General features: G+C 44.8%; 3 protein-coding genes across 4 annotated transcripts; 1 reads left to right on the top strand and 2 right to left on the bottom strand.

Moving 5' to 3' along the window:
• Positions 1 to 26,418: 26,418 nt before the first annotated feature.
• Positions 26,419 to 27,186, bottom strand: LOC113920508. The gene is made up of 2 exons (XM_027590703.2): positions 27,175 to 27,186; positions 26,419 to 27,085 (listed from the first exon to the last, which is right to left on the bottom strand). The coding sequence occupies exons 1-2, from the start codon at positions 27,184 to 27,186 to the stop codon at positions 26,441 to 26,443; spliced, it is 657 nt and encodes a 218-aa protein (XP_027446504.1). The 3' UTR covers positions 26,419 to 26,440.
• On the bottom strand, positions 27,083 to 67,606 carry EFNB2 (ephrin B2). Of its 2 annotated transcripts, XM_027589968.2 has the most exons (5): positions 67,129 to 67,606; positions 45,051 to 45,334; positions 29,793 to 29,885; positions 28,944 to 29,057; positions 27,083 to 27,641 (listed from the first exon to the last, which is right to left on the bottom strand). In XM_027589968.2, exons 1-5 carry the CDS (start codon positions 67,248 to 67,250, stop codon positions 27,253 to 27,255), a joined length of 1,002 nt encoding a protein of 333 aa, XP_027445769.1. In that variant the 5' UTR covers positions 67,251 to 67,606; the 3' UTR covers positions 27,083 to 27,252. The 2 variants fall into 2 exon arrangements, with proteins under 2 accessions (XP_027445769.1, XP_027445768.1); XM_027589967.2 differs by lacking the exon at positions 29,793 to 29,885 and having other exon boundaries at positions 67,129 to 67,383.
• Positions 67,286 to 67,942, top strand: LOC113920509. Its single transcript, XM_027590704.1, has one exon. It carries the CDS (start codon positions 67,286 to 67,288, stop codon positions 67,940 to 67,942), a length of 657 nt encoding a protein of 218 aa, XP_027446505.1.
• Positions 67,943 to 72,089: the final 4,147 nt, after the last annotated feature.

Here is a 72,089-nt window from a genome sequence, read left to right as displayed (position 1 = left end):
ACGATCGTGTGCAGTCGGATGAAGACAGTTTCACAGTTGGATATCGAACGCCGAAATTCTGGAGGGACATCTCAGCTCAAGTCATGGGCCTGAACAGGACACACGGTGCCGTGGGGTCGATGGCGCAATCCTGACTGGTAAGGACACAGCCCTGGCTACCCCGGGAGCTTTGGAGACTCATGGGGAGTTTTTGATTCTCTCAGACGCAGACCGAGCCACGTGAGATCTGGCTGACGCAGGCCGTTTTGCCCGTTGATGGGAAAGGTACCGATAGGGGAAAATGATTTCGCATCAGCCAACAGCTCACATTTCTCACTCTCTTTGTCCCCCAAAGCTGACCAATATGTGAAGGAAACATCTTTATTATGCTCCTTTTTATTTCTGGCCTCCCTGCTGCGAGTCTTAAGTTACTAGTGTCCTGCAGCAGTTCGAAGCCAAAAAGGTTAGCAGCCGACTTTAATGGGGGGGGGGGGCGGGTTGTTGCTAAGAGTCATCTATTAGGCTAAGGAAAGTGGATCATCCAGTGACACGCTCATTTTGTATTACCAAACTAAGAGCAGCCAAAGAGTTGAAAGAAAAACCCAGAGATTTATCAGACGGTGTGTTGTTCCCTAACCTCAACAGAGGGGAAAAATGAAGATTTTGATTAAAGTGGCGAGTTGCACTTAAGCCTTGGTTCTTAGCCTGCTGCATCCCTTCGGCTGCCTGCAAAAGCTTGCTGAGAAAGCTACATTTGTCTAAGGCATGGGGATGCTTTCTTGGCATGGATCCCAGAATCTTCCGGCACAGCGTGCTTAGTGGGGAGGTTAGGAAAGTGGCTTAATTCACACGGTTGGAAGAGTGATGGGTCTACCAGGAATGAAATCATTTCTTCACTTGGGTCCTGGATAAATACATCTGACAACTCTTGATGTCTTTCAGTTTAGTCTCTAAAAGGTAGCTGTGGATTTGGGGGTAAACACAATGCAATTTGAGAATAAAGTACAGGTGACTCTAAGGGTCGAGGTGAGGGAACGCTGAGTGTTGCCGGCCCTGACTTTGGGCTGAGGTCCTAAGGTTTCAGGCAATGGGAAAAAGGCAAGTGATACGTTCCAGTTAACCAATATGAGAGAGCTCACTGATGACACCAAGATGAAAAGTTGAAATCTGGGGAGAAAAATCGTAGCTGCCTACTTTGAAAAAACTTCAGGCAGAACAGGCAACGCCGAGGAAAAACACTATTACAAAAACCTGGAATTTCTGCAACTATACTAACTTGTCTTTTACATAAAAAAAAAAAAAAAACTTTGGGAAGGTACAAAAAGGAACAAAGCAAACACCCGTACTGCCACTACCTGAATTCAATAAATGCCCACATTTGCTGAGTTTCATTTTTTTTAGAGAAAATAATAAAACATTTTGATAATTCGAACTGTCCCTTCCCTTTTGTGTCCCGACGGCCATTCACGACCTCCTCAAAGATGATTGTTATGGGAATCTGATGTGTGTACTTCCCACCCATGTTACATACGCACATATACACGTGCACACACATGCACACACTTGCTCACACACACATGCACACGTATACACAAGCACGCAGGCACACGCGCATGCACACTAAGTGTACATATATATAATATACTGTGATATATAATTCTACACCTTGCTGATTGGGGTTCGATAGTATGTGTTTGAGATCTATGCATGATACACAGCCATCTTAATCATTTCAATGATTGTGCACCCATTTCAATCTCATTGCATGAATGTACCGAATCGAGTTCTGTCATTTCAACTGTTGTACATTCCTTTTAATTCCATTAGACGGATTACAGGCTTGTCGTCCATCCACAGGGCTGTGGTGAATACCCTTGTTCCTGTCTCGTTCAGAGCATCAGCCTGAATGTGTCTAGGATATACACCTCAAAGTAGGTGTATCTGAAACTTTAACAACAATCATCAATTTGCTCTCGTAAAGTACTGAATCCATCTAGCTGCCCAACAAAACACATCAGTAGTTTTTGGAGCTCTATACACTCTGGAAATTCAAACAGGTATCTGCTAAGCAATCGGTGTTTGTTACGCTCGGACTCTGTGTTAGTTACAGTGAGGTGTGAAAGGAGACACAAAGAAAAGTAAACCGCGGTGCCCGTCTTCCCGGACCTCAAAATACACGTGGGCAAGGTGGATATAAACATGGAAAAGCTTCTAGTGGCTCTGATAAAAAGCAGGGGACAGGTACAGACGGATCCCGTGGTCCTTGCGCAAGGTCAGATGGCAAGTGTCAGAGACCAGAGTGGGACCTGTGTTCTTACAGCTCTCAAACGCAGCTTGGGAATTTCGAGATGCAAACAGGTGGCCTGGGGGCCATATGCGACCCACAGACATGTTTTCCTTGTTTTTGTTTGCTTTTTTTGTTTCATAAATACGAGGCAGCATGCTATAATAATTGGGGCATTTCTATGAAGATTCTTCTTTCTGGCGACTCTGAGCATGGCATTCCCAGGGGCCCCAGCAGGCCGGGGCGGGGGGGGCGGGGGGCGGCGGGAGCCGACGGCTGCAGGAGATGGAGTACGTGCCGTCCCGTACACCAGCCGGACTCACGGATGTGAAGACAGACAGGCAGCCGCTGCGTGTCCTCGCTGATCCTCCAGTCGGTCCTGGGGGGCCCTCTCTGACCGGCCAGTGTAGGGATACTGTGCAGATACCATCTGCTCTTTTCTACATAAAAGAAATACCCAACTGGGTGCCGAACACTATTTAGTTCCCAAACTGTCAAATGTCTTTGCCCACACCTGGCTCCTCGTTCCATTTCTCTGACCCCCTCTGCTACCGCTCTCCCTCGGCCTAATCTCTGTTTATGTCTTCCCTTGTCATTCCGATTTGATGCATGATCCACCTTCTCCTGGACGGGTGACCTCAGCTCTCCTCCTGCCTCTGGCTTTCATCTCTCTTCTCCGACTCTTTGATAAAACAAACAACCTTCCCATCAACACCCATCCCAGGCCGGCCCCTGGGACCCAGCTCCCATCAACAGGGCCTCACGGGCAGCAGGCCTAACCCACTTTGCTGCCCAAGTTTAATTTGTATTACTTTATTACTACTTAACTGATTTACCTTATTTATTATTTTGGCTCACCTATTTTCAATTATTTTTCTGAAACAAATATTCAGAAGAAATGCAGATATGGTAAAACAATCAAAAGAAGAAAAATAGAATGAAAATTAAACTAACAAAGAGGCTTGGGGATAATTGTACCAAAAAAAAACTAAGGCTGACCCATAGTTATCCCGATGGCACTTTTAATAGTTCTGAGCTTTGTGGAAACCATGGCAAAAACAAAGAACAACAAAAAAATAGTTATGAGTTAATGCAGATTATGTGCCTTGATTATCAAACAAAAGAAAGCCTATTAGCCCATTGGGAGAAGAGTTTTTCTGCACCTGCTAAGAAAAAATGAAAGACTAAATGAAGAAATTATTTTTTACAACAATGGACCACTTCTCTGAGTATTAAATAAAGCAGACCCTTCCCTCTAAGGAGAATTTCAACCCGCAAGAACAGAGCATTTTGATGAACTAAAGGGATGCTTTCCCCCTTTCAACCTAAAAGGGTTCTCCAGTGCTGTAAATATCAACTAGACTGGAATGTTCCATCCATGGGAATGGACGCTCATCCTGAGCCCTTCTGTGGGCTTTGGCATGATCTAATTTCACTGAATGCTACTATAACTTGCTAACTTCAATTACCACTTGGCACCTGAAAATTGATACTTTGAAGGCCACTAACAAGAGCTTCCAAGGTTTCCTCTGAAGCGACACTGTTTTCCTTGACAGGTCCATTGTGTGAAATAGACTCATCATTTCATTGCTTCTGGACATCACATTGCTGGGAGCCCGCACTTGTCCCCCTCTCAGCGTTTCCGGGCGTGACAGGTCCTTTACAATGGTTTTGAAATTCCATTATGGCCAGTGACCCCTCTGACCTGCCCTTTGCTGGGCTGGCATCTCCCCTCTGCGGGCGTGGGGGCTACCTTAAACCATTCCCTTTTGGGGTCTTTCAAATCTGTTCTTTGAGAAGCCGAACAAGCATGGCAAGCCAACGAGTGATGTACGGAGAACATCTTCTTTTAACATTCCCTAAATTGTCCAAGTAGACAAACCAGATGCCTCAGTGATGATTCAGCAGAAAGATACAGGTTACAATCAAAGCGTTTTCCTCCACCCGGGAACCTACCAGATTTGGATCCCAGGAGAAAAATGCCAGATTTTCAGTGGCCTGGGGCACATGCCAACCTCCGGGCTTGGCACCAAATGCCAGGCCCCCTTGCCAACGTGAAGATGAGGGTTTGTGTGGCCCCGATTCTCCGCTCTGGCTGATAACATCCTCAGAAGTATCAGCCGTCCAGAGGAGGCAACTCAGAGCTCCCGGGTGGTGCTGGAGGCTTTCAATTAACCCTCCACTCTGGCCAGCCAGTCGGTCGGCACGGAGGCCACCGTCAGCCGCCTCAAAGGGGCGACACAGCCGGATCTGTGAAAAGACATAGCAGTTAATATGAGAAGTTAACGTAAATGGATGAGAGCGGGGAACTGGGAAGCAGGGGAAGGAGGGGCTCCAACGAGGCCGGCCGTCCCCGAAACTCCTGCCTCCAGGACAGATGGCATGTGGCAAGAATGTAAGAAGCAAGTTCAGATCTGACTTTTCTGGAAAAGTTGCGAACTCCTCATCCTGTGCCCCCATCTTGGTCTTAAGTATGGTCCCCAGCACTCGGCCTGTGTGTCTGTTTCTGAAATGATCACGGTGGCACCGTGATAGTTTGGGATCCAAGGCCTGATATATTTTAGACTAAAAAACATTGAGGCATTATTAAAAAAAAAAAAATTAGCCTAACAACTGCTGACATGATTCTCTTCAATTTTATTTTTCCACGTTGCTTTGGGGACATGACAATATGCACTTAAAGCTCCCCTTTCTTTAGGACACCGGGAAGGACTTTTGTCACTTTTTATCAACGCACAGCAGAGGATGCAAGTCATTCTCCCTCATCCCATAGAGAAAACATCTTTTCCTTGCAGGTGTGCGGGCAGAATTCACAGGTGCTTCTGGAAATCTAATCTGGGCACAGGGCTTTCTCCGTGCCAGCACATGAAAGGCACAGAGCCCTTCACTTCAATCCACCCGACAGCAACAGTCCAGCCCTTGGCACCAGCCATCGTTAGGGCAGAGCCAAACACGGAGAGGATTTTACTGAGGAGAGATCACTTTGATAGTAATTACAGATCCCATAACAGCACGGAAGATGTGGAGAAACTCATGTTTGTGGCTTGGCACAAACAGGGCTTTTGAAACACACAGCATTCACCTCTCAAGGTGACACATTTAGCAGGCTGCCCTGCAGAGATGCAGCAGAGGGATTCCACCCATAATGGGGGTGAAGAAGAAGCTAGGATGGACGACGGGTGCCCTGATCAAAGCTATGCATGAGTACTCAGCTCTTCCTTTTGAGAACAAACTGAAGAACTGAAAGGCAAAAACCAGAAAATGCAAGACTAGTAGTGTTTCTTAAGTTTACAGCGAGCGCTCCATATATGTGGCTTAAGATTTTCCCTCCAGATTCTACATACAAGAACGTCCTTCTTTTTTTCTTTCAGAAACCCTCAACATGCAGAAAATAAGTCTCTGAGTGATTGACTTTTAGGTTTGTTTTTATTCTTTTGAAGAGGAGAGTGGCCAGAGCGGTAGCTGAGTCTCGCTGGGGGGTCGGGGGTTGAGGAATAGGAAGGGGACAGGTGCGGGGCGGAAGAGCCCAGACAGGTCAGGAAGACAGAACTGAACGCAGAAAGGCGAGGACTATCGGCCAAGTTTTTAGGGCATCAGGTTGGATAGCACACAGGAAATATTTGAACAAAGGGAAAAATCAAAGAAGAATTTTTAAAATGTTTATTATGTAACTTTTCATACACATCAAAAAATAGAACAGTGCAGTGAACCCCCATACTCATCGCGGAAATTTAATAATCATCAAGATTTTGTCCTATTTGCCTTTTCTGTACTGTTTTTTTTTTTTTCTTTGCTCAAGTATTTTATAGGAAATCCAGAAGAGCACATCACAGCACTCTGAGTCGGACAAGCACGCGGATGCGCCGACAGGACTACAGTGCCGTTAGGATACCCACGGTAAACGTGTCTCTTGCCTCATCCACCGTCTCCCCTGGTCCACAAGTAAGTTTCACCAGCTGTCTCAGAAATGTCCGTTTACAGTTGGGTTGTTCAAATCAAGGTCCAAACAAGGTCAATGCGTTACATTTGGCTGCGATGCCTACTAAATCACGTGTCATCTGGGGCATCTGCCCTGTTTCTTTGTTTGCTTGCTTTCCTCAAATTCTTGACTTATGTGGAAATCCCATCAATGTGCCTGTAAAAGGTCCCACATTTTGGATCTGTGATTGCTTCCTTGTGCTGTTTTTTGATGACAGTTGTGAGCCTGGATGATTATAAGAATTTAAATACACTGGCAGAAATAAGGAAATTTCAAGGAGAATATTGTAGGACAAAACATAGGTTCTATTTTGTTTTTTTTTTTTATATAAACTGTATTATTTTTTAAGCCTTTTTATACTTATTTGAGAGAGAGAGAGAGAGACGTGAGAGACGGCGCACCAGTGAGCATGAGTGGGAGAGTGGGGAGGCAGGGAGGGGCAGAGGCAGAGGGAGAAGCCGACTCCCCGCTGAGCAGCGAGCCCGATGTGGGGCTCAATCCCAGGACCCCGAGATCATGACCTGAGCCAAAGGTAGATAGATGCTTAACTGACTGAGCCACCCAGGTGCCCCTAAGCTTTATTTTTTATAAAAGTAGTTTTAGTTTCAGAGCAAATTTGAGGGAAAGGCGCAGGAATTTCTCATGTAGTGGATAAAGGACCCATATGAGATGCGTCTTTTGCAAGTGTTTTTCTCCCAGTCTGTGCCTTGTCTCTTCAGGCTCTTGACAGCGTCTTGCACAAAGCAGAACTTTTTTTTTTTTTTTTTTTTAATGACATCCAGCTTGTCAGTTATTTCTTTTAGGAATCGTGCCCTTGGTTTTGTATCTGAAAAGTCCCTGACAAACCCAAGGTCATCCTCCTGCTATGTTCTAGCAGTTTATACTTTTGCCTTTTCCATGTATGTCTCCGATCCATTCCAAGTCAATTTTTAAGAAGCGTAAGGCCTGGGTCTAGTTTCATGTTCTTGCATGAGGATGTCCGGTGGTCCCAGCTCTTGGTGGAAAGCCGGTCTTTTCTCCACTGTATTGTCTTTACTCCATAGAAATTTGGGTTTGAAAAGGGCTCTTTAGACCCAACCTCCAGAGTTACTGTTTGGTTTATGCAGTTACAAATAAAATCTTCTTGATTTCAACAACAATGGAAACAAATGAACAACTAAGAACTCCCGCCCAATGTCAATGCCATTGGTGATTGCAGATGGCTCAGCCGTATGCATATCCGAAAGGAAAAGTTCTGTGGGCCAGCGAGCCCGTATCCAATTCATTCCCTGCTGTGTGTGCCCACCTTTTTAAAATGTTATGAATTGTTTTGAGGAAAGTCAAATGAAAACACTTTTGCTTTGAATATGTTAAAGTGAATTGAAAAAGAAATGGTTAGTACATTATCTTTACAAGCATTCTTTTCCCTATTTCCAGAGGAAATATGTTCATTGACAAATAAAATTTCTCTTATTTCCAGTTATGCCAGTGACTCTGCAGTTTCTCCTCTGCCCTGCTCTGTTGCGCTCTGCCCCCAAATATTTCAGCACCTCCCAGGATTCAGGGCTGCATGGGCCCCCGCAGGGCTCTGATATTTACTGGGGGGTCCTTCCCCACTTGGGGCCGGTTCCCTTCCTCAAACTCTCTCTCTCTGCTTCCTAAAGGCCTCTGACCCCTGCTGACGTCCTCGTTGTGAATACTCTAACACAGTTTGGCCAAGTCCGTTTCTGTAGAGCACCCACCTAGGAGTTCATGAGTGAATTATAACCCCCTTACATTCTTGCTCATTCGAGCCAGTGTGCGCGGTTACCTGAATAATAGACAATAAAGCAGTAAGACAGATTGGGTACGTAGCAGATGCTCAGCCATGTGCCGGGCGCCTCGCAGTAGGTCTCGTGCTCTCCTCTGAAGTCTCTAAGGGGTCTCTTATGACAGAAGCAGAAACTGAGGCTGGTGCAGGTGGAGGAACTTACCTCTCTGGTCACAGGGAGTGGGCGACTGAGCTAGGATTCCAGCAGCCGGTCTGACTGCAAAGCCCCTCCTCGTAACCAAAACCATGTGTTCAAGGCATTTTTAATATTGCTGCACAGTGACTTTCCTCCTCGAAGTTTTTAATTTGGGAGCTGGAATGTTTGACTCTCCTAAGTCAGCGGCATCTCCACCGGAAGCATCATATCATCTGTACTGCTCCCGGAGAAGCAAGGAGACTCCCCATCCTCTCTCCGGAAGAATGTGGGGTACTACTAATGAGAAGGCACTCGTATTTCTACCTCACATTTACTCTAATATCTTCCGAACCGTATTTCAGGATATTTGGTTTCCTTTGATAATTCAACTTCACTATAATTGGTTTCTTTGGTGTCCTATGCATTTTATTTTATTTTATTTTTAATTATAAGATATCTATTATATATTTTACAGGACCCTATTATTTGCAGGTGTACATCATGGTGAGTTGATAGTTTTGAGCTCTACATATTTTATGTTACGGGTTTTAAGATGCGGTTTTTCTTCGGGCCCCTCGGGCTTCACCAGATTGCTGAAGGAGTACTCGGCTCAAAAATTGGTCAGGAACCCCTCTTTCAGGACGCCCGGGTGGCCCAGTCGGTTCAGCATCTTGCCTTCGGCTCAGGTCATGATCCCAGGGTCCTGGGATCGAGTCCCACATCAGCCTCCCTGCTCAGCAGCGAGTCTGCTTCTCCCTCTCCCTCTACCCTTCCCTCCACTCGTGTTCTCTGTCTCTCTCACTATCTCTTTCAAACAAATAAACAAAAATCTTTAAAAAAATAAATTTTAAAAAAAGAACCCCCCTTTCTCTGCCTCCCCTGGGCATAGAACTCGCACCGCTCAGCTGTGAAGCAGTCTTCTTAAGAGCAGGCACCCGGTTTCTCCTTCCCAAAGCTGAGTGCCCCCACAGAGCTGAGGCCTGGCTTTGCAGCCGCAGGGATAAGGCCAGCAGTTTGCAAGCAGGCGGGTGTCCCCTGGGAGGGTGGCCCCGCCTGGGCTGAGTCACCGCACCCAAGGCCCTGGGAACTGACCAGTTAGGGACACTCGCCTCCCTTTACAAACCCCGGCTGCTGCTGTATTGCTCCGTATCTCATTCTGACTTCTGGTTTCCCAGACTCTGTTGGACTCCCTGCCCCTTTTCCCCACGTCTTATTCTCGAGTTTCCTTCTCTGCTTTGTCTCGTCTTCTGGGGCCTGACTCCTGGCCACCACAGCTCCCATAATCTGCTCCCTGATTAGGCCGTCTCTCTAGAAATCACCTAGTGACCGAGCCGACCCGACCTGACGGGGAAGAGTGCTGGAATAAGGTCGTCCCGGGAAGGGAAACGTGCAGCTGATGGCGAAATCGCTTCTGTTCCCAACGGGGGGAAATGCCGTGTCTTTTTTTCTTTTTCTTCCCTCTTTACCCGTTTCTCCTGCCCCCAGCCCTGCCTCTGGCAACCACCCATCTCTCCTCTGTTATTGGTGAGCTTGTTTTGTGTTTGTTTTATTTCACATGTAAGAGAGATTAGATGGTACAAAGATACAGTTTTTGTTTGATTTTGTTTTCTGTTTCAGTTCACAGATCCCCAAATAATATCCAGAAAACCAGCCTGGGTGTCAAACTCCAGCCATAGATAACCGGAAAGAGGTCTCATGTTGCTGGGGTGGCTCAGCGAGGGCAAAAGGGCTTCTGAGTACGCTCACGACTCAGTGTTTCTCTAGCAAGGCTACCTCCCTTTCAAGCTTCTTTAAACGCCCCCTTAGTGAGCGTAGGAGTTCTCCAGGAGGGTATGATGTGCACTGAACAAATTCCTCCGGATGACCAGGACATGACCACCATTTTCCTTCTTCTGCTCCGGCCAACTGTAAAACAGGTTCCCATTGTTGTTGAGTGACCCAGTGTCCACCGAGGTCCCCACCTTGTGATGGTTTTGCCCACGGTGGGGCGACTGTGGCCGCTGCCTGAGAGGGGCCCCGGGGTGCTGTCGGCCCCCAGCATGGAATGGAAGGCTCTGCTGCTGGTGCCCGGAGACCGACCCGGCATTGCCAAAGCTGGGCCTTCAGAGGCAAGCCGGACGTGGTACCTGGCTGGTGGTCGGCTCACTTAGACCTTTTCTGAATTGGAGTGAGGCCTTGTGCTCTCACCAGGCGACAGAGATTTGGGTAAAACTGCTCTTTATTTTGTACGTTGCTTTGATTGCAGTCCCTTGCCCAGGCAAGACTCTGATGGGGGCAGGGGAGGGCTGGGCCAAGGGACTCTCTGGAGGCCGAGTGCTATGTCCTGAATCGCGCCTCTCCTTGGCACCTTGGCACATAGCCTGAATCAAACTGGGGAGCCCAGTCTCTTTCTGGTTCTCCAGCGATCCTTTCCTACTGTCGTAGCCGCTCACAGAAGCAAGACCAGCAAAGGACCTTCAGTTAAAAAAAAAAAAAAAAAAAAAGCACCTAGGATGCGTGCCTGTCTGGGATGGAGTTCAGGCACCGGCCTAGATCCAACCCCACGTGTGAGCGACAAAGTACAGTCTTGGAACCGAGCCTCCAGCTGTCCTGAAGTTCAGTTAAACAAGACAACAGTGTTGGCTGAGCCTTTGGGGGAGGTCTTCATAACAGAGATTGTGGTTTCTATAAAATAAAGAAAGGCTTGTCAATATTCTTTCCATTGGCATGTTGTGCTAATAATAGATTATTTGGAAATGGTGTCAGTGGTAAGTAATAGGCAAAGTTATTAAGACAAAACCCCGTGCGGGCTTCTCATTTTCTTTTATGCGTTATAATTGCAATTTTTCATGGATGCCTTAAAATGAGAAGTCAAAGAAAGCAAAAACGTTTATTCTCAGTTAGGGCTTTTAAAAAAAATTAAATAATTGTTTCAGAAACTGTAGGTTTTGCAATATATGCAAATATGGAATCATTACGTTATGTATCGGAAACTAATGTAACATTACGTACGTTATGTATCAGAAACTAACGTTACATGTCAGTCATGTCCCAGTAAAAATAAATAAATAGAAACTGTATCTTTCCCTGGTCACTACATCTGCTCTATGTAAACACAACAGCAACAATAGCAATAGAAGTTAGCAGCCTTACCGTAGACAGTATTGTTTTATGTGCTTTATTAGTCCATCTAACCATCACAACAACCTTATGAGACTGACACTTAGTTCTCTTGCTTTACAGATAAGGAAACCGAGGCACAGACTGTTAGAAAGTTGTACCCATCCTAAGGCAAGATTTAAAAAAGGATAGCCACGTGGGTGCAAGAATATCGCTCACTTCGTTAACTGCTTCGAGACCTCAACTTAATGCCCATATTACCCTGACCTCCTGTGGGGAATCACACAACTCCTCTATCAGTGATTTTCAAACTGTGGGCTTTGACCCACAGGAAGTAGGAGGAAATTGTGAAATCATGTAATGAGTTAGAATTTTTTTTTTTTAAAGCATACGATAATGGTAAATGTGATCTCGTGAAAACTCTGGTTTCAGTTGTATGGTGTGGGGGTGTGCTAGGTGACGGCGTAGTGCGTAACTGGGTTACAGTCAAAAGAACTTGACAGTGTCTCCAGGGGCCGGAGCTCTTGCTGAGTTAACTGGAGGCTGCCTGAAAATGCTCAGCTGCTTCCCAATCCTGGTCTGGGCTAAGGTATCATATCCCCTTGCCTCTGGAACACGGTGACAGCTATCTGTCTGCTTCCTTCATGGCGAGAGCGAAAGGAGCATATTATCTTCATGGCATGAGCTAAACACAGCCCCCAAGAGATGAAGCTGCACACACAGCGTGATGCGCTTCTGATGATAATCGCGAGGCAGCTATGGCAACAAGCTTGCCCTTCTCCCTCGGCTGGCTCCTCCTGAGCCGATCGGCACCGGCGTTTCGCCCAGCGTCACCTTCACTAACCCGGTGGGGAGATAGCAGCTGTGTAGGAGCTAACTTATGGGGAGATGTCACAGGAACCACAGCCCTAACGGAGACGCTACTACACCCTCCCTTGGGCACCCAAGGACACTGAGCCAGAGGTTTGAAATCCTCGGGGTGATGGGCTGAGCCTTCTTCATCCTGTATCCCTCGTGCTCCTGATGTAGACGTCCGCAGGGTCACAGATCATCGTGCATTTGTGGTTTGCTTTTGGTGTGTGCAGACATTTTGAAACAGAATTTGAGCAGAACCATTTAAAAAATAAAATTAGGGTCACCTGGGTGGCTCAGGTCATGATCCCCGAGACCCAAGATTGAGCCCCATGTCGGGCTCCCTGCTCGGCGGGGAGTTTGCTTCTCCCTCTCTCTCTGCTCCGCAACCCCCACCCCCCGTGCTCTCTCTCTCACTCACTCTCTCAAATAAATAAATAACATATTTTTTAAATTAAAATTAAAATTAATAATTACTGCAAAGAAATGCATACAAAGTACATAAGTCCTACCTAGCAAGGTTTGAGACTTGATGCATTCATAATCAGCAGAGATCTGAGCTAAGAAATCCAAAGCAACCCTGAAGACAAAACTTCTGACCTAGTAAGCCCTATTGTTTCAGACTGATGTTGCAATCTGACCCGCACACTCCTTCTGGACTCAGCAATTCCTCCTGGCGTGCTGGGTGCGGCAGAAGCATGGCCTGTCCCCATCCCCAGCCCTTGGTGGGAACGGCTTTGTGACTGTGTGTTTTTGTTTCCAAGTTATCATAAAAATTGCAAGTATGAATCATTGGCAGAAAATTTGCAAGGAAATTCCCGGCTCTTACCAGGTTGGGAGATACGAAAGAGTGAGACTTCTGGCCAGGGCACCACTTTCCTGCTCACTGTCCTCTCCAGAGACGAGATGCTGCCACCCAGACAAATTCAGGGTAGGGCAAAGCTTTTCCTGGCTTTGTTGCATATCCCCTCAAACTCTATGTGTCTTCATTCTTGTCTTTATAATAATACCTGCCTGCATTTACTTAGCCAGCACGTGGTTTCACATGCTCTTAGAAAGTGTGGCATCTACGTCAAATCTCTCATTTGCAATGCTCATTTGATTCCTGGAACACTTCCCGAGGTAGGGACTTCCATCATGCCCGTTTTATGGTGAGAAAACTCAGGACGGCAGAGCTTGTGGGAGATGTCCAAGGTCACCAACAGTGAAGGTTTCATCTGTAATGTGGGCCAAGTTCTGTTGAGTTCCAGTCTCTTGTCACTCTGCTTGACTGTCCACGTTCCCAGCTGGCACCCATCAACCCAGGACAAAGGAACAGCCTGCTACATCAAAACTTTATTATTGGGGCACCTGGGTGGCTCAGTCGGTTAAGCATCTGACTCTTGATTTCAGCTGAGGTCATGATCTCAGAGTCCTGAGATCGAGGCCCACGTTGGGCTCTGCACTGAGCGTGGAGCCTGCTTAAGATTCTGTCTCTCCCTCTCCCTCTGCCCCCCCTTCCTCCCTGTCTCTCTCCCCCTCTCTAAAACCAACACAAAACAAAAAACAGAAAAAAACTTTATTACCTACTGCCTCACACACTTGGACTTCTCAGCGTTTTTGTAGGACAATATAGCCAATGTTTCCATCTGCCCGGATGACATAATCCCTTCACCCAGTGTTAAAGCACCATTTTCTAAAAATAGGTTCATGACTCTGAAACCAATATGAAAATGGGCACACATTAGAGATTACACTTAAGGCATTAATAAGGGAACTGGTAAGAGGCAACAAACAGCTCACGAGAGAAGACACAGGACACAATTTTACATCAGGAATATTGAATGAATGAATGTGCCGATGAAGGCAAAGCCAGCCTCTTCCACAGCCGAGGAGGAAAGCCCGTCGAGCTCCTACCAGGGAGGACTGATCTCCCTGTCTTTAGTCAACACTGCATCGCTCTCAGTCATCTGCAGCTTAGAGAGTTAGAAATCGGGCAAGGGCACGGAAAGGTGTGAACGGGATAAGCTGAACAGAGTGCTCTACTCCAGGAGTCTGCAAATCCAGGCTCCCACCTGCTTCTGGAAAGTTTATTGGGACCCAGCCTCTCCCCTTTGTTCCCGACGGTCCCCAGCCACCTTCGACACGATGACAGTGGGATGGCGTGGCACAGCAGAGAGCGCAGGGCCAGTAAGCCGTAAGGTTCGCTATCTGGCCCTTTACAGAAAGCATGTGCCCGAGACCATGTCTGGTTTCCTACTGAAACCTCTTTCTTCCTCATACCGGCGAAAGTTCACAGCTTCGTAGGTTATGGAAAGCAGGTGACGAGCAGTCCAGGAATTTCCTTCAGACCAATAACTCATTACAGGAGATACTTGGTGTATTAGCTGGCTAGAGCTGATGCAACGAAATACCAGAGACAGGGTGGCTAAACCAGAGATGCGTATTTTCTCACCGTTCGGGAGGCTCAAGGCTGAGGTCAAGGTGCTGGCGGGGTTCGTTCCTTTCCGAGTGCTGAGAGGGAAGGGTTTGTTCCTGGCCTCACTCCCTGACCTGCAGCTAGCTGTCTTCTCTCTGTGTCTTCACATGGTCTTTCCTCTGTGCCCAAATTTCCTCTTCTTGGGAGGACCGGTCCTATCGGATTAGGGCCCCACCAATGGCTTCACTTTAATGTGATCGCCTCTGTAAGGACCCTGTCTCCAAGTACGGTCCCACCTGGAGGTGCTGGGCGTTAGGACTCCACATACAGATTTGGGAGGGGTCACGACTCAGCTGACAGCGTTTAGTTCGAGGGGACTTTGTACCCTCACCACGAATACTGTGAAGATGGGCAAATCCTCTACCACCTCTGAGAATCCCACTACTGTGGTTGCGTCCAGAGGCAAACTTATCACCAAGCCACGATTTCTGGAATTCAGTGACTGTTTGTGAATACCTCCCTCACTCTTCCTTGTGTGTGGAAATGTTCTGCTCTCCGGCTACAGCTCCAAAAATGTGGAATACTGGCGGACGAGCAGGAACGTGAGCACAGATACACTCAGTGTATTATATTATTTATATTTACATTTATATTATTGTATTTCGACTTACGGTATAAACCAAGGAAGACGAGGTCTTACTTTGGGTCTGAATCGGTAACACCTTAATATAAAGTATATGTTTTGGCTTAAATAATGGAGGCATAGCCATGAGGGGCCCACAGAATTTGTTCTTTCCTTATTCTGGAAAAAAATCGCTAATGGTTTTCCCGTTCGTTTAGAGACATCTGAAGATGCTGTATATGTAATGTAACGTTAATAGCGGTGCTCCGCCTGTCCATTAGAGGTATGGGCTTAAAAAAGCCAGCAGCCCAAGATCATGTGTGGTCATAGCAAAACCCATCACAGAGCCAAGACTTCAGATCAACAGTTTGAAATACAGAAGCACCGTGCAAAGATCATTATTAAGTGCCTATTATCTTCCAGGACTATTTACGCGTGCTATTTCCACTAATCTTCACAATAGCTCTTCAAGGTGGGTGTTAATAGACCTCTTTTCATTGATGAAGAAACTGAGGTATCCGGAGGTTAAGTAGCTTTCTCAAGAACATGCAGCGAAGAAGCGGCAGGAGCAGATCCCCACTGCCATCCCTTACCAATGCAAACTCACGGTGTTCAGCTATCTTTCAAGAAAGCCGAGACGTGATGGCACGGTATTTTTTTGCAAGAACCCTACCTTTGTGTTTCAAACCCAACCACAGTAGTGGGATTCTCTGCGCAGCTTGGCTTGAACAGGAGGGCCACGGCTTGCAGATCTTGTACAGGAAGTAGGGAAGATGTGATGAGCAACATCGCATGGAGCTGCATTCCACCGGATTCCCAGCTCGGTGGGGGGCGGTGGGGGGTGCCTTGCCTGGGCCAAGCCTGCTCTTCTTTGCAATGTGATCTATTTCTAATGTGTTTTGATAATGCTCAGTTTAAGCCTCCTGTGGCTCACATCCACAGAACACGAGCCCTATGAGCTATTTCCCTGCATGTGGAAATTGGCAAAAAAGAAAGGGGAGGAGCCTGAGAGAGAACAGACGGACTTCATTTTCTCTCTTCTTGGTTATCACCATTACCCACTGATTGTGTGTGCTGAAATAATTAAAAGCCTCGCCCAGTTTCTCAATGCCTCTAAGAAAAAAATGGATGTGCGTATGGTGTGAAACAGAGGAAGGAAGAAAAGAAAAACAAATCCTGCTTGTCTTGTGCTCACTGCTCTGGGGAACTAAAGCCAAGAGCCAAAACCAGCCACATCTGGACAGGAAAGGCATAGGTTGAATGTTACAGAGAAACTCCTATTGCCAAAAAAATAGTTCTCTATTGACTTGCTCTAAGCTGACATTTTATTGGGAAAAACAAGAAAAACGGGCATTGTCTTCAGAAGACATGAGTTAAATAAACCATGTGTTTGGTGAGCAAAGCCTTCCAACCTCTAGAATCTGTTCATCAGATTGGACAGTTGAAATTTGACAAGGAGAAACTGAGACACTAACCAGGTAGACCTCGGTGGGTGTGGTTCATGCCAAAGCCAACTCCAAGGTGTAGCACTGGGATGAAGGGGGCCAGCCAGGAGGGATGCAAGCCCAATCCCTGGGGAGGCCCCGGGGCACGTGGCCTGGATGGTGGGGAGGGAGGACAAAGCCGAGGGGCATGAAATCCACTCAAAAACGACCAAACCCTTCTCCTAAGGGCTCATCCATTTGCTCATCCTCTGCGTGAAGTCCCTGATGTGTTGACTGAGTCTCTATTTCTTAGCCATCCATAATATGTGCAGACAAGTAAGGCCCAGATGGGCACGGAGGAGGCCGAGAGAGCAGGTGTGTGTCCATAAACGGAGACCTTTGAGCCTCATGCAAGAATAGGTGGACAATCACACACGCAGCCTCACCTAGGGAGTTCCAGCTCTAAATTCGAGTTCTAGCTGTAAGGAATTTTAAATTATTGTCCAAGAAAAAAATATACTACATGCATATCTCCTCATACCCATCGCTCCTCCTTATCCGGGAACTGGAATTATGTTAGAGTGTTGGCGCCCTTTCACTGAAGACACTGAGACCGGGACAGAGGAAACATCAAGCTGTTATCAGCCATGTATTCGTCAGCAATCTTGCATGCTTGTTGGGAAAAAAAGGGTTCTTGGGCTCACTCCATAGTTCTCATGGAATCTGGAGCTGCACCCTCTAGACCTAACTGCAAGTGAGGCTGAGTAAAATAGGAGAGTATGCAAATTATCTGATGAGATCCACTGTCTCTGCCTCAAGGTGTATTGTGTGTGGGAGCTTAAAAACCGACTTTTGCGAGTGGGCGCTGATTTAAAAGAACTGTGGCATATTATATGGTTGTTAAAAAAAGGGGAAAACTGAATGTACCAATGAGGAAAGATCTCCAAGATGCATTATTTATTTAAAAAGCATCATGTAGAACAATGTGTATAGTGTAATCTCTATAGAGATTTTTTAAATGTGCATTTATATGTAAGAGTATGCATACAATATTTTTCTGAACAGATAGACTAGATTCCGTTTATGATGGTTACTTTGGGGGATGGAGGAGGAGCTGGGAAAGGAAACATAATTATATGTTATTATATTATTATATAATTATTAATTATTTTTAATTAATATACAATATTATCTATTAATATATATTAATTTTTACTTTATTATTTTTAAGGAAACATAATTTTTACCAGATGTAGGTACAGTACTATTTTTGTCCAAAATAAAAAAGCTAAAACGATAAATTTAACAGACTGATTATATCATGAAATTCTTGTTATTTTTCTCAAGATTGATCATGATATTAAGGTTACATGAAGAGGATTCCTTTTTACTTAGGGGCTAAGATGTGGGAAGGAAGTGTCAGGATGTCCGCGACTACTTTCCAGGGCTTAGCTAAAGAATTGTGCGTGTGAGGGAGTGTGTATGTGTGTGCGTGTGTGTACTCAGAGCACGGACATAGGTGCAAAAGGGTAACTGTCGCATTTACATGGTAGATATATGCGACTTTGTTGTTCTTATCTTTCAACTTGCGCTATCTCTCTCAATTCCCCAAGTCAAAAGCTAAGGAAAGTAAAATGAAACAAAGTGACAAAAAGCATACCACTTAAGAGCAGAGAGGCTCATAGGTCTCCCGTCTTTCTACCTTAGGGTTGATGTAGATGGAGTCCAGAAGTAGCCGTAGGAAAATGCCAGAGATCAGACCTCAAAATCTGAAATCAAGACACATCACAGAAAACAGTGGTGACGATGGGTTGCCGTAGAACAAGTTCTCCAAGAGGATTTCTGTGCAAGCCCATAAAAAGCTGGGCGACCTTATTAAGCAGAACCAGACTCTTTAAACTGCTTAATGACCATCGTAATCACGGTCCCCGCTTGGCTGGCAAAGTCACTTAAAAAATTCTGTTGCCCTGTTTGAAGCACTTTTCCGAAATCTGTTGTTAAAGCCAGCATCAACGAGACTCTTAAAAAACAATGCACAGGGGGGATGAAAAGCCATGTGACTCGAATCCCTTCTCTCGTGAGTCCTGGAGGTGGTGGTGACTCAGGGAGAAAGTATGTCCCTGCAGGTCATTCTTCGGGAGGTGAGGTAGGCTGCTATTCCCGCTGCGTCTGTCTCTCCCTGTGTCGGGAATGGTCACCACACACAAAAGTTTATGAGTCCTGCTCACTGCTTTATGCACAGTCTCTGATCCATTTCCCACCCACACTCCCCAGTTCCCTGCAACCAAAACCCAGACCCCGCGCAGGGCAGTGAGGGAGCCTGAGAGAAGGAGCCACCAAGGTGTGCTTGCCATTGTCTGCCACAGTGAATCTTCGCTTCCTCCTTGGAAATGGGGAACGGTTCTTCGACCACGGCTCGGAGACGTTTCTCATAGACCCACACGTGACTGCTACATACAGTATGAATCACTGACACACACGCTCCCGGAAAATGGTGTGTTCTAGTCTTTTCCTGACCCTTGGCTAGCAGGACGGGAGGAATAAATTCGGGCTCATTCAAGTGAGATTAACATGGTCATTATTTTTATCTAAAATATTTAAGGGAGTTGGTAGGAGCTTCTTATCTCTCCTCCCCCCCTTCTCGAGTAGGACACTTGAAAGGGAGAGACCCGGGCTTCTTCAGGAGCAGCCCCACATCTGCTCGGCTGAGACGCTTACGTTGCACGTAACTTGTAGGTCACTCTGGCAACCACCCCACATGCTCAGACTTCATTTTTTTTTTCCCTACTGTTTTTGAGCTCAGTGCTAACTGCTGCTAGCAGACGTAGAGCTCTCTGCCATTCTTTCCTCAGAACTGGCTACAAGAAACCTACCAATTATAGCCAAGAAACGGTCTTTCAAATACACATACACATTGTAATGTGGGCTGGAAACCAATTGGAAATGTTTTGATTTGCCCTTTAAGGCCAGAGGCAGGCACTTAAGGCAAACTCCTAAGATGTTTGGAAGAGCAGTTACACTAAATTTAGCATCCTAACCAGCCAGTTGGCCTATATGTAATGAAAGATTGAAAAGGAAAGAAATTTAACCCGCACGAACAGAAGAGACAGGTGGATGAAAAAAAGTCTACTAACACACTAATACTTTTTAGGAAGATGCTCCCGGAATAAAACATACAGTCGTTAGAATCGTTATTCCTTCCTTTCCTACACACGTGTGAGATGTGTCATTGCTATTCGTGAAAGAGCAGGGCTGCTGAGTGGACTCTGGGCTCCCCATAAAGGAGGGATTTTGTCTTCCATGTCGTCCGGCCCCCCGTACCTAGCACACTGCCGGCCATACATGCAGTGCTAACTAGATGCACGTGGGATACAAACTGTGTGTGTGTTTACTGGGCAGGAGCTTCGAGGCTTGTGGATAAGCATGAGTCCGCTGGTGTGGGCTCCTGGTTAGTGTCTCGGCCCAGTCTGAGGAAAAGACTCCCGCTGAGGATGGCGTCCACCATCTTCTTCCTGCCCGCGGTCCGCACCCTCTTCCTAACCTGTGCGCGTTCACCGCAGAAGAGCTAGACAGATACTATTTGCTGACTCGTTGTGTTTTTATAAGCTGCACTTCAAAACCAGGCACGTATAATTGAGTCAAAGCATAGGAAGTGCCCACATTCCGACGTTTGGCCTCGGTGGAGGGGCAGCGGTGTGGTCGGCCGGGGGACCTGCCAGGAGCCAGGAGCCCAGACTGAGGCGCCCCGGCTCTCCCGGGTTGTGGGCTTTCTCTCAGAGTCAATGACGCTTCATCACAAGGATATAAAGGAATCCGAACTGCACTAAGTTACACATGTACAACTTAGAAACTGGGAGCTATGTTTATTGAAGCCTCTCACATCGTTCTCAGCATCTTGAGTCATAAGCAGAAGTAGCCAGATGATAAAGAACCAAGAGACCAGATACTCAGGGACCCAAGTGAAAGATGTAGCAAGCCAGGACCCCCCTCCTGTTTTGTTTCGTTTTAATTTTCCCCACTTGCTGGAGCTTAGAACTAGACATTAATGTCTACCGCTTTTTTTTTGGTCTTCCTGTAAGGTTGCGTTAACAAAGCCACTGAACACAGATGATACACCTGAAGAGCAATCTTGTTGGGTTTTGCTTAAGATTTCAGTTGATTTTAAGCAATTTTTTTTTATGACATTTATCTCCCCTACTGTTCCGGGACTTTTTAAGAGAGAGTCACCATGGCTTTAAAAACAAAACACAAAAAACTCCAGTCATTTTATTAGGTATGAATGGCACTTGGGAAATAATAGCTCTATTAGCAATTAAAAGATGTTTCTCCAGTCATACCATTCTTTGCCACAGACAACAGAAGCAGAAGTATAAGTAATACAGGAGGCATACATAACAGGGATGTGTTCTAGATCCCAGCATGGAAAGAATCAAATACGAAGCAAGTGAGTCTCAAGTCTACGAGGAAGATGAAGCGAAGGCGGGCTCCCTTAGCTGGTGGAAGAGACCGCCACCCACACCTTACCCCTTGCCTGGTCCCTATTTAAATACTATGAGGTATTTAAATAGAAGTTGGGGGCCTGCTTACCGTGACCCAAACATGTCTGTAAATAAAGAAAAAAGATCTACTTGACGATTAGGAATAAAAGGCCGAAACCACAAGAGCGCGGCTTCCCGTTCTACCGGTATGTATACATTGCTAGTTATTGGATTTTTTGAATTTTCTTTCCATGCCAGGAAGGGGTGGTGAGCAGCAGAGCCCGGGGCCCCATGTGGGATCTTGTTGGAGGCAGTGGGGAGATGGTCAAGTGCAGCCCAGAGGGGGTGGGGTGTGACTGTGAACCACTGTAGGTCTTCAGAGCTTGTCCCCCCAGGGAAGCCGGGATAAAGAGCAGCTGACATGAAGGCACTTTTGTACAGTTTGAAAGGCGGGGGTTTGCTTCAAATCCTGCCGAAGTTGAAAGCAACCTTCAATGTGTTGGAGTCCTACCCTCTCCCGTTAAGGGCCCCAAGGCACAGAACTGGATGGGATGTGCAGAGAGACCACAGAGCCATGGGTGGCAGAGAGAGAGCTGTGAGCGAGGTCTCACCTTCCCTGCGTTTAACACATTCAGCGGCGATCTATGATTGGTCATAAACTGGGTTGGTATGATTTCCCTTGCGCGGTGTCCTTATATATGGGCACTTTTTTTTTTAATGAGGGTCTTGGTTGTTTTTTAAAATATAATTAACTTCATGTGGAGAATTATTTTGAAGAGGCTTCATTAATCAATGCATCACAGCATAAAAATCTTGAGGTGAATGCATCTTGAGCTTCTGGGGCAGAGTTTCATCACTAAAAAATTGATTCATCAATCTGGTGTGCTATGTTTTATTACAAACAAGTATATACTTTTTAAAAAAAGATTTTATTTATTTATTTGACAGAGTGAGACAGCAAGAGAGGGAACACAAGCAGGGGGAGTGGGAGAAGCAGCCTTCTGCCGCGGAGCTGGGAGCCCGATGCGGGGCTCAATCCCAGGACCCTGGGATCATGACCTGAGCTGAAGGCAGATGCTTAACGACTGAGCCACCCAGGCGCCCCACAAATAAGTGTATTATTTTAATCTCTCCCCTGTCACTGATAAATGCCCTCCCTACCCAGAAAACCGAGTAGAATAGGCAAGACTCTTCCGTTACAACACTGATTATTTTGTCTTCAAGTACATCTGTAGTGTAAATACCCACAAACATCATCCCAAATCAACTGGAAACAAAAAAGCAGAACACCCAGATTAGTGTCTTTTGCACAGTAGCAATTATGTGTCCTTTTGAGCCACCTGAAGACCTATTTGCCACCGAAGCCAAGAGGAGGGTAATCATCCTTTTGAACACCCATTAGGGAAGTGACTTTTCCTCCTCTGGGTTGTTTTTGCCTTTGACTGATCCTTCTCTGGGTTGGCTCCAGAGACTGACAGCAAGGCGCATGACAGCTAGTACTGATATACATATATACATATATACATATTTTTTTTTTCTCCTTTCCACTGGGAAACTTTCTCCCAGGGTTTGAACAGGCAACTGTTTTGCTGACAAGGACAGTGACATTAGAGAGGAGTGGACAGCAGCGGGAGGGGAGAGTACGTGACACAGTGACTGCAGGAGCAGGCTGACCCTTCAGACAGAGAAATAAGAGCATCTGCCTGTGACAAACTCTGCGAGAAGTTTCTGTAAGTTTCCTTCTCGCCAGTTTTCCCTTTATTTCTTCCTGGAGTTTGGCCTGCCCAGTTTGGACAGCTTAGTTTCAAACACCAGGTGGGAACAATGACACGGTGTCTTTGGTCATTTAAATTGCAATAAAGGTGGCCGTGTCCGTTGAAAATGCAATCCTTGGCTGTTGTGCTTTTGTTCTGGGCTGGACTGCTCATTAGCGAAATGGTACAGAGGGTGGAGCATCCCGCTTAGTCACTGGGCTGTAAATTGTGCCCTGGGACTTGGATTTGCAGTGATGGGGCGGTTAGGTGCCTCGGAATAAAGAGATGGCGCAGATGGAGCTATCATTCTGGCATCACCTGAAACTGTGGGCTCCTGGAGAATTTTTTTTTTTTGGTAAGGAAAGCATTTATTCCACCAACCTTTCTTTAGGACAAGTACGTCAGGAAGATGCCACCAAGATCTCTGCTTCTAAAACCAGCCTTTCATGGGAACCTCTGGGGTGAGGGGTGGGGGTGGGGTTGAAACCTACCAATTCTTCACCTGGCTGGGGCTGTAATCTGCAGCAAGTCAGTCTGGCCTGGAGCATCTGGCTCCTGGGTTGGGGGCCTTTCTCAACCCCACCACACCTGAAGTACCTCCCTCCTAAGGATGATCTCATCAGTGTTAAAGTTTGACAGAGAACATTGGACTTTTTTCCTTCCTCCTGGGATTATTCCATGAAGAACAACGAAGCGGTCTACGGCAAACTGCTCTGCTTGAATGGAAACTGGATCAATCTGGAATTAAGTGTTGAGATAACAGAAGTGCGTCTCCTTCCTTTTCCTCTCTCACCTGAATGAGGTCACGGCTCAGACGGTGTGATCCAGGTGAAACTAGAGATGCTTTCTGGTTAGGACGCTTACTTAGGACTTGATGAAACCTTACGATAAAATATTTGTGAAATGTGAGTTCGAGTTTTATGGGGAAACCAATGGGCTTCGTGGCCCTTTGCGAGATTAACAATCACATTACGTGCATGCCCTGATTTGAAAAATGGGCACAAAAATGCCCATGGGCAGAAGGTCCCGGATAACCGTAATTATAGAGAAAACAGAGTAGAGAAGCAAATTAAAATAACAAGCAAAAAGGAAAGAAAAAAGAAAAGAAAAAAAGAGGGAAAGGAAAAAACTTTGAAGGCACTTTTTCCATAGGAAAAAAATATTTTATTTTTTTAAGAACAAATTCAGTTTGAAACAGACGTGGAATGTGACCTCACGGGTTTCGTTTCTGGGGGCTGACTGCAACGTGGAAGTAAAGCGGACTGAAAACCTAGCACAGGCTATTAAAACAAAACGAATAAAGAAAAAATATTTATAACTCAAGCATAATACTGTGTTACTTACAAATTGGACAACGAAATTTTAAATAAATATCCATGGTACATAATTACGGCACAAATATGCAGCAATTTGGCAACCTTTTATACCATTTTTTCCTCATTACAGTGCAAAGGGGGGAATGACACTGCCGTTTAACAAGCTGTAGCTAAATACATTGCAAAATTCAGATTTTATACAAAACATCTTGCTTAGACTTTATAAAAAACCAACATTGCTCTATATACACAATCTGGGTAAGAAAAGCCATTTCTGTCTTGTTTCCATGTGTATTTTTATTAAAAAGGTGAATAAGGCTACTGTAACACCCCAAATCCATATACAGTAAAATCTGAACCTATTTACAGCATCTTCACTTAAACATTATGGTGCAAATTCCAAAGTCAGGTGACTAGGGATGATAATACAAGCAAGGCATTTACAGTAACTTTTCCAAAGCTGAACCAACTTCAAATAAAGGGACCGTTGGTAGATTGTCATATTCTGCACCAGACACAAAACAGACGCACAGAACACTTTTCAATTGGTTGCAGGTAACTCTTCATCAACTCATCTGATTTCACAGTTTAGCATAGAACCAAAATGTAGCCAACCGATGAGACACACATTTGATTTCATTAAAATCAGACCATTTCCCATTTTTCCCCTTGCCCCTCTCCCCCATCCTAAAGGTTAATTTTTGATGGCTCACAAGAAAATCTTGCATGGATGCACGTAAAGGAGAGGGTAGGGTGCTGGAAAGAATCACATATGTACTGTGGCTGGTCGCCATGACAACCCTCCACAGACCTATGATATAGATATATATAATATATACTGTAGATATATATTATACATATATGTACACATGTATACCACTCACCCACTCACACATACACACACGCACTTTGGACCAACATCATTTTCAGGTTCAGGAAATAGAGAAGGAATAATTTTCTGTGACAACTCATTTTTGCAGGTATTTACTGGAGGTTTGAGAACCTTAAAATGCTGTTGCTACATTTCTTTTTCCTCCCAATTCAGAAAGCAAAGTGTTACCATGGTAACGGGACTATGTTAAAGATGTCTATTTTGCATAGCACATAAAAAGTAGGTTTCCTGTTTACTCGTTTTGTTTCCCAGAAGGGAGGGGACGAAGGGCCTGGGAGGGGGAGGGGGAAGAGCGGAGGGGGCCGGAGCTGAACTTGCCGCCACAGCCCCTCCACGTGACCCGCTGGGTGTCAGCGAACACTTGAGCCGTAAGGCAAGGGGAAACACGACACAGAGAAGAAATGCCCGGACATCTTGCCACTGTTCAATATATGGTGCGGTCACGTCCATTTCCTGGTGTTTGGGGCTTGCATTTCCTAGTCTAGGTTCCGTGAGATGCCTTCAGAGGACTGGGTTATTTTTGTATTTATTTACTCTCGTTATTGTTATTTGGGGAGTGATGATGTTTTTCCCAGAAGTAGCTGTCCAATTTTTCTTTTTTAAGCACTGAGCGTTGGGACCACGCAATTGCCACGAGTGAATTTCACAGCCTCTGGTGTGATTTGTGTGCAATCTTAAAATATATATTAGTAAAAATCTTTCACTTTCTACCCCTTGTGTTCTCTATACCTATTATAAATACGTGCTATCTTCCTTCTCCCCCTTGACATCATCGATTTCCGGCTTAAGGACTCGAAGAGGTTCGCCGTGTGCTTCACCTAGACACAGAGCAGCCGCGCTGTGGCCTCGCTCAGTAGCCCTCCCTGGGCCAGCACAGCACCTCCCAAAACCAAAGTGTCGGGGAGGCTCCAGGGGGGAGGGGGGCGGGGCAGGTGCACTGGGGGGGGGGGGAGGGGGCGGGGAATCTGACCTACCTTTTATATAAGAGAATTCCTCAATAACATCAATGATGATGGAATTACAGCCTGTTTGACCTTTGGCTTTTCAACTTCTAGGTCAGATTTGGCTCTCTGCTATTCTCCTAAATGCTTTCCCTGTGTTTAATAAAATGTGATCAGTATAGCAGCTGAGTCTGCTTTAAACATCATCCAAAGCAGACCGACTCTCCTACAGCTTCGAAGCTGTACATCTTATTGCCAGTACCACAACAGTCCTGCCCAAATCTGTCATCAGCGGCCCACTGCCCCCTTCCCTCCTGGCCTGTTCCTCTCCCAGCAATGCCCCTTTGTTCTCCCCAGCCAAGAGGGACTCTGGTTTTCCTGCACGTTGCCATGTGATCAGAGCGGATTCCTTCAAAGGCACCCTCCTCCACTGCGAGTGGTGTTGTTGTCTCCTACTTGCCTCTTAAAATCTCAGCCAAACCAAAGTGCTGTGCTACCTAATTGGGTTCTCCCCCACCCGACTCTGCTTCGGAGGCAGCGGCGTTGAACTGCATTTGCAGACAGCCCTTTTCCCTGGCCCGCCCCCTTCCACGAACTCCTCGTCTTCCACGGCTGCCAGCCCAGCCTGGCGTCTGGCTGCAAGGCTCCTTATTAGCAAACACAACTTCGAGAAGCATATTACCCATTCCGCTGTAGCTGTGGTTGCAGGTGCGTGGAGCAGGAGACCCCCCCAACGTGAGTGTTCCAGCAGTGATGCAGAGTGTGGAGGGGGAGCCAGAGATCGGCAGGGGGTGTGTGTGTGGGGGGGGTGCCACGGTGAGGACTGGAAGCTGGACCTCTTGCAAGCCTCCCCCAGCCCGAGGTCTGTGTGTCAAGTCCGGACGCTCCTCGGGAGGGCCGCCCGAGGCAGAGACCGCATTTCCGGGCACGGCGGCCCGGGACACCTGCCCGGGAGGCTCCCACGCCTCGCCCGGCTCCCCCCGTCCAGGCGCTCCATCTCCCTCGGCTCCCCGCAGGCCTGAGTGCCGCACATGGCTTGGAGGTGGAGGGGTGGGAGGCGAGCGCTGCAGTCGCAGCGGGCCCCCGCCCTGCGCCCGGCTCCCGGCTGCCGGCGAGCGTCTGTCTCCACCACGGCCGGGGCGCTACAGACGAGGTCAGCTGTCCAACTCAACGGGGCTCTTCCGAGAAGCGGCGTTCCCGCTCCCCCGCTGTGCTCCAGTCCAGTCGAGGCACAGGGGGTCATCAAACCCTCCTCGGGCGGCAGCGGGTCAGGAAGTTTCCTCCGGGAAAGCCAAGGCACCGCCGAGTCTCAGACCTTGTAGTAAATGTTGGCCGGGCTCTGGGGGGGCATCTCCTGGACTATGTACACGGGGTGCCCGTAGTCCCCGCTGACCTTCTCGTAGTGGGGGCAGAACACACTGTCCGCAGTCCGCAGCGGGATGATAATGTCACTGGGCTCCGAGCCGTTGTTGTTGCCGCCGCGCTTGGGGGTGGCCAGCGTGCTGAGCGACAGCGTGGCCGTGTGCTGCGGCGAGTGCTTCCTGTGCCTCCGCCGGTACTTGAGCAGGAGGACCACCAGCGTGATGATGATGACGATGAAGATGATGCATCCTGAAGCAATCCCTGCGAATAAGGCCACTTCGGAACCGAGGATATTGTTCCCGGAATGTCCGGCGCTGCTGCCATCTGTGCTTGACCCTGCCAGGCGGGGAGACACAAGGGGCAGAAGGGTCACTGCGGGGCCCCAGGCGCGGCCGGCGGGGAGCCAAGCCACCCCAAACGCACAGGCAGCCACCCGCCCGCGCCAGAGCCGAGGGCTGCGCGGCCCCCACGTCAGGACAGTTGACCCTGGGTGGGCCTTGCTGGCGCCTCGCAGCCACACGCGCCACGGTCCCTCCACGGCGGGAACGGGCGGGGACACACGCAGGAAGCGGCCCCTTGCTCTCCCGCCTTCCTCCCTGGGCGCTGGCTCCGTGGGAATCTCAAACCGCCTGCACTCTGAACAGACAGGCACCGCGGCCCGAGCACGCCCGGACTGCTGGGGCCTGGGAAAACGCTCAACTCCTACCTCGTTTGTATTATTTGATTTACACCTAAAATATATTTGGAAGGTGGCAGAAACTCTCACACTGAACAGGCTGCCAACCCAAATGTTAAGCACGAAAAAAAAAATCGCCTGGCATCATTATATGATCCATTTATCAGTTTGTCACAAGAATTTGACACATCTTGTCATTGAAAGTTAGAAATAACAACTTTCCTCCTTGACGCTTGGAGAGAGGGGGGGATATCGCTGCAGATGCTAAACTCACACGACTACCAACCAGGCGCACAGACCCCGGGTACAAAACGGCGGAGGTCTGCCCAGCAACCGCCACATAAAAATTTCATTAGCGTGCAAACAAATACGTAGCTATCTGTTCAAGGACTGTTAAGAAAATGAAGTTAAATGACAGCCAACTTTCTCTGGTATTCTAAACTGTGGCCCAGGATCCGTCTGGTATTTTATTTTACACTGAAAATGTGAAAAAAAATTTCAGCGGTATAACCACCTGAAAAATGTGGCATTATGCAATATTTCAAGATGCTGCCACCTAAAATCTATGTAGAAAGCGGATCAATCGGGCTCTTTGTGGATTAGATATAATTAGAGGAGGGATTAGAACATTAATTATATATACATTAACATCAGCTCTAAACTAGTGTTGCAACCGGCACGATTAAGTGTCACCAATAAAAATAACTTTGGTCTGAGTGGTGCTCATAATTGGCACCTACATCTGATGAATTCTGCTCCTCTGAATGTGAACCTTTCGTGGGAATGAGTTATTTTGTTCTGACTGAGTAATTAATGACAACCAACTGAGAGCAAAGATTACCGACTCCAGGAACTACAAGTTAACCCAAGTGGTATCTAAGTGCTCGGACTCTGTTCTACCTCTTGGGACCCAAGGCGCCCGGGGCACACAGACCTATCCACACACACTCATGCTGCTATACCTGGATTTGGTTTGACAAAGGGACTTGTTGTTGAACTTCTTCCATTTGTACCGGCTTCTAGTTCTGGGCGTCGTGTTGGATCATTATGCCTGGTTGACCCAGCGGAACTTGCATCTATATGAGAAAGAATAGATTACTTACAGCCCAGGCGTCTAATGAGATCTAGCTCTAGGAGCTTTTGGATATATATCTCAAGAGGCATAAATAGCAATGAACGTAAGATTCTTTATGCAAAGTACTGTGACATACAAGAATATAATTTTCCTTTTAAAACAAAACGGTTATACTAGTTATTTCAGAGGTTTAGATTGTGAGGCCATCTGTGCAAACTATAGGGATTCTTGCATTTGGCAGGCAGAGCATTGCAGATGACATTTCAATTTAAACGAGCAAGTTGATTGACTACTATACCAATTTCTAATTAGAAGAATAATTCTGCACAATCGGTTATCTGTATGTGAAAAGGCTCAGTGAACTAAAGTCTTCTGTAGGTAAGATGCAGAAATGGGCAAAATGGCAGAAACTTACTTTTCACTCTGGATATCTTAACTTTTGAATCAAAGAGGCCTTTCGTTTTTAAGAAGAAAAAAGAGTGCATATATACGTATATACACTATATGGCAATGGACATCGTACCTGGCTGACCTTAACTTTTAGAGGAATCTCCAATAAAAGAAGTGTGTTACATTGACTTGAGGCAATCTGTCAGTGGCTCAAGGTACAGAGAAAGGTCTGCTTTCAAAACTAAGCTACGAGGGATTGAAGGCAGGCATTAACAGCACCGGCGCCGTACTCGCTGGGGGCCGAACCAGATTACAGTGGCTTCATGAAGCAGCAGATGGTCTTTACCTTGTCCAACTTTCATGAGGATCTTCATGGCTCTTGTCTGGCACACCCCTCCCTCCTGGTTATCCAGGCCCTCCAAAGACCCATTTGATGTAGCTGATTAAAAATAAAATGGACAAAACAAAAAAATAAAGAAAAATCAGGAAATCAATAAGCCAAGTTTACATGAACATGAAATGTCTGAAAACAATTTGAAAAATAAGAATTCACTCTTAGTCACAAGTTTTCTGAAAGTATGGAATGCTGAAGGCCAAACATAAGAAAAAAACAGAAAAGAAAGAAAAATGGAGACTGTCAACACTGGTGCACATATGCTATCTGGTTTCAAGCTTACTTAAGCGCTTTCTCCTTCCTTCAGAACCAACTGATTTAGTAGGTAGTCCACATACATAAAAGGGACAGCATCTTCCAAAAAGCTTACTGACTATTTCAGGGTCAAAGTCAAAAGAGCAAAAGAGTTAATACAGTCACTTTAAAACATGGTAATCATCCCACAACACCTGCTTCCTCAACTACAGATTTCCTGCTTCAAGAACAATTAGCTTGATGCTCCCCGTTTGCCAAGCATCCAAGTTCGGTAAACACTAAATGAGGAGACTCCCACACCCCCTTCTCCTTCTTTCCCCAGCCTTGTTTGAGATGAAGAAGGCAGCCAAGATTCAGGTCTTCAAATTCTGAAGTTTCTCTCCATCGTTTTGTACTGGACCAGAAATAGCAAGTGTGTTCTTATTACCGAGACGGACCTCGGGCAAACCCTTCAACCAAGCTACCTGCTAGAAGACAGCTTGACCGACAGAGGGGACCACACATGTCCTCTGCTCGGTCAGGGCCCCGCGGCAACAACCCTGGGGTATGTGGGGAGGACGTCCTGGGGCCACTGGCCTCCTGTTCACCAGCTTGATTAGCTTCCCCCTTCAAGAGGGAGGGGGAGGAAGAGGAGAAAGGGCAGAGCATTTGACCATTTTCAGTACTTTTTTTTAAAAACAGCCTATGCTCTCCTCTACTGAAACACACTGCCCTTCTGTCTCCTTAGGATGGTGTGTCCTCTGAATAGCATTGTAACTAAAGCTGCGAGAAGACAGGCTGCCAGGTACTTCACTGAGGAAGAGGATTTAAGTTACAGGTCAAGTTCCAGAAGAGAAAAGAAGGTGGAGAGTGCTAGACATTTTCATTCCTCCAAAGTTCAAGGGGCAAGGAACAGAAGTGTTTCATATACGTTTCTGCGCTGTTAAGTCATTCTCTACTTGGATTATCAAAGGCTTGTCTACTAACACTGTACTTTGCAAGGCACGGAAACAGGGACAGCATTTCTGGTAAAAGTAAATCCGAGGACACTGTTTTAATGGGTTGTTTTCCAAATGGCAAACAAGGACTTCGTGCACGCATAGAAATATGCACGCTACAGATAATTATATTAGCTGCAAAATAACGCACTTACTTACTTGTCTTTGTGTCCTTGAGTTACCAACTTTTACTTTCACTGTTCTCCTTAAGAACAATGGCTGCTTCTCGTGTGTATAAGTATCTCTTTGCTTATCTGAGTGTTTCCTTAAAGTTTACAGTCTTACAACCACACCTCCCTCCTCTTGCTGATGCTGGCACTGAGTTTCTGCTGGGAAATGGGCAACACTGCCATAATAATTTTGGGGGGTAAAAAGTAGACAGTATCTTCTCGTAGATTGTTGAGAAAATATCCGGCAGAGGCGTTAAAACAAATACCTATAAACTTTATATGTCTCTGTGAATCGAATAAAATCTGTTTTTCTCCCCATTTTTCCATCTGCTTTCCCTTTTCCCTCTAGACAGGTTCCTAAATTTCGAAGTGTCTTTTCCTCCTAAAGGCATAAAACAGTGTGGCTATCGATGACCAGGCACCATTTTGGGGAGCGCTATAATCTTCACTTAGTTATTTCAAGTTTTCTCAGTTGATCTTTCTCAAAAATTAGGTTAAGTTCTCATGTAGAAAAATGCAGAAAGCTGAGGTCTTTATTTGGCCAATGGCTTCAAAAGTTTAGTTTACTTAATTCAAATGGAATCTCCATGTTTTCTAAGTCATATGGGCAGAAATGTGCCCACATGCAAAAGTGCACCCAAATGCAGTCAAATGACTTAACTTTTTCTGGCTAACAGCTTAACAAATATGTTAAAAATAAGATCTGAAGGGTCATGCACAGAAGAGGGGGAGGGTACAGAGGTTTGTTTATCTTAACCTTGAGGTAATAAGGTCAAAGATTCAGATCTAAAAGGAAAAAAATAAGAGAATGAATACCAGAAAGGGTAAGACAAGGTAAAGAAGTGTCCCCTGGGGAACAGAATTCAAAAGTGCTGACTGCTTCTCCTTCATCAGTTTGGAAGCAAGCACAGAGGTGTGTGTCATTTGGGTGATTCTTTTTCTTTTGATTTTAATTTGTGGTCGACGCCCTTTCTGAATATCAATGCTTTCATGCTGAGCTCCTTTTGGTTTACCCCAAATTTTGTCCAAATAACCCCCCAACGTAAAGAACTCAAAAGTATTCAAATAAACTGCAATCTGTAATTGAGCACCCACAGACTCTAAGATGGGAGGAGAATTCTGCAGCAGGAGAACGAACCTGCTTTGCATCTTTATCAGTTGAAACTTTTTTGTTCCTTGGGTGAGGGGAAAAAAGCCTTCTGGCCCCGAGTTGCACAGAGGGAAATGGAAGCTTGTGCCTTGGTAGGGTTCTTGGGGTTCTTGGACACCAGAGGCTGCTGTTGGTTGGGAGGGGGTGGGGGTGAAGGGGGAGGGTGGGCCAGGAGGCAGAACGCTGTGATGTGCATTCCAGACTCTGCTTCATTGCCCTTTAAGTCAACTTGGGAGCAGCAAAGGTTACTGGGAGATACTGAAAAATTCATTACTACTGTTAACATGGCATCCCCAATACCTGGTTGCCTAAGAAGGGGATAAACTATATAATACAGCGAGATGTTCTGCCATGGAAAGATTTTTGCCCCACCCTCCGTTAGAAATGACCTGAGCGGTCACAGAAAACCCGGCTTTCAGATGCCAGCAACCAACAGAAACTTCAGACAGTAAACTTCGGAGCAAGTCTAAAATAATTTAGAGGGACTCGAACTTATTTTGATGCCATAATGAAAATTAACCTCACTCTTCCTACCATACCTCCTCATCAGGGAGTGTAGGGAGTGTGGTTCTCAGTGCTGAGGTGCCCCTGAGGCCCTCCTTGCCTTGACCAAGGACCCTGACAAGCGTCCCATCCTGACTGCCCCTCCTTATGGCGGTGAGCTTTGAAATAAAGCCACAAGATTAAAGTCTGATTTCTGCCGTAACACCCAGTCACCAAGAAGCTTTAAAAAACAGGCTTAGCAACTGACTTTGAGAAACAACAAGAAATTGCTAATGCTTTGGGATAAAAATCTAATTCCATTTCAGGAGACAATGTTGCAATATTTTTATTGTTCATTTGAATGTATTAGGAATTTTTAACTTAGAGAAAGATTAAAAATAAATTGTTACCTCATTATACTTCGTTTTTTTCTTTGTCTCTCTCTGCCGGCATTAGCTAATGCCACCACAATTACAGTATTACTAAATGGATGAAATTGCATTTAATCACTTAGAGACAGGAAAAAATAACACTGTTGTACCTAAGCTTTTGGTGCCCAGACATTTTTTTTCCCCTTGGCCTAGAGGAAAAAAAATAGACTTTATAAAATTAAAAATTACTAGAAAAGTTTCTCCATCCAGTTAGAAAATAGGCTTAATAAAGATACATGGGCATTTTATGGCCTGCTTTTAAAAGCTTCTGCTTCGGGGATCTAATTGCATGTCCTAAGTATACTGAAATCACTAGATTGCTCCCCTGAGGCCTGATTTTCAGTGGGTGGAGATCATTGCTCAGCAAAAAAGTACCCTGAGTTCACACTCTCGCCTGAGAGTTCTTCACATCTGAAAACTGCACCAGCCAACATCTGTGGTTGCCCGTGAATTTGCACACGGACTTAAACTTAGCTGCAGTTCTGACTCACTGGCAATCCTACGCTGGTTATCGGAGCAGGGAAAAGAGAACCAGTGAATAAAACAGACTAAAAGGGCAAGAATCTTTTCTGGCTGTGTTTTCTAGACTGTGCCCACGGAGAGGAAGTAACAGTGCATTTTAACCTGGCTTCTTCTTGATTGTTATTGCCCTGCACCCAGGGGGCTACGCAGCAGCATTGGATTTGGGCTGTTTTCAGTCTATCACATTCGGGAACACTGTGCTAATCAGATGGAGAATTCGCTGCTGGGTTTGTGCAGATATACGAGCCTCATTCAAAAAGAGGTCAGGAATGAGGGCAGCACAAAAAAATTCTCCAGGATTTCACTATGAAGCTATGAAGGAAAATTCTTGGTTATGCTGGAAAGGATGAAAAACACACTGCTACTCTGGAGGGTATTTCAAACTATTTTAAAATGTAGCTTGTTGGGATGGGGCGGGTGATTGACAGACACTCAAAAGCAAATATTTTTATCCACTTCATCAAAGCAGTCGACCAAAGAGAGATAGGTAATAAGCTATATAGGACCATTAAAGCAACAGAGTTCAGTTGTCTGCTAGGAATAAAAACCATAATTTATATAAAGCTACACGGGACAAATTTGTCTTATTTAATTGTGAAACAAACAGCATTTTATGACAATTCTCTATCACTGTCATCCTCCCTGTACTCTTCCACCATGTCAGGATATGCTGGCCCTCCTACTTTTGATTTCTTCGGGCCAGTTTTCCCACACATCGGTCTCTCGCCTTCAGCTCAACACAGACTCAGAAGAACCAGAAGCCTATCACCTGACAAACTGAGGAACTAAAAGAAGCAGAATCAAGTGAGACACATGGAAAATGAAGCCGTGAGATTCAAATAAGCATGGCACACAAACTAGGTTACTGCCTTCCAGCAGGGCTAGCAACTCTCGGAGTGTCTAAAGGAAAAGAAAAAGAAAGAAAAGAAAAAAAAGATGGAATGAGATCTGCAAGTTTGGAAAACAAGGAGCCTGATAAAAATGTAATCAGTTACTGTGAACATACAACCCAGGAAACTAAGATCTATCTCCTTAACCCCCTGACATCAATTCATATTCACAATGTGGACTACGGGAAACAGGGACTCAATCTCCAGATCTCAATGCAGATTTAATGCCTTGAGGATGAAGAGTATCCTCTCCACATACTGAGGAGAAAGATTCCAAACATGGAGACGATAATGTTCACTGAATGCCAAAAATAAATGCCTTTTTCTGTAATTAATAAAAACTCCTGAGACAGAAACAGCTGTATAATGTGCCAAAAGGAGGAGGGAAAATTCACTTCTAGCTTCTTTTTATGTGTTTTTCTTTGTGGACTTACAGTGTAAGAGATGAAGAATGTGTCATCGTGAGTTTCCAAGGGCCTTGTTATTTTTGTTTGGCAGGATGTTAAAAAAAAATTCACCCTTATTTCAAAGCACATGGCATTTCATCCCATAACACCAAATTTACCTTGTCTTTGCTATATAAACACTTCTTAAAATGGCCTCAATTTGAAAAAGGAAACATACAAAGGGAGATATTTTCAAAGTGAAATATAGATTCACAAAAAGGTTTTGTTTTTGTTTTGTTTTGTTTTAATCCCTATTTGACAAGATAGCTCTTGCTGGCATTTGATTAACTGATTTCAGTGTGTGGGGAATAGGTCACAGTTTAAACACTGTATAAGGGACTAGTGAGGTAGAGTGTGTGTGTTTCTCACCTAAGGAAACATTGTTCCAGTATGATAAGAAGAATCACTTGAATTAAAACCACATCACTATGGTTGTGTTTTGAAATTTTAAAGCAGTAAATCATGCATTAAGAATTAATAACTGGCGTAGCCCCAGTGACTTCTACACAACACAATTAGTTTCTCTGCTAGACAGAACGATTTGGAAAAATGAATTTAAAAATGGAGTTACAATTTAGACCTTCTAAATTAGTTACATTCTAGTATTAAAATGTGAGTAAAGATACTAGTATCTTTCTAGTTGCATTCTAGTATTAAAATGTGAGTAAAGATACCAGGTATCAAATATAAATGGATGCTCTTGAATAAAAGAGTGTAATTTAATTTCCTCAGTTTCAAAGGTTCATCATGAACACTGATAGGATATTCCACTGACAGCTCAGAAATAAGAGGAGGTGTAACAACCCTGAAGCAGTTTGGCCAACTGTCTTTGTGCATTTACTGAAAGATCTAATGACACATATTACTCTGCCACTTTATGTTAATTTGGGGGAAGGCAGCGGGAGACAACAGGATACTATGCAGAAGTGCCAGTATATTCACTCTATCTCCTATTTCATAGATCCCATGAGACTTGAACATTGAGGGAGGTCAACCTACTGAGAGAACAGTAACAATATAAAGTAACAGTCACCACATCTAGAGCATAAAAATTCTATCACTGCTTACTCATAAAATCTTATAGCCATCAAGAACTGTACACAAAGATGCAGTTCGTGACAATCATTAAAGATGCTAAGAACCATAGCTACCTTTGAAACACAGTCCTGAAGGATCACTGATTACATACAACCAGGCTGAAAAGGATGGGGTAAGAAGCGTTGACTGTGTGTGCATGCATGTGCGTGTGGGTGTGCGTGCATGAGCATGCACGTGTACACACAGGGAATACATGTCAATGAAAGATCTACCCTCCAGGCTCTAGCAGTGCAGTGACATTTTTCAGAGAAAGATCAAACAGTCCTAGCAATAAATGACCAGTCCCTTTTTTCTTTCACTAGAGGCATGCTAACCACATGAGATTGATTACGGAGTGGTTTCCTCTGTTTCCCCTGAAAATACTGCTTGCAAAGCCTTAGTGTCTTGATTTCTAAGGAATTCTGTTGAGGGAAAACACTCGTTTCTAAGATTTTATGGCTAAAAGTTAGGATGATTTATGCAGGTGGAATCTTCCAGTAGGTAAAAAAAAAATTGCAAAAAGATCTCATTAAAAAAAGTTTTCATCTAGTATGCTTTAAGGGAATTTATCTTATTGTTACAGCAATTCAGACAAAATTAACATCCTGACCATGCGATAGTCAACAGTAAAAGAACAATTACCTTTCGGCATGAGAGTCAACCTCAATATGGGCCAAAATCTACTAAAAGGAATTAGGTTTTAAAAATAGGTGGCTAGATGACTTCGATACAATGACCAAACTCATGTTAAAAAAAAAAAAAAAATCACAGCAAGAATGATGTAAGAGGTCTAAAGATAAAACGTTATTCCCTATTGTCTATATTAGCCTTACTTAAACATTCAGATTTGTAAAACTGAGGCTTCCTGGTCAAGAGACAGTGATAATATCTCATGGTAACATTCTGAACCATGAAGAAGCATGTGCTGGAGTGAATTATTTCTAGCACACGATCCACTGCCCACTCCTGGCTTTTTAAGTCTTAATTATTAAAATATCCGTGCGGAGATATGGAAATGCCTAGATAGCAAAGGGTTGGAGTAAAAAGTTCATGGCGGGGAGGGCGCCCATCCCATAACTTCTTGCTCATTCTACTGTCACTAATCGCATGCAATGATATTAATGGTCCAGTAATTGGGCATCTGCAGCACTGAAGTGGAAAGTACCCATCTGAGGCTGAGTTCATCTCTGGGTGGTAAGACTTCACTAGTGACTGAATTAATGTTTGCTGACAGTTTCGCATAGAACACTGCAGAGGAGAAAATGCGCCACTGTCCACGGCATGAGAGTTTAGATGGACGTGATGTTATTTGCTTTGACCATCCAGAGACCAGTGGTAACCCCAATAAAGTGTCCTGTCTGAATGTGCCCTACACATGAACCTTATTCCATTCAGGGGACATGTTCTATTCTCTAGGAATCCAGAGCAATTTTCCACATGTTTGCTTCAATAAAAGAATACCTTCATCTCCTTGTTGAACCTCAGAAACGATGAAACCGGGGCTACATCACTAATGCAAAAAGCCATTTGCAAAGCAGAACTCTTGTTAGTAACACACAGCCTGGGCCCCCCTGCAACGTCATCAATCATGCTCGTGCCCAACGTGCTGCCCGCCCACCCACCCATCCATCCGTCTGTCCATCCATCCGCCTATCCATCCGCCCATCCATCCATCCACCTCAACCGTAGCACTTGTACTTGACTAAGGAAATCTGAAGTCTCATTGTCTCAGTTTGTATATTTGAAAAATTGAACATTTTGATAATTTTACTATTAGCAACTTCCCGTTGAGGGGCTTGAAGGACTTGATAACTTTTTAAAACTGCACAGTAGCATGTCTTAATAAGACACAGCATTGATGAAAAGATCTAAAAATAAAGAGGAAATGTGAAAGACCTGACATGCTGCTATTACAGCCCCCTTCCCTGCTGACCCTTTCTCCCTTCCACCTGCTCCTGTAGGATTTTCTGAATTCAGCTCTGGGGACTACGACTGAAGTCAGTTCTAGGTTACACGATATAAAACAGGGCGCTGGCCCAACACGTTTGGACAAGCCCAGCGATCATTAGGTGTCTGACCTGTGTGAGCTTCTTCATACTGCTACGTATGTTCTGTGTGTACACGTAAGAGTCTACACTGTCACTGTGGAAGTGGGTGAGGCATGCATGTATGCACACTCCCTTTACTACACCACGCATGGGACGAACACGTATGTACACGACCTTTTGTCTCACGAGGTATGCCTCTGTATGCTTGCTGACCCAGGGGCACCATCACAGGCTGAAGATGCTGGTCTAAGGGTCCCCTAGCCCTGGCTGGAGTCTTGACTTTTGTGTTTCATGGCAGGGTGAACCGTACATGTACCATTTAGGAACTACTCAGACTTTCTAAGTTCTCCTGTTCTCAGAGTGATACAAATTTCTCTACCACCTGTTTTTGAGACTGCAAAGTGACACAGAGTATGTGAGGCCATAACACTTCCCTTTTTAAGTGATCAAACACCTAGTCTGGAATCTCAGAATTTTAGGAACAAATGTGTGACTCTTAAGAACTACATAAATAAGTTTACTCAAAGTGATCTTTTTATGTCTGTCTATGCCTCTTGGCTATTTTTTTTTAAAGTGCTTTATTTTGCTTTAAGTGTTGATCTTCAAGGTGAATATTTAAAGGCTATTAAGAAAGAAACTCACTCTCGCTCAGTCTCTAGTATTATTTGATTATTTATAAGGCTAAGTAAATACAGGCACTAGAGATATTAACATGTATTTTATGAAACTGTAAAGGCAGTTTTACTCTGGGCAATCTGTAAAGAACTCCTTTTTTAAGGAATCAGTCATCTTATTCTTTCCTTGGTGACTTTTGGGAATAAGGAAGAGTGTTCACAGGATTCTCACTACTGCCCAGGTGACACCACTGGATGTGGACAGAGCCAGAAGTTTCTCAGTCCAATCGCCAGTTAAGCAGAAGCTGAGACTTTGTAACTTAAGTGTAAAGAATGTAAGTTTTATTCATTATGAAATTGAACCAGGAGTCTTACTGATACACTCTGAAAGAGCCTTCAGTATCGTCAGAGGAGGATTTCACATTATGTTAAAAAATAAGAGAAACACCACTTCTAATTATCAGACTAATGAAACGTTCTTTCCCAGCTAGTCTCAGTGACAAGGCAACCCTGACACACTTTTTCTTTTCTCTAGGAGAATACTTACACTACATTAGGATGCTGCTGAAATTATCAATAAAAATACAGTGTTTCCTTTGTGTGCGGGGGAACTGAGAAAAAGCTCTGGCAAGGTTGGTGAAATGACAAGTGGGGAAATGATTATATGTACAGAACACTCCTCCCGGTCTGTCTCTTTTGGGTCTTACAGAGGATCTGCTAACAAGCTCGGGCAATTCCACCAACAAAAAGATACATAAATGCATGTTTCTTGGTAAAGAAAGCCTAAGGACAAAAGAACTTTTATAACACTCCAAGAAGACAAAGAGCAGAGATCTTATAATTAAGTTATGCAGCATTACTGAAACTTGTAAACTCTCTGGAGTTTCATTTTAGGGATGGTGTGCAAATACATTACACTTTGTGAGTACATCTTCCCCGCCCGCTAGCTTGTAGGAAGGCATCGCTTTGCCCTTGGTCTTCCGCCTCACACGTTCTGCTCCAAGGGGACCCCTTCGTTGTACTTATTAGGAGCCAACCTTGGAAATGAGCACTTGACACGTAACACCCATTTAAACTCTATCAACCTGCAAAGCTGATACTGATACTATGCCCAGTTCACAGATGAAGAGCTCAAGACAGAGGCTGGGGAAGTTACTTGTTGAAGGGCATTCAAGAACCCTGGTCTGTCTGACTCCAGACTCCCACCTACCACACTCATCTGTCACCCCAAGTGGTGTGTGTAGATAATCCTCCAGACACCCAAGAATCTGATGGACATTCCATTACAAAGATGACAGTTGTAGGTTAGAAATAAAAATGTGTTCAAATGCTGGAATTTGGCAATTCTATACAAGGTCTAAAACATAAATCCTCACCCCAAAGTCAGAGACAGAAGTGACAGGCTGATACTGTCCTATCACTAAACTTAAGGGAAATGTAGCACACAAATTAATTCATGACAGAAAACCCATAATCATTACACAGGACACACATTCTTATAGATCTGAAAAGAAACCTACATGTGAAAGGATATTCAAAAGCTCCCACAACTATTTTGCTGAGGAGAGGTTAAGGTACATCCACTATATTTCATGCCAGTTATCATACTTACTTCCTGAAATAAGTAAATTGGAAACACAAAAGGAAAACAAACCCAAAAGGAAAACACACCTAAGTAAATAAATTTAAAAATATATACGCATATACATATATATTTAACAAAAATGCAGGAAACGGAATCTGTGGTTCCTCTGTTTTGATTCTTGAAGAATAGTATTTTGTTATATTTGTATGCAAGCATTTTAATTTATTTTGCAATTTGCTCAGAAGTGAAGGTTATGCCTAAGAAACAGCAAAGCAAAGCTGACTGTGGAGGCTTCCAATTTCATGTGGTCTGATTTTTTTAAAAAATTGCTTTAGAGAACTAAACCAACGGCCTAGGAAATCGTGACTCAGTCAAACTCATTGACTACTCCTCAAGGAAGACTTTCCCAAGACCAAGAAAGGGACGGGCAGCTTGGAAAGGCCCACTGTGCATACGGCAGGGTGTACATAAAAGGACAACCTTTAATCAAACAATTGTTAGAAATGATGACTTTCAGACCATTCCACAAGTCCAAGTCTTGGCTATGGATCTGAGGTAAAACATCGTAAAAGTTACATGAGGCTACACTGGGAGGGGCCTTGTGCCCATGGCCTTCTCTGTCACACAGCTCTGCTGTGGCCACTGTTCACTTGAAAAGTATCAAAACAATGGCACTCATTTTTCATCCATCTCTGACTCACATAATTTTGGTAGAGTGATGAAAACTTCTTTGTAGGTATTTTGCAAGCTTCCATGCTGAGGTTGGATAACCAACCTACAGAACCTTCATAAGGCTGGACGTTGCAAAGGGCCAACATGCCAAAATTGCTGACTCATTCACCACTGGGTGATCGTCTCTCAAAGAAATTGTAAACCACGCACAGAGAGTGTCTACAAGAAAAGTCAATGACACAAATACGGATGAAGGCTGAGAACACAGGAATGCTCTCCTCCTATTAACTAGAGTGTTTACTGAGATAGAGCTTCCTTTGAAAATGGGGACTTGAGAACAGATAGTTATTTTCATCAACTTTAAAAACTTTTAAAGACTATAAACATAACTATAGGTTATATACAATGCTTACTATGCTTTTAAGGCAATTAAGAATCTGAATGTCATAAAGAACAGAGGGGCTTTTTCAGACCAAATGGCACTAACAAACATCCTTACTTTTGGATCATTTAAGATTAGGAGATTTGATGTTGCAAATCAGGCCTAAGGCTAATTACTGAAATAGGTCACTTGAAAAAGTCAATTCTAAACATTAAGGAAACCCACATATATCATTTTGCCACATGTCAAAGCAAATAATCATCTACGAGAAGAACTAATGAGGAAGCGTATCATTTTGTCATGTCATTTCCTAAGGGAATTTAGTGGGTACTTGGTAGGTTTAAAAATACACTTGCAATTAAAAGTTAATATTTACTTCCAAAACTCCAAAGTCCGATGACTATATTCTAAAAATCTGGTAACACTGTAAATCAAATTAAACGTCTTTGGAGAATTCATAGCAGATCCCACCCATTTCAATTGGAGAAGAGACACACTAACCAGAAATCCTACACGGGATGTATATATCCAACCATGAAATGGTTTGGAACTGCAGACCACCATCACTGGCCGTAACAACAGCAATGATAAAAGAACTTTCTAGAAGTCAAAATTCAAAGAGATAAAGTGACTTTCTCCTTAAGCACAGGCAACGGGACTAGACCCGAGGTCTCCGGGCTGCTAGCCCAGTGCTCCTGGAATCAGTTTACCTGGGGAATTATCCAACACCTGGGCCGTCCACTGACAAACTGGACTGTTCCCCTTGGGGGTAGGTAGCACTACTCCACACCATCACTTCTCTGGTTCCTGCCCGTGACAAGGAACCAGCACACAGTGATGACGATGTTGATACCCATACTCTTAGCACTGAAGGTGCTTAGACAATGGAGATTCGGAGTTGGATCCACGTCGTACTGCCGCATCTCCCAAACCAACATTATTAACGGTCTCAAAGTGAACTGAGGACCTGAGGTGTTCAAAATTCATTTGTGAATCTGAGAGCTCTCCGTTACGCCATCTTGAATGGTACTCTTTCAAGTCAAGTGTGACTCTGGGGTGTATGTGAGTGATCGTGTGATGTGGAAATCGGCGACTTTTAAAAATCTTGGAATTCTCAAAGAAGCAAGAATGGAAAGTCAGCATTCACTTTTTAAACTATTTTAAAATGTGTTCTGCTAGTCTGTCTTCTTTCGAGGGAAAGCTGTCTATTAATGAGCGCTGCTGGCCGGGGGCGGGCGTGAGGAATGAGCTTCTGGCTTTTCCGAGGTTTCTGCAGTGTCTTCCCATGTCTGTGATGCGACAGAATTGCTCAGGGGTCTGGTGACAGTGTCCCTGGTTCCTGGCCAGCCTCGGAGCCCTGGACACTCACCCGGCCAGCAGTGTTCCAACAGCCTCTCACTGCTTCACACTCGAAACCTTTAGCTCTATTTTAAGAAAGAGTCTTTTATCCCAGGCTACCACGAGGTTTTACACAGTAAATCGCCACTCTGAGACGAGTTCTGGAGGCCAAGGGAGCTCGGCTACCTGTTACTGAAACTAATAATGAGTTTTTTTAAGAGATGCCAGTACTGTATAGATTAGTATTATAACTATAAATTAAATCGTGCTTCTAAATACGCACCTGTCACGTATGGATGCCATGTAGTTGCTAAATGCTCACTCTGTTACACACAAAGGTGTTGCTATCAAGTGCAGAGCGTTTGCATTCCTGTATCCTACCTCAGACCGCAGGCTCAACCCACCATGCTTCCTGAAACCCTGCTTGCGCTCAGGGGGGACGCAGATTGTACAAAGCCATCTTCATGAAGTGAAGTCATAAATGAAAATAAGAGGACAGAATCTGGGTCTGGGGGCTTATCTCCAGGGAGGTGCCGGCTCGTGGACTTGGGCGGTACACACGGTTCTAGGGACAGACTGAGCAGGGCAGGTGCAGTAGGTGCTCTAGAGCGCCCCCCTCAGGCACTGTGCATGCTCTCCCCCACCTACCCAGGGGGGCACAGCCTTCTGTGGGAATTCATCAGGTCCCTGCACTACACGTTAGTGTCCTTGGCAAACAGTCTTGCTTAAAAGGTCTTTAAAATAAATAAATAAGCAAACCACTAGGCTTCTAATAGCTCCATTGATTTCACCTAATAACTATTTTCTATTTTCAAAGATTTCTCTATCATTTTGTATACTTTACCACCCTGCCTCCTTGTTTCATCCCTCAGAATGCTCTTATTTTCATTTTATGATAATTAGTCCTTTAAATCTATAATTTACCACTTTCCCTTTCTCTGTGGTACTGACTCTTGCTAAGCCACTCTGTGTCAAGTTGGCTTCAAAACAGGTTTTCAGTCCCTGGTGTTTCAGGTTTGCAGCAAGGACGAGATAATTAGACAGCTATGACCATCTTTGTTTTAATGACTAATGTAGTAAAAACAGTATATAATTGAGTACTAAATAAGTATTCGGTGAATTCCTGACTTTGCACTCTCAAGAGCGGCCAGAAGGCTGAGAAAGCCATTTCCACTGGATCACCAAGAGATGGGAGAGCCATTTCCATGGATCACCAAGAGATGGGATTGGATCACCAGGAGAGAGCAGTTCTGCATCTGCTGACGAACTGAAGCCCGTGGTAACAAACGCATGCACACTCCAGCCCAGTTATGGGCATAGTTTTACACCAAAGGAACTAAGAAAAAATATTTCATTGCTTGAGTGATATAATCACTCAGACTGCACTCTGACAAAACCCTGGGCCTGGAACAATCCTACCTTTGTGCCCACATACTGTTTGCTCCTAATGGGCATGTGCTTGGATGCGAGCACCCTTTGCCTTCACAGCCTTCTGAAGGGAGCAGTAACTCAGATGTGACCCGAAGGATATCTAGTACCTGTTTCCTGCAACAATGTGTCATATTATTATGTAGATGGAAGAAAAAGGTAATTCACTGAACAAATCCAGGTTTTCTGTCTTATTCTTCTAAATCTGGTTTTAACACGCAATGTGTAATTCTGGATTGCCTGTAACCCCCCATCCTCTGAATCTATGAGCTCCTCAAGGAAAGGGTACCATTACACCCCCTTGTTCACTGTTGAATCCCTAGCACTTATGGTTTCTGGCATAAAGTAAATACTAAATTACTAAATGCGTGAGTGAACATATGGATGGATGGATAGATGGATGGGTGAAGAGAGAAGTCATCGCACAAGATTTACCTATGAGATCTCACCAATGGTGCTTAAAAATGTTTTTGTCAGTAGAGATGCTGAGTATATTCATAAATATCCATTTATTTCAATACTATAAAAACTCTAGGAGGCTCTTTCCTCTTTGGGTATTTATATTACCGAGTACTATTGGTACAGGGTCCCTCATTCAATTAAGTTTTCTTAAAAAAAAAAGGACAATTTTCAGCAAAGACTCTCACCAAATTATTCGCCACAGTAATAATTTAAAAAATTGATACAAACCTATTTAGCTTATTCTAATTTCTACAAGATAAATGAATAGAATTATACTTACATATAATGTAATAATCTCTGTTCTTCTGAAATTCTAGACCCCAGAGGTTAGGGCTGAACTCTTGAAACTTGATAGTGAATTTTACATCTTGGTCTGGTCTGGCACAGTTGAGAAGAGGGGTATTTTCCTTCTTAATAGTGCATCGGTCTGCTTGGTCTTTATCAACCATATAAACTTTATAATATTCATACTGGCCAACAGTTTTAGAGTCCACTTTGGGGCAAATAATATCCAATTTGTCTCCTATCTGTGGGTATAGTACCAGTCCTTGTCCAGGTAGAAATCTAAAAAGCATAAAATAAAAAAAAAAAGCCATTGAGTTGATAAAAATTAACAATATCAATGATAATTACAATATAGCCAATGTCAATAATTCCAAAGTACAACTATATAAATCCACATTTATATTTGTCAAAAGTATCTTAGTTCAGATCAAGATGGGATGAATGTATTTGGGAACTAAGCTTTAAAGAAAAAAGAAAGAAAGAAACCGCTCTCCTTACTCTATGCAACAGGATCAGTCAACCTCCTGACACTCCATTCTACCACCCCCTCACTTGTAATATTTCAGTACTCCTTTGTATAACTTCACAATAACTTTTCCTAGGTGGTGAGTCAGACCTTCACACCTGTTTTTTTTTTTTTTTTTTTTAACCATCGGCAGCTTTGGTTTATTGGGCATGCCATAGAAATATGGCGTCAATTCCAGAGAAGAGTGGGTGTGCTAATACTTTGTTGTCCTGTTAGTTTCCATTTGCTGTTGATGTTAATTAACAGGCAAGTTTCATCAAGAATGTTTCAAATTACTTATCATAATTAGTCAGTCACTGATCAGACAATGGGTTTTTTATTACACTGAACAAAAGAAATGTCTTACAAACCCATAAAAGATAACCAGAAATAATTCCCTGTCGTATTGATTCAGCTGCAAGATGAAGAGTCCCCATAGTGCAAGGACAGCAACTACTGTCCCAGCTCCACAAACCTTTTTTTCTGCCTTGAGATGTATTTACTCCAATTAATTCTTAGAAGCAAATCTTTAGAACTAAGACAACTGATACAATATCCCCTTAACGCTTACAGCTAAAAGCTTCCCTCCTCTCTTTTCTCCTTCTTGGCTTGCCATGCTGCTGAAAGATCTTTCTTAATGGAGAGTTTCTCTGAGAAACTGAAACAAGAGCTTTCTAATGAACATCCATCTACAAGTGCTAACACTAACAGCACACTCAGAAACCCCATCTCGTTCCTCCCTCCCTCGGTAAGCAGCCAAGCCTGCAGGCTCATTAAAATATTAAAGCCCAAGAACAAAGCATCACATCTGAATCCTTCCAATCCAATCCTTTATTTAACCAGGGAAGCCCACCAGCCATGACAATTAATGGGTCATAATTCACTGAGAGAGCGAGCAAGGGAGCTCCTGGATGATGGGGCACCCCCAATTTCAAGCACAGACTGAGGAAACGGGTTGTGATTTATGCTAATGAATGGTATTAATTTTCTGAAAAGTGCAGGAGGTTGTTATGAACCATCACAGAACATAACAAATTATAGTACAGATTTATATTAAAAACCAATACTCTTTATGGCAGAAAAAAATGCATGCTGCACAGTGGTTTGTCTTCTTCTTTGGGAATGTGTCATTTATAATCCCAGAGAGTGTGGTCCCCCCGCTTTTTTTCCCTGAGCTCCTTTAGCAAGGACATAAGACATTTCATTGACAGACAGAAAGAAAGAAAGAAGGGAAGGAAAGAAAAGTGAACAAGAATCATTTAACAAAATATTTCTCAAAATGAATTTTTTTATAACAATGACAAATTTCAGTCAAGTGTGCACCCTTGAAGTCTTTTCTAAAACTTTTGACAAATGAAGACCACCCCTAGTGAGAGCCTCTCTGTGACTTTCTTGGCCATTCATACAATTTTCTGGGGAGATGCTTTGAAAATTCAACCCCCAGCCTCCACCTCCCGAGTGCCAGCATAGTCTCTGTAGGCAATTCTGTCTTTCTTGCAGGTAAAACACAACTCTGGGTTCTGGGGAATAGACTGAAGGGCTGAATCAGAATGTCTGTGGATGAAGCTTTGTCGCCTTCACTCCTGCCCCTCAGAGTAATTCTATGTGTCCTTTGGGTTAAGAAGTGGGGGCAGGATGCCTGGCGGTCGGTATGAAGGAAGTGTGGTGACTATTACACTGCTCACCTTCCTAATACAACCTTTTCCTCATGTTTTATTCCTTGACTGTCTCAGGAAATCTTCTCTGCCTCCAAGAACCAGAGGCCAATTCCTGCCTGGGGGGCCCACCCTATGCCACACATTTTCGATCCTAAGTCTGCTCCTTTGGGAGCTGGTACAGAGCAAGCAGCGCGCATTAGCCGTGTCAGAAGTGTTCCTAAACCACAGCTGAGGTCTGCAGCCTGCAGGCCTGTGTCTGCCTCCTCTCAAAGCTCTGGTCTTCACACGCACCAACTTTTACTTTGGACCATTTCTCCAGGGGCTTGCCCAGGCACTAGAGATCAGGATCCTTAGCTGCCAGATGGACCCATTTTCTTGTGCATCCAGTCAATTTCCTTAAGGTAATGCATCGGACCTGCCCACTCCCTCTCAGCCGCGGACGATGTCTGCGTATCTCAGAACTCTCCCACATCACACCCCATGTGTCTGGCTCACTAAGCTCTTTCTTCATTCAAAATGCTCCCTAGATCCTGTTTCCTTCATGAGAGGGTTTTTGTCTTGTCCCCCCGCCCCCCCCCCGCCCCGCCCCGCCCCGGCCGCTTAACCAAAGGATCATGGGAGATTTCCACCCCGCCGTGTAAACAACTGCTTATGACTGTCTCTTCACTCACCAAATCTGAGTAACAGCTTCTGCTGCCACTGCTGACAGGGCTGAGGTCAGGAACCTCCCACACATGGGCCAGTCTGGCTAGGAGGACCACCATGTTTTAGACTATACTTTCAGAAGGCACAAATCATGTAAAAAGTGGTAACTGTCAGGGATGGGGGAGTGATGGATGGGGAGGGTAAGCCAAGGGATGGCTTAGCAAAATGAGAGGGAAGAGGAGAAATCTCGAATTTCAATAAGCATATTTGATATGCTCATAAAAACTCACTATTCCAAATGCCTCAAGAAGTGTCTGTTTGCTTTTCAGAATACATTTTGGCAAAGAGTAAGGCAAGGATTTGATCCTTTTCCCTGAAAAAATAATTGTTTCAAGAATTACTTAAAAAAAGACCCAGCACTTGAGTGCTTTAAAGGTTTACTTAAGCATATATATGTATATACACACACAAGATATATATATACATATTTATATGTAACCTGGTTTACATATATACAATATGATTTACATATAATGCATATAAAATATATAATATATATAAACAAACATGCATATGTAAACTGGTTAGCTCACCAGTCATTCAATTGATGAGATTATAGTTTCTCAGCGGATAGAGTGTGGCTGAGCGGAGAGCCTGAATCATGAATTTCTTGCCTACATTACCACTGTGCACAGTCAAGCCCCCAAAACCCCTTTGCTCCCCAGGAACCCTGTTTCTAAGGCAACATGAGAGCAAAAAGAGAGTCAAGAGAGTATAGCAACTAAAGCAAACCTATTTTGTGGCAGACACTCTGAGTGACAGAAGCATAAAGGGCTTGTGGTCAGAAGTGTACTGTCTAGCTCCCTGAGGGTAGGCAGATCCCATGTGTCTAGTTCAATGCTGAATGCCCAAGGGCTGACATATGGTAAATGCTCAATAAATAATGTACTCATTGAAAAAATATGAAAGAACAAATGGAAGGGAAGATATACACCAATAAATTTAAGTCAAATTACGTGCCATAGGCTATTTGCAGATTATAGGCATGGACGAATTCTGTAGACAGGACCACCTAGTGTTGGGAAGACAGGGGTGTGCTGGGGGAGCAGGGATGAGATTTCTAAGACATCATTGCAGGCATGATGGGTGTTTCTGGAGAGCAAGGAGCAGTGCAGACAGAGCTTTTGACCCATTCTCTGGAAGGATCTGGGAGTACGGCAGTCTTCCACAATCCCTTCCTATCTAAAATGCAAGGCAGTTAGCCCCTCCAGAACCAATAATAACAAACGCAAGGCTGCTTTTGAGAACGTACTCTCAGCTAAGCGCTGATCGAAGCCCCTTCCACCACATTGTCTTGATTTAATCACTGCACACGTACGAAACATGCAAAACAGATGAAGCCCCGCTGTGCCAAACAGGAGACACGACAGGAAAAGCCCCCTTTCTTTGCACACTTTTCAGTTCTCACTGCATCACATTAGAGCATAAATCTGGTTTTGTGAAATGCAATTTTTTTCTAAATTGAGCTTTGCATAGATAAGCCACGAAGTTAAGGAAAACGAAGAGAAAGTGAATGGCCATGCAGGCTTGCAATCGTCCCGTGGAGTCTAATTCCACACCAAGCATGTGCCTACAGCGGAGGCTGCTCCAGAAGTAGTCACCTGAGACCATGGCTCACACAAAGGCGGCCATCTGGTAACCCCACCTTGCCCCAGGAAGGCTGAGAACCAATAGGTGAGGAAGAAACTGGCCAACTATGTGAAATCGGTGTTTTAATTATAGTACTACGGATGGTCTCCTGACAATTTATGAGAATTCAAAATGTAAATGAAAATAAAACAGGGTGAATTTCTTAATAACACCACTTTCGAGTGGAAAGCAATGCGTCCCATATGTTAAAAGCAAGTCAGTAACCACAGACTTAAAAACACAGACAAAATCCTAACTGTTTTTGAAGCTAGGTCCTTTATATTGGGATTCTATTACCTCAAGATTACTGAGAGACCTTAATAAGTCAGACTACCCAGTAGAACTATGCCCTGAATATTTTGTAATATTTAGTAATTTACTTAATCCTGTTTTGATTTAGGAAGTATTCAAAAAAACAAACAAAAAACCCAAAAAACACAGAGGGAGAATTACAGTGGTAACCACTGGCTCATTTAAAATTTCTAACCTGGCTATCCACGGTGGAGGTCAAATACAGATTTCTTTCCATGTGATGAAATAACATTTATCTTCTAACCAAAAGGAGCACAGAGTTACAACCCATACTACACAGGTGAGGTTGTTTTTGTGAAACTCTACCCAAACAAAGAGTAGTGATAGGCATCATTTCATAAAGTCTGCTGGTGTCTAATCCAAAACAAAAACCAAAGAAGGCCTACAGTGCTTCATGTCCTATAGAGGACAGAGAACAAAGCCAGGCCACTTTCCTTTCTGAGCCAGGCTACTGAAGGGCAGAGCAGTCAGTCACCTGCTGCCGTCCTGGGAGGGAGAATCATACCCTCCTTTCCATCAGGAGACTTTGGCTCAGGGCTGCTTCCTTGAAGTCAGGGCTGGGTCTGTGCTGCTCACTGCAGGTCCCCCCCACCCCCCGACCCAAGAATGGTAAGAGAGGGTGCCTGCTGAGCACAAACAGGCAACTCCTATGGTTTTCCCCAATGAGTCACTTCCAAGCAAGACAATAGATGTGATGACTCTGAATCAAATATGGAGACAATACGGAATAAAAGAGTTAACCTGCCTGAAATGAAATGATCTGATACCAGAAAGTTTTTATCTTCTGATTACCTATCAAATGTAATCCAAGTTTTTTAAAAAAAAGTTATTCACCACACCAGACTCTAATACTTCCCACAGGGAATACTCTGAATCGATCTAATAACCTAAATTAGACATTAATATTTAGTAATCTAAATTAGATCTCTAATAATCTAACTTAGACATTTCAACATCATATTCATTATTGTAGAAACTATTTATAATACAGTCCTCATGCGACATGATATTCTGTAATGTTTTAATCCACACTAGGAATCCATGCTTTAAAAAAAAAAACAAAAAACAAAAAACAAACAAACAAAAAAACAAAAAAAACCCTAGCGCAATGCATTTAAAGCTACTTAAGAGCTCAGGGGTCACAACACACAATTTTCTCTGACAGACCAGAACATCACACATGTGATCTCAGGTCTGGATTCCTCTGTTGACTAGTATTGCATTACCAGGTCTTGGGGGTGCTTGAGAAATCAGATGGGGGCAGTGGGTGCCCCATCAACTTCTTACCCTGGCCAGATGGAGGAGGAGGGTCCCCGGGAAGCCGGCAGCTGAGATTAGTTTAGGGATCGCTGTGTAGGGGGGACCCACAGCTGCACTCCCAACCCCACCACAAATGGCCCATTTTCTCCCCTACCCGCTCCTGCATTTGTCCCTGATTGGGACACCTACAGCTCAGGACAAACATTCAGTGACTTCTCATGCTTTTCTTCAAAGTCGTCCAAAATTAGCCTAGAAGAAAGGCCAAATCGCTGAGGTGCTCCGTTGATGCTGACAGAGTCTGTGAAAACATACACGGAAAAACAGGAGGCCTGGTTCTCCCAAGGGAAGGAAAATATGGAGGTAAATGATTGAAGGATATGCCAGACCACCATATACACAAGAGCAACTCAGTAAGCGGTACCCAAATGCGAAGTAGCAAGCTGACAGAGAATAACGGAGGTCAGAAGAAGACACAGACAGGAATGACCAATGTCTATGTCTAAACAAATGACCCAGTCAGGCAAACCCCCCTTTAACCAGACACAATGACAGTGCTCCTAAGTTAAAAAGTGTCAGCTCAGATCCAGAGCCGTTTCCATTTACTACTAGGTACATAAAAATCAATTTAAAAATCTAGTATTTCTGCATGCTAATGGCAGGTATCATCCACCTGAGAACAGGACCCTGGTGCTCATTAACAGGACCAGTGCCAATCCGGCCACTATGTAAACTGGGGGGACAGGGGACCCACACATGATATTCTACCTCTGGAGCACACTGTGGAGCAAAATAAGATTCACAAATGCATAGGTGCTACCTTTTTCACTGAGGATTGTTTTTATTTTTCTTCTCCAAGTTACATCAGAGTATACGATTACTGTAAGTACGTGGCTAATTTCAATTGAAAACATACATATAGATACAATGTGTGGTATGTGATTCTGCTTATTCTGACAACACGGAAAACATACACAGATGATCAAACTTGGGGCTGTTACCTGAGACAGCTTTGAGATACTGGGTGGTGGACCCAGCGTGATTTTTAGCTTTCCATGTTTTTCGGAATTTTCTACGATAAACATTAAATGCTTCTGTGATCAGATGGAACATCATTTTCAGTGCAGTTTCAAAGAACAAATGATATCATGTTCCTGAGCCATCTTTCATAATTCTGGTTTTAAAAATCAGCACTTAAAATATTTAAAACCTGTAGACGTTTTAACTTTTTTGATGCATTTCCTTTGAAATAACTAAAGTTATTATGGTTGGAACTGTGGCCTACGTAACAAATCAGCTTCTGAGTCCACAAAACCCTAGTAAAATAAATGAAAAATACAGGATGGATACAGTTTAGGCTTAATCACTGCACTGGAAAAATCTGGAAGTTGGCTAACATTTCAGGGGATCTGAATGCCGGCTTTAGGAGGAGGTTCACCCTAGCAGTTGGCACCCAAAATCATGTCCTATCACAGAATAAGCTTATTTGCAGGCCAGAGTTCTATATTACGTACACTTTGAGTTTACTATATTTTGGAAAACATGCACTTTTCCCATAAAATGCTTCTATTTTACTTTAATTAAATTTCAAAGGCTTCAGGGAAGAAGAGCAGTCCATTTGTAAATTAGTCCAAAATTCTGAAGGAGGAGCACTCTGCAGCTGGTTGGGCTTTCTGGTCACCTGACAAAAGATGCAGGTTGCTCTGGATAAGCCCAGACCCATGACCCTGAACCTCACCATGCCCTGGGGGCCTCCTTCCACGTCTCTAGGGCACTAGAAGAGCATGAACACAGAAGCCCACGATTCCTTTCAGAAACACCCTGTGCACTGGGGAACAGAAATACTGCAGAAGCAGGACTTAATTCGTATGTGAATTTCATAACCAGGAGGGATACTCCTCCGGTATTACTTCCGTCGAATACTACATTGCTGCCACAGCTTAATAAGATCCTCTCTCTCTAAATGCCCCAAACAGAAGAGTTTGTTAGAAAGGGAATAAATAAAAGCAGGGCCCACAACAGACACAGGCAATATCAAGACCCTGAGAAATACTTGGGAAAAGTTTCCTTTTTGTGGATAGCACTTTACTGCCCCCTTTTGCACTTTCCCATCAGAACAAGATTCTGCACAAACTTTCTCTGAAACCAGAGAGAGAGAGTGGGGCGTAGCTACAGGGTGTCAGCTTTATACAGAATTAGGTCACCAGATACCACCGCTTGGAGTAGCAAGTAATTACCTTAAAACTTGAAGCCAGCGCACCACTACCTTCTCAGTGGCTTTAAACGTTCAAGAAATAAGGTAGTAACTGGAGGCTTTAATTGACATTTTCTGCTTTAATTCGAAAGTGTATGGGGTGCTGGAACAATCGCTGGTTTTCACAGGTGCCCCTTCTTTCAAAACTTTTCTCAAACAAATATCTGCAACATGAACCTGATTTATTCAAGGAAAAGAAAAGGGGCATAAAAGCAGGCTATACAATCTGGGACCATTAAAGTGTTATAAATCCGAGAACTAGAGGGTGTATGGGGGAGGGGGTGCATTTCAAGCTTCACACCAATGACAAGCAAAATCTTTTCCAGAAAAAGAAAGATGAGAAGCACAGAAATTCAAAATGCACTGTGAGCCGATGGGTGTGCAAACCAGTTTAGCAACTTTTCAAGGTGAGGAGCAACAGTATTTGTGCCTCTTTGTCTATGCACACACTTGAAAAAAGTAGTAAACTACAGTCTAAAGGAAAGTTTTATTTATAAAATCCTAATCTGAAGAGCCAGGGGCCTCACTCTGGCCAATGACCTCGCCTTGCATTTGACAGTCTGTGTGTAGCTGCTGTGTGCACTTGTATTTAAACTTAATCCATTTCCCTGTCATTCTACAATTACTGCACGAGTCAAAATAATATTAAGTTTCACAGCCTACAATGCTGCACAATTGAATGAAAACTGACTCCTTTTGATGTTAATCTTGTTTTTTATTTGTGACATAATGCTCAAACAGTGGTGGCTAAAGTAAGTTTTATTTTAAAACACTCAAAGATAATATTCCCATAGTTTACATTTTCGTTGAGGAAAATAACACAAGTTATTTAAGTTTTCTCTGTTCCGCTGTAATAAAAACTACCAATTCACAGGCCAGCCTAGAGCCAGCTGAGGTTGAAACAGGTATCTTCACGCACTGTTCATGATGAGCACCAAGTGCTAAATAGAACTGTTCAATCACTGTATTGTACACCTGAAACCGTTATGTTAACTATACTGGAATTAAAATAAAAAATAAAAGAAAAAAAGAAGAGCTCTGCATCTGTAAGTCACACGTTCAGTACATGACACACAGCACCATTTTCTTTGCACGGGTTCAAAGAGACTAGTTGATCCCGGCTGTGGAATTAAAAGCAAAAAGCAGCCACCCACCTCAAAACAAAACACAGAGGTTTTTATTTATGGAACTGATTTAAGCACCCCCCCTCCCCCTCAAAACTTTCAGAAAAGTGAAGTTTGTGGCCAGATAAGGCCAAACTCGGGAACTGAAAAGAGTTAAGGCTGGGGAGCCGGGAGGCGCGGTGGGAAAGCAAGTGAGTCACTCCGGCCAACTCTGTCTGTCGTGCTGGCTCATCCACGCCGGCCCCATTATCGAAACGGGGATTTCATAACCCGCGGAGGCAAGAGACGCGGCGAGCTTCTTTCCCAACTGTGATTTGTTTGCACCTGCACGGTCTTGTTCCAAACCATGCTTTTAGCAAGAGTCTATAAAGGAAGGTGGAACTCTTGTTATTTATAGGTGAGGCTCCCGAGAGAAAAGTGGCTTTCATAGAGAAAGAAATTCAAGGGGCACTTCCAGGTGGCTCTCGCGATAGAAGTGTGCAGATCCATTTGCTCATCTGCCTGAGTGGGCACGTCACAGGGCTGAAAGGTACATGTAACTCACAGGGGAGTGGGCTGGCTGCAAAGGAATGGAGTTGAGATCTCCATGCACAGCAATGGGCGTCTCTTTTCTAGCAAGCCTGCCCATTCCTTTCGTTCCTATCATCACACTTTTTTTAATTCCAAAGAATCTCACCTATTTAGAAAAACAATTCACCCATGTTTTATGGGTGAATGGAACCTCTCCCCTTTGGTGGGGAAAACAGCACTGAGAGAAAGAGGCACACCAAGGGGGTCCAGTTCCTGCTCCTCAAGCTGGAGTGGGACCCTGGGACAGAGCCTGTTACGTTTCCTGCTGGACTCCAAGCCGTCCAGCCCCGTGCCTTGCACAGAAGGGTGCTCCATGGGTGTCGGTGTGATTACAGAATGAACACTTTGATAAGCACGGTTGAAGAAGAGACAAAACTCTTAGTTCTCTCTTGATATAAGAACACATATAAGAACAGCTTCTCCCTGCCAGTCAAGCATAAGCCTGCCAACAAAAGTTACAAGGCTGTGCGCAATCATTTTACAACCAACCACCTAAATGCCTGCCTCCGGCACACTTCCCCCTCTTCCCAGGCTCAGGAGCAGGGTCAGGGACGAGTCTGCTGTGCATAGGACAGGAGATTATTTTCCTGCACCTCTCATGGCTTTGGGAAAGCCCAGAGAGGAGGGAAGAGGAGGGAAGAAATAAAGCAGGCTGCCCATCAGCCAGGTCTGTCCTGCTGACAGCACAAAAGAGTCAAGCCTGACTGGCTGGAGACTTCCACACAGATCACCCCCAAACTGTCTCCTATAAAAATGTGCGTGGGGCGCCACTGTAACTGAGGACAGTATAGTTCCTGCTCAGTCACTACGAGCAGCCTGGATAGAGCCTCACCAAGACACAAACATGCACAGAAATTAAATACTCTTAAGTTATTCAAACAGGCTGTGACTGAATTAAACTGAAGGGCACAGGGCTTGGAGAAACTAGGAGGGACGCCGTGGGTCCTGAGCTCTAAAAGGAAGGAAGACCTGGCTGTCACCGCCAGCCGGCCGCTTTGTCAACAGGTAAGCGGACACTACGTCCTGGAGAAGAGGCAAGCAGAGAGGCTCATTCTGGAGGCAAGAGGACCCCAGGCTGCTAGGCTTCCTGAAACAAACTGCTCCAAACTTGCAGAACATCAAAAGCCAGATGGGATATACTGAATGAATCCACAGGCAAGAAGCCAGAATCCCAGTTTGCTGTAGAAATAGGCCTGGACTTGATTTGAGTCTTCTCAGCTCTGACAAGCTAGAAGCTGGCACAGATCCCAAAATCCAAAATAAAATGGCATTTAATTGTGACTAGACTCTAAAAAAGATGTCATACTACCTCCTTAGCTTGACGCATGCTCAGCACCTAACCAAATGCAACTCTCCTCGAAAATCTGACCTCTTTTTCTCCCCAAAAAACCATCAAATGTTTAACATTTTAAAAGGAAGATGTTAATAGTCAAAGGAATAACACTCAATAAATGCATTAATATTACATACTTTCATAAGTGTCTAGTTTCCATTGAGTAGAACCTCGTTATCAAAGATTCAAAGGACCCATCGAGAACTGCATATCCGTCATAGGAAAGGTTATAAATAACAACTGACAAAGGGAAGAATTACACCTCAAACTTTTTTAACCCATCTTGTATGCATGGTTTTCCACGAACGTATGTATGCTTAATTTAGTTATTCGATTTCTAATCACTCCACGCAATAGGATAAGAGAGACAGGCAGAGAATTAAGGGGATAGGTTCTGGAACCAGAGTAATCAGGTTCAAATGCAGACCGTACCACTTATTAACCATAGGTCTTCGGGCGACTTAATTAATGTGCCTTGGTTTCCCCATTGATATTATAGGAATCATAAAAGTACCTCGCTCAGATGGTTACTGTGAACACCGAATGAGTCAGTTATTTGTTAAACTGTTAGAACAGCATATGGCATACGCTAAGTCCTCTATGACTTTTTTTAAATAAACTGCGTCCACCAGGTGCGTTGGTTTTGAAATAAGAAATAACATGTAACATGAACACAAATGAGGCTACTATGTCGTCCCTACAGGCTGCATTCTTCTGTCTGTTCAACAACACAATCTCTTACTGTATCCTGTACTAGAACACACAAAGTGGATTCAGCCCAGGCTCTCCTCAGTCCATGGTGGGGAAACAGATTTCTCCGGTGTTATAAATGTTACAACCAAGCATTAGGTGTAGGGAGCAGAGGGGAGAGCATGGAATTTGCAGCAGAGGGGCAGATAAAATGCTTCACTTAAGAGGAAAGGTTTAAAGGAGGAGTAGAAGGGTGGCAGGTGAACAAAATCAACAAAACAAACTTTAAAAGGTGAACATGCCATGTTGCAATCTTTATTAACATGTCATTTTTATTTATTCTTTGTATATGGTAGGCAAAATGAACCATAGCCAGGCACACAAATATTCAATTAATTTTATTAACAATAGCGGACATTTATTGCTTCATTGTGCCAAGCTCAGAGCTAAACTCTTTTAATCCTGACCACAATTTTATTACTCTTTTATTCAGCGCTATTAGACTACTGCCTCCATTTTAGAGTCAGGATAACTGAGACAGAGAGGGTACTCCCCCTAGTTACACAGTGAAAAAAACCCGGCTGTGCTGGGTTTGGGCTGGAACAGCCAGATTCCAAAGCAGGTACTGTTGGCTAAACTAAAATAGCATTTGCTTGGTCGTCTTTGCTAAATCGATTTGCCTGACCCTTCCATTATCATCACATGCATCTGAAAAACCCATGGGTACTGCGGATTCTCATATTCACAAAGGTAGCTGAGACCACTGGGTTAGCTATCCCACAGGGTCGATTTGCCTCACTTGTGGGATCTCCGAGCTATGCTCAGACGTCTGAAATACTGTGGATGCTTACAGACGTGTACTCGATACACACATACTGCTCATGGCTGAACTGTTATTACTTTGACTTGCTTATGACGGTGTATTTCAGGGACCTACTGTAACCATACTTCCGCCAGGCCTTCTCGGTCCCCACCCTGGGACTTAAGTCTCTTGAGGGGGGAGATTGTTCTATCATCAGAACCTAGTAACGGGCCTCACAGTTAACAAATGCTTGTTGAATAAATCGATGCTTTACCGGCTTCTCAGTGACCCAGACGATCCCCTATGGCCTCCAGCAAGGCAAGAATGGGACAGAAAGCAGCAAGACAAGGACCACCGATTTCTTCAGAAATTCCAAAACAGCCTTGGAAGGTGATGAGCTAATGTTGAGCCGTTTCCAAGGGGAAAAAAAAAAAAAAGTTAATTTAGGGCAACGGTTCTCAAGGTGTGGTCTCTGAGCAGCAGAAGCATCAGCTGAGGGCTTGTTAGAAATGTCAATTTCAAGTCCCACCCAGACCTCAGGAATCCGGAACTCGGGGGTGGGGCCCAGCAAAACCCGGTTTTAACAAGCCCTCCAGGTGGTTCTGTGCCCTGAAGTTCTAGAGCCGTTGCTCTGGCAGGGGGCAGGGGGGATCTCTAGTAACAGGTGACAAGTTAACACACCACAGGCAGCCATAAATATACATCCAGATTGTGTCTGTTCATCGGACTGGTCCTTCCTGGATGTCACCACTAGCTAACAGACAGAGGCTGCCAAAATACAACAGCTCTTGTCCCAGCCTCTTAGGGACCAGGAGGACAACGACGGGCATTAAGGCTCGCATACGAATCATGACACTACAGTGTCTGATGTTCTTTCTAGACCCCAGGTATTTAACTAAAGTGCTGTGGGATTACAGAGAAAAGATTTAAAGAAATTATGTTTGATCTATGTCATAAAGAGGGCACTTATCTAGGGGAATTTGTAAACTTTATTAGACAGTCCACACCATTTTCCCATAGACCATGGGGGACTCAGGGCTTAGAAGAGCTTATTTGCATCTAAAATGTACCCCGACTTTAGTTCTGGTAGTTAGGTGAAAACTGGCATTTTCTAACTTCTTTGGCAGGCCCATTCTGAGCCTGGCCCTGAACATGACTGGTCCGGCCCCACTCACAGACAGTTCTAGTCCAGGGCAAATGTTTCAAGCCACAGTGAGCCAGCTCAACTCGCAGGAAGAGCAAGGACCAAGATTCAGATGCATTTCACTATGCTGTGCCTCCGGTCCTCAGATGGTGGAAAGGGAAAGGCACACTTCAGACACTCTGAGGTTAGGGACCCTGCAGGGAGTGTGGCTGGGGAGCACCAGTGGGCAGACAGCAGGTGTTGCACCCGAGAGAGAGAGAGAGAGAGAGAGAGAGAGAGAGAGAGAGAGACAGACAGACAGACACACACACACCAACACCAACTACCAAACAAGCCAAGGCCTTAGGACCATCCGTAATCCCATTCCTCCAATACAAACACGTTGACTCTACTGGTTTCAAAGATGAGAGTAGCACTCATAATTATTCTGGGGTGATATGGGAGGAATCAGTGCATGAAAAGCACAGGGGAATGCCTTGGGGGCCATAGGGACTTGCCCAGCAAGTACTGGGAGACCTATATACAAGGACTGTAATTAAAGGATGCAGCTGAACTTAAATTGAGAAAATACATTAGATTATTTAATCATTTCTATATAGGAAACATGAAGAACCTATAGTAATGAAGAAAACAAAGTTTTCAAAGCAAAGCCGATCATTGGGGGTTCATTCCGAGCATCCTGAATGTCTGCCCACCGCTGAGTTGTTAGAACCTTCACCTACCCGTGCTTTTAGAGGAACAAAACAGCAAACTATTAATACTTCACTACAATCCTTCTTTTTCTCCCCTTCATGTTCTGCGTAGAGAATTACTAACGGCAGAAACAACTTGTTTTTCTTTAATGTAGTGTTCTCCTACTATGTTTTGTTTTTGTTTTTTTAAATCAGCAAGTATGCAACTCACCAGTCACAAAATGCTTTGAACTAGAATTACACGTTTGAATTTATACAGGAAAAGGAACGTAAAGAACCACTGGTGGTTCTCTGCGGGAGCACGAGATACAGATTCACCTGGCATCCAGTGTGCACGGAAAACACTTCATCACCGATCACCTCCTTCTTCCCCTGGTGCACCCGATCTAACCATCCTTATCTCCAGCACCTCTGCAGTCCGTTTCTGCAGGGAGACCGGGATGCTGAATGCTGCGGGACGGTCAGTAAACTGGAGGCCAGACTCCCCTGCTTCTTTCTCTAATCACTTTAACCCTGTTCCTAGTAGAAAGCTGGAGGCCAGGGCGATTCAGCGTCTTCTTTTGTCATTTGCCTGCCATAAATATGCACCAGTCTGCATTTGAAAAGCTGAAGGAGGCCGCAAGCTTGCTGGACATTTATCATGCTCTGTTCCCTGTTAACAAGCAAATACTTTAGCTGAATGGGCCATTAGCAATCATTGTCAAATGTAGAATGCAAGGTGCTTGGATGTGACCAGCTTGTAAATTAGGGGGTGTCCCTTCTCTTTGGTGAATCTAGACAAGTGCAATGGATCTTTTGATATAGGTTACTGAATTAGACTAGAAAGGAAGGTAAAGTTGCTGGCACTGGGTATGGCAAGTGCATGGGCAATCATTTTTAAATGTTTTGGATCTATGAAAGCTACATTGTAACGACCAGAAAAGCAGGCAACAAAGGCGATGAATCCTTGCCCCAGAGGGTCGAGTCAGCTGAGTATTAGGAACCATATCAACGCAATGGGTCTGAAAGAGAATACTGAGATTTGATGAAGATCTCAGACACAGAACAAGTTAGTCTAGAAAGCCCCCACGTTGCTGTTAAGAGAACAGCAAGGGCAACTCCCTTGATCCACTCCATCAAGACACCGGGGGTGTTTGTAGTGACCAGTATTGTCCATGTGTCTTAAGAGTTTTCAGACTCTCCTAAGGAAATGCTGAGACTTTTCTAAAACGCCAAGTAGGAGGCAGTAAAGCAAATATTTCCTTTCTGGCTTGACCCAATTGTGGATGTCACTCCACATGTAACCCAATCATGGTTTCAATGGCTCATTTTGTGTAATGACTAAAATGGAGAGTGTGGAAGACAAAAACAAAAGTCCAGTTGATTCACAAGCTTGTTCCAGACAGAGGGCAGTAAGATTCCAGGCATGCCGATTCTTTTTTGGTTTTTTACTTTAAAGCTGAGCAGTGCTAACATTTTCTAATCCTGTCTTTACACGAAGGGAGCCCATCCCATTCAACTCCAAGGTTAAGGCTCACATTTACGAGTAAAATATAGAGCCCCTTGGTTTGGTCATATTAGATTACCGCTGATTTGAAAGAAAACAACCCCCCCCCTTTTATTTATTTTATTATATATTCTTTTCCAGGGCGGGAAGGACAAAACTCGGGGAAGGGCAGAGGGAGAAGGACAATGGGTACTGTTTACCTTCACTTCTCCCACGCGGTGTGAGATGGCGCTGGGTCTGAAACATGGCTACAGTCCAAAGGTCTCTTTCTTTGCGTGGAGCTCCAGCCCTACCTTCCCCTCTGGTCTCTGTTCCTGCCCAGCATGGCCCTGCCTGAAGCCCAAATGGATTAAGGCGAGGACCGCCAAGTGCAGCTAATCCTACAGAATGGTTACTGCTGTCAGGCCAGGAGTTAAAAAGGAAAATCTTGCAGGCCTTAACAACTGCAGTGATCTGAAGTTTTAATCAGCCCCGTATCTCAACCTCTAAAAAAGGCAGCCAATGAAATCTACCTTCGCCATATTATCTGCCACCAATGAGCAAGAACTGAGCAGCTTTTCTTTCCTGATTTCACCATCCCGGGCCACAAGTAGGGCTTTCATACTTTCTAATCCGAGTTTCCAAGTCTGTGTGGTTCTCACATAATAGCCAACAGCCTGGAGCAAGGACCTTCGCTTCTACACCCTTTTCAGAGACGTGTCATTTCCAACATCAAGCTAATCTATATGTTGCCATGGCTTCCCCCTTTATCTGCCTTTCCATCTTATGAACTGCATGGATTTACCACATTATTTTTATCTGAAAGACAGAAAATGGTGGTTTTATTGCCATACAATCAGATTACTGCCGCTAGTTTCTCTATGCCTTTTTACCGTACTTCAATCAAAAGGGATCAGTTTCTTTATACTCTGCCCTTGATTTACATTACATCTGTAAAGACCTAGTCTGGGTTGTAATCCCCTTATTAACTATGACCAGGGTTGATTTGCCTAAAAATAAAAGCAAATTGTGTCAGACCCTTTCACTTTGTTTTTGATTCGGAACTACAAAATGGATTACTAAAGAAATCTTCAGAGTTCACACGGCTAGCGGAGCACTGAATTTAAAACAAGAATTAAACAAGTTAAACAGGGGGCCATGTCAACGGTTTACATTTTCCATCACGGGAGAAGGGCTGAGTTGCTTACGCCTTTGTATTCTTTGGCTTTGCAGAGACAATGAAGCCACGGGAGCTTTTCCAAGCTGTTCGAACACTGTCCCATTCGCCACCCTTCCTTCTTCGCCTTCCTTCTATCCCTCTCCCAGCCCCATTCTAATCCCACCCCTAAAAAAAAAAAAAAAAAAAAAAGTGGGGGGGAGCTCTTCCCTGAAAGAGCTAATTCCTGACCAGAAGCTTATAGTTCTATGGGTTCTGCATATTTTAATCAAAATATTTTAAACAGTTGAACACTCCTATTTAAGGCTCTACTCCGCTACACAAAGGCTGAGCTCATAAGCAAATCTATGTAGATGAATGATAAGTGACCTGAAAAACAGGCTCTTTATGTCAGCTGCTAACGAAAGCAGAGATTAGGCAGACAGGAGTACCATTTTCATCATTATTTTTCTTACAAGAGCCCTGCTTTTTGTCTACTTTGTGATGGAACAGTTTAAGAATAAAGTTTTCGTAAAATGTTAAAGAAATCACCTTCCTTAAAAAAAAAAAAAGCCCTTTTGCCGAGGGTCTACAGTCCGTATTTCCTTTCCCTGCCACTCCCATTCCTATGACGTATGATTGCAGTCATGCTGGGAGCTCAGACCGTGTCCCATTAGGCAAACGCTCTGAGAAACATCACACTAAGGTAGATGTCACACTCAACCCCCTGGAAGCTACCCAAAGCATCTCAGTGGAAGGCAAGGTAGCCCGGATTTAGTTGCTCCAACTGCCATGTCCCTCTGAGGATAATGATCGCACTGACCCACCAACCAAAGCATTTCTCAGTAAATTTACAGACAAGAGGTTTTACCATAAGTAATCCAAATATACTGATTATTCTTCAGCTAACTCCACCTGGAGAGAACATTCCAATCTGTAGTTTTTAGCTGGTCTGGGGATGATGGCTAATTCACCTGTCCTTCTACTTTGCCTGCAAGAGTCAGAAACGTTCAGGAAACTGGCAGTCATTTGCATTTCTTTACATTGGTAGGACAAGTGTCAACAGCTACGCTTTGTGAAAGATTTAGAACCAAGTGCTTAACAAATCATCTTAACCTCCAGCTCCCGTTTCTGAGGCTTGAAACTATAATTGCCGAGGTTAAAAAGTGCAGTCCCTAGACACACGATTCCCAAATAAATTCTCTTCTCGCCTGAAAAGAAGGCGACCAAGCATGTTGTGAGCTATCACTTCAGCTCCGTCTTTGTGTTCTCCCTGGCTCGGTTGTCCTGTGAAACGACACTCCATTACCTCTAGTTTATCATCCTGACAAAATGTGAGGAATGTGGATGGGAAAGGACTAACAATTCCACCCCTGGTGCTTTGTGCTTTTTTCTCTCTATATTAAAACCGACAAGATTAACCCAAACGCAAACTGTGGAGCATAGTTCAAGGGGCTATTCAATCAGTGTTGAATGTGCATTTGTTTACCTACAAAAATAAGAATTTCAGACACAATGGAAGGCAGGCTGGCTTATATATGGTATTGAATGGACTGTTCAAACAGCACTATCCATTGTAGTTTATTTTATCAATCTCTGACAGGTCCGTATTTATTCAGAGCCTGACTGTGGTGGGGCCCACGTATTATAGGTTATCTGGATATTATCCAGCCATTCTTTTGTATCAAGTCAATCAATACCAGGAATTCAGTATTATGCAGGGAAAAAATGACATGGGAAAAGCAAAATGCTTTGTTAACTAGCTAGTATATGGTGCACAGGAAACATTACCCCTAGACAGAAGAAATTACTGCTTGATTGAAATTTCCAACAAAAGTCAGTGTAATTAATTATAGAGCACCAAACTAATACAGCCTTGCTCACTCGAAAGTGGATATTTTTTAGAGGAGGCAACTATTTATCATGCTTGGAAAAATTATTCTACATCAGTTAATTGGAAATGAAAGCCAGGCTTTGCTATTCTCCGCCGAGTTGAAGGGGCGGGGGGGGAATAGGCTTCGACAACCTAACGGGACCACAACTGAGGCAACACCACTGGAGCCTGATGTGAGTAATCCATCTCGCAGGGTAGTTGCTAATGTTTCAGCACACAGAACTTCTTTTGATTGCGGCATAAACTCTCAGGGATGGGCGCAGCAGATAGTGTGATTAAAGTAGTTATGGAGACGGTGAATTTACAAAGGATTTTCTGGACGCGGCATCCAAACAGCTGCTCCTGCTCCCTACATCGACCACCTGCTAAAAAAGCTGACCTCCAAATGAAACAAATCTAATAACTGATGGCGGCTTCATTACAAGTGAATTGTTCCACAGTTCATAGGAATTGACGTGAAACCTCAGTTGCATCTGATCACCTTCCTGCCACATCACTTTCAGGGACTGAAACTTTTCCCTGGAAATAAATATGCAACTTCCCCAAATAAAGCAACCCTTTGGCACTAGGGGTTTTTATTCATTCCCCAACTTAGAAAAGGCTCTTTCATATCACTCTTCCAGGAAGAAATCTTTCTGATCTCTCGAGCTAGCATTCAGCTGCATACTTTCTTAAGCAGACCTTTTCCAGGGACAAATTATCCGGTCCTCCAGGCAAGCCATTATCATGAGAATTTTAAAAGAAATTCTACTCTTGAGGACCGGAGCAATCATGGCAACAGAAACTTCATCAGTGCAGGGTGGCAGGCTTCTCCAAAATGCAGGCCTCCAGCAGGTCTCCAAGTCTGTGGCCGCAGCACAGAAAAACCGAAGAATGCTGCTCATCAGGACCGTTCATAAAATAGCAGTGACCTCCCCCACCCCAAATACATTAGGAAAAGAAGATATTAATGTCCGTGCTGGCAACAGTTACTGCTCTACCTTTTCTTCCAAGTAGGTATTTTCTACTCTGCCTCCTGATCACACACCAAGTAGTAAGTAGTTAGCGCAGAGATACATACACGGAGCTGAGCAATGGACGGGTTAATGGGAATGTCTTAAGTGTAAATATTAAATCTTGGTGGTGGTGGGGGGGGGTAATCAGCCTCCCCAAACAATCCGTCAGCGAAAGTGTAAAGCGGAGCGGAGCAGACAGCCTGGGGGGAAGAGGTGAGAACTGGAGCCGCGAGCATTGCGCGTGGAAGAGTGACCTCTGTAGGCGCAAAGCGAACACTGGCTGGCCTCTTCCCGGCCCGCCCAGCCCGGGCTCCCCAACCGCCTGGACCGGCACTTTCCCGCACCACCTGGTGCCTCACAATTCCGGACCGGTGTAAGGATGTCACTGCAACTACTTTCTCCGCAAACAAACCTTACATCAATCAAGGAAAAAGAGTGGTCCATACAAGACTGGGCTGCATAGAGAGAGGCTGCAATTAAGTAACTTTTAAATACGAGCCGTGTTGGAAAGTGCCATCCGGCATCATGCAAGAATGTGTTTAATCCGATTTACAGCTGTGACGTTTCTTGCCCTTATCAAGGGGAATTCTTGGTAAAACATGTTGGTGAATTTGAAATTTACCACTTTTAAAAGAATGAACATAATTCTTTAATTAAAATATAATTTGTAAAATCAATTCCCCATCTCTTTACTCCTAAATCCATGGCCAACTTACTTGTCTTCAGTTAGGCCATTGATTTTCCCTCTGATCTCAAACGCTTACTCCAGGAGCCAGCCAATGCCTCCACACTTTTTCCAAGTTTCCAAAGGCTAAAAATTCAATGATTCTGTAAAATATTTTTGGACCTAACTAGAAATGTATTCCAAGAAGAAGCTAAGATGCAAAACTGAACGCACAGGTAACTTATTAGGAGCCATGGCCGTACATGCTTACCGACGAATCGCCTCTTCTAAATTCTCAATGTATTCTATTTTGGTAGCTCATACTGGAAGTTAATCTCCACGAGGCCTGTCTTTCTCCTGGCTACACGGTTTGGTAAAAGCAAGTCAGATCCAAGGATCCCATTCCTGCCCAGGCTCCCCGAGCGCCAAGGCGTCAGGAGCCGTATCGACTAGGCAGGGCCTGAAGCTTTTGCAGAAAGCGTCCTTAAAATCAAGTCAACTATCTGGACCGCACAGAGTTCGGGGCCACTAGTTTAGAAACGAAGGGAGAAGCCGACGCGCAGAGGGCTCAGACGTGCAGAGGGGAAACCGAAGGCCCGTCTCCCCGGCTGGCAGGAAAGGGCTCGCCGCCCGAGTTCTCCGGCGGAGCTGGCGAGCTCCCCGCGCACACTCGGGCAGGCGGCACGACGCCGAGGCGCGCGGGCTCCGGGGCGCTGCGGACGGCGAGAAGCGACCACAGGCTCCCTTCTCCGGAGTGCGCTCCTCTGCCCCGGGCTCAGCGCCCCCGCCCGCCTGCGGGGGTCCGACCGCCCTGGGCGCTCGAGAGCGCAGTATCCCCGCCGGCCCCTACGCGCCGGCCAGCCCTGTTTGTGGCCATGTTCTCCGTCCTCGAAAAGAAATGAGGGTCAGGTATCGCCATCGGACACTTTCCCGAACATGACACCCGAGCCGAGCCGCCAGGGGTTTCTCAGAGCCCCGGAGCTCATGGGGAAAGGAAGGCGGGGAGGGAGCCCCTTAGAACCGGCGCTCTGGCTGGAACGCCGAGCGAAAAGAGTTTCGTCAAGTAATGTGGCGAGGGTTGGGGGACAGGGAACTTGGAGTGGGGGGAACCGGGGTTCCAGAAACAGACTCCGAGGCTCCGCGGCCCAGCCCTTCCTCCCCCCCGGACGGCGCGACGCGGCGGACCCCAGGCGGGGACCGAGGGGGATCGCGGATGCCACTTACTTGGAGTTCGAGGAATTCCAATAGATGGGCTCTAAAACTATCGACCTGGAAATCGCAGTTCTGCATAAAACCATCAAAACTCCCCAGCAGTACTTCCACAAGGAGTCCCTCCTCGCGGCCATGGCCAAGCCGCTCCCAGCGCCGCACACTCCGGACGATGGAGGGACTGGGCGCGGGCCGGAGCCCCAATCCTCCGGGCAGGCAAGGGGGAGACCGCAGGCAGCTCCGGGGCGCGCCAGACAGCTCCAGCCGTCGCCGAGGTCGGGGGCGCTCCACTCGGGGCCCTCAGGGTGCGGGGCGGGAGCGCACGCGCTGGGCGCGGCGGCGCGGCGGGCTCGGGGCTCCGGGGCGCCGCGCCGAACGCAGCTCTGACGGCAGGCTCCCGTGCGGCTCCAGGGTGCCGGGCGCGGGCTGCAGGGAGGGCGCGCGGCCGGGACACAAAGGCGGAGAGACGACTCGCGCGGGCGGCGGACGCTGCGCCCCGAGCAGGCCGCCTCGCACTATAGATCCAGGGGGGCGGGCAGCGGCCCGAGCGCGCGGGCGCCGCGTCGGCGCGGTTCCATGTCCCAGGGCGCGGAGCGCGGAGCGGCGAGGGGCGCCTCCAGGCGCGCGGGAGCCTCCTCAATCTTCGCGGCTCCCGGCCCGCGGAGCAGGCAGGAGGGGCTCGGTCCCCGCCGCGGGCGCCGGACGCGCACGGGCCTTTGTGTGCGGGGAGGGCGCCGGGACCCTCTGCGCGCAGCTCCCAGCTCCGGCCGGCGCCGCCGTCCCCGCCGAGGAGAGTCAGCGCGCTCGGCGCGCTGTCAGAGCACTATAAACGCGGGGCCCCGCCCCGCGCCGCGCAGCCTATTGGCCCGCCGCCCAGCAGCCGCGCGCCGGTTGGGCGGCCGGCCCGTCCGTCATCCGCCTCCGCCCGACATTGGGCGCCGCGAGGCGGGGCGCCGGCTGACAGGTGAGCCCCGCCCCCGGCCCCGGGCGGTGGCGCAAAGGGAGCTCAGCCCGGACCGCCAAAGCGGGGAGGGGGTGGCCTGCGCGTGCACCCGGCGCCCCTCCAGCGGCGGGGTGGGGACGCAGTTAGGGACGGCCGAGAGGCGAGCGGGGACAGCACGGGGCCACCTGTCCCCGAGCCCAGCACGCGCCTGCATTGCCCGGCAAGTGTTCTAACTTCATCAGAGGGACAACGTCGAGGGCGAAACTTTCCCCGCGGAGCGGAAGGCGGTGGGTTTTCCCGCGGGTCTTCCTCCTTTCAGTGGAGCCTCTCCCTTGCAAGACTGGCTCACACCCCTGCACGCGCATCCCTTCGCTGCCCCCAGCAGGCCTCTGAGCGATGTGTTCCACACCTGATTTCGGTTCCTAACGTCAGCTGGGGCCGGGCCCAAGTCAACGGGGCCGAGAGATGCAAAACGACTCCCGGGGACGTGGCGCCGGTGGGGCTGCCGACAATGGGGCGCAGGCATCCTGGCCCCGCACCCTCCGCTCCTCGCTTCCCAGGAAGGCAGAACCTCCAGGCGTTCTCTGCGAGTGTCGCTGGCACACCCGCGCCCGCCACGGGACCTTCTTAATTAGCCTCTGGGACACACTCACGCCGCCCCAAGGTGACCGAGAGTTTAGGGGTGACGGTAACAAATAGCGCCCAAATGGAGAGGTGGCAGGAATTCTTCACTTTGGTTTTTTCTCGGCAAGTGCTTGCCCTTGCCCAGAGAACGCCTTGGACCAGCGCCACCGCGTCGACGGCTTCCACGGACCCACAGCGCCCACTAGCGGCCGGCCTGACTTCCCCGAGAGCGCACCACACCTCGCCCACCCGGAACCAGAACCCCCGGGAACCCAACCGCGCAGAAAGCCCGAAGCAGAAGCTTCTAAAATGACCAACAGCAGGGAGAATTCGGCGGCAGTAAGGCACAGTACTAATGTACAAGTCACAGTTTGAATAAAATAAAATATGCCGTATACCCACAGCATGGTTTAAAAAAATCCTGTCTACTCCGGGATTTAATGTTTCAAACGCAAGGAACCAGACGGTATTCCTACAAATTGTTATTTCTTTAGCTAAATTATCTACTCCAAGCTAAATTTAAAAATATATATATTGTAAAACATCTCATTTAGATACTACTGTTTCTTTCGCTCGTCTTTATTACAAAGTTTGAAGATTTTTACGGCTTAGTAAGTATTCCTTTTTGGAAATAGTAAACATAAGCTAAAGCACATTCCAACCTGGAGTGTTGACATTTTGTTAGGACTAGTTTGCAGCGCTCGAAAACACTAAGGCACGGGAGGTACCAAATACATTTATACTATTCCAGGTAAATCTTTGAAAACAACTTCATTTTCCCTATTTGCTAGTTTAAAAATAAGCCTCCGATTTGAGGAAATTTAAAAAAAAAAAAAAGGGCTCAAAGATTGCAAACCGATTTGAAGTCATGGGCATTCCCATGAGGACTAAAATACCAGGAAGGGGCAGGTGGTATTATTCATAACTTTGTCACAAGGGTAAAAAAGGGGGCGCCTGGGTGGCTCAGTTGGTTAAGCGACTGCCTTCGGCTCAGGTCATGATCCTGGAGTCCCGGGATCGAGTCCCACATCGGGCTCCCTGCTCGGAGGGGAGTCTGCTTCCCCCTCTGACCCTCCCTCCCCTCATGCTCTCTCTCTCTCTCATTCTCTCTCAAATAAATAAATAAAATATTTAAAAAAAAAAAAAAAAAAAAAAAAAAACAAGGGTAAAAAAGGAGTGGTTCTTAGTAAGCCTAAAACATTTTAAGGAATTCGTTTGAAATTTAATGTAAAGCTAGCTTAATATTCTACAAGAACTGAGTATCTCAGTACCATGTTTCACAGTTGGCGAATTTCTTTTGTGAAGTTTAAGTTGGTGACCTCTTAGCTCCTACATCCTCTCTCCAAGTAAACTAGAGGAAATAAAGGAAATTTGCATTGTCTGAAAATAACCCTGGCTTCCATTTTTAGTAAATCAGATATTCACACACCCAAAGCATTTTGCCTCGGGGAAAATGTAAATGTACATGTAAAAACTGCTTCTTTTTTAAACAAAGTGTATTTGACCACCAAAAAATAAAATCCTACACAAAGATTCCTATTGTATAACTAGAGTGTGAATATTCATCAATTTATTTTCAGTAAATAAGGATTAATGTATCTGTAGACGACTAGGTGAAAAACCTCAGCAGTAACAACTTCAAGATGATAAAATGTTCCAGGGCTGTTGAGATGGTAATTTCAGTTCCACTGACCTGGAAACAAGGAAGAGGGTAAGGAGCACCAACCACCCCAGTCAAAAAACCCTGTTTAACTTTGGACTCCCCCCAAAACTTAACTACAGAACTCTTGCCAATAATGTAAAATCAATCAACACATATTTTGTTGTTTTATGTATATTCTGTATTTTTAAAGCAAGCTCAAGGAAATGTTAAGAAATATAAATACATTTGCAGTACTGTATTATATTTATTGAAAAAAAAAGAATCCCTGTGTAAATGGAATCATGCACTTCAAACCCAACTTGTTCAAGGGGCAACTGTAATTAAAAGCATCATCTCAAGCCAATAGTGTCTACTATTGTACATACGATGCCACACAAAAACTGTTACAGCAGCATGTACAAGACAAAGGTGAAATTTTAATGCGTGCCAAACCAGAAAGAACCTATCACATCAGCTTAATACATGTTTGTATTTGGACTTCATATTGTGACTAAATTGTCAGGAGAAATGTGGTAATTTCTGAAAATCCATGGTTTTACCAGCACATCTTCACCCACACATTAAAAAAAAAAAAAAAAATGAAGTTTTATCTCAGTTGAGCAAGTTACTTCAACTGTTTCTAAAGTCAAGTTAATAAAAATTTGGGGAGTTTCAGATAGTCAACAGAAGTTGATAGAAATATGTTTGAATAAACGTTATGATGAAGTAGCAAATGTAAAGCTAGGTAATTTCAGTTTAAAAAATTAAGATGGCAGCCAATTTCGCCCTAGTACATGCACCTTAGTAAGGTCATATTCCTGCCCCTTTGAGTTCCTATGCATGCTTGTCTTTAGACCTCATGGTCGTTTCTTGTATAGTACTCCATCAATTCTTAGATGTCCTTCAAAAGACATCCTTAACATAACTTTCTGTAAAACAAAGAACAAAAGCCTTATCTAAATGTAACATTACAGAAAAATTACTGAAATTTGAGGTACATGTTGAGTAAATGTTGTCCAAGCCATAGACTTTCATGTAGCTCTAAGACTCTACTAACATTTCCTGCCATTGCATGCAGTTTATTTCATAAAATCACTGTAATTTTTAGGACTCCTCTGCAAATGATACTGCTCAAATTCCTCAAAGGGAAGACCTTTCAAAACAAAAGTAGTCTTTTCTCAGTAAACTTTGCTGTACACTCCTGCATCATTGGCTTCTGAAGTTCAGCTTACACATTGAAACACCCTAAATCAGCATCTACTTATCTTTAGGAATTTGGTAGGGATAGTATTAGTTACTACATTACGCTCTCGGTCAAAATAACATCATTTTTCCCTTTGGGAAGTTGGGTGACAACTGACCTTATCAACTGTTAACAATATATCCCTTATGGAACTAAAATACCATGATTTTCCACTTACAGTAATCATTCAAATCTCTAGTTTATAATTGATCATTGCTTTTATATTATTAATGCAAAATAAGCATATGTGGAAGGAGTACAGTAATAGCTCCAACTAACTTGAGTACTTGGAATGAAATCTCATTTCCTTATTTGCAAACCAACAGGTTTTAGAGAAGGGGCCGTACTCCTGTCACCCTTCCAAACTGGTTTAGGTAGTCTGGAGATGAACAGGTTAAAAGCTGTGCAGTTTTGGTTTTACCACTCATTAATACTAATACTCTAACCTCTCTATACAGGATTCCCACTTTGTAGACTGACAATATAGACACACCATTATAACAACAAGTTAAATTCTGCTTTAA

The sequence above is a fragment of the Zalophus californianus genome, chromosome 3, assembly GCF_009762305.2.
Source record: "Zalophus californianus isolate mZalCal1 chromosome 3, mZalCal1.pri.v2, whole genome shotgun sequence".
Lineage (NCBI taxonomy): Eukaryota > Metazoa > Chordata > Mammalia > Carnivora > Otariidae > Zalophus > Zalophus californianus.
This window is presented reverse-complemented; position numbering and strand designations above follow the sequence as displayed.

Coding starts and splice junctions, on each gene's coding strand:
- LOC113920509 (XM_027590704.1), top strand. CDS start 67,286: ATGGAGGGACTGGGCGCGGGCCGGAGCCCCAATCCTCCGGGCAGGCAA.
- EFNB2 (XM_027589968.2), bottom strand. CDS start 67,250: ATGGCCGCGAGGAGGGACTCCTTGTGGAAGTACTGCTGGGGAGTTTTG. Junction 29,058..29,792: donor CCTCATGAAAGTTGGACAAG/GTAAAGACCATC, acceptor TTTCTCATATAG/ATGCAAGTTCCGCTGGGTCA. Junction 27,642..28,943: donor CTTTGTCAAACCAAATCCAG/GTATAGCAGCAT, acceptor CCCGCCTGGCAG/GGTCAAGCACAGATGGCAGC.